This window comes from Arachis stenosperma, chromosome 2 (genome assembly GCF_014773155.1).
Source record: "Arachis stenosperma cultivar V10309 chromosome 2, arast.V10309.gnm1.PFL2, whole genome shotgun sequence".
Lineage (NCBI taxonomy): Eukaryota > Viridiplantae > Streptophyta > Magnoliopsida > Fabales > Fabaceae > Arachis > Arachis stenosperma.
In genome coordinates, this window is record NC_080378.1 from 104921510 (window position 1) to 104982207 (window position 60698).

Here is a 60698-nt window from a genome sequence, read left to right on the forward strand (position 1 = left end):
TAAAATACGTGACCAAAATTGAATAATTAAAAAAAATAATTTTACAAACAATCGGGTTGTCGATAAAGTTTTTTTAATCCCATTATAAACATTAACAATATAAAACTAAATATCAAATTTTTTAGAAACTAGATAAATAATAAAGATACAACTTTATTCAAAATTTAAAACAGCAACAAAAAATGAGATCAAAATGAATAATTGTGTAGATTTCAAGGATAAAATGAAAATTTAGTCACTATTGATAATGATGAACACGAATCTAGTAATGAAGCGTAATAAATACATATAAATTGTTGATCTTATTTACTTACCGAGCGAAGCTATAAGGAGAGTTTTATATAAACAATTTTTTTTAGATGTGCAAAGGTATTGTCTATTTCTAAAGTTATTTTCAAAGAAGATTGATATATATTTAAACAATTTTGTTAGGTAGATAATAACTTTTGTAAATAATAGACTCTAGAATTGATCTGATAAAATAAAAAATATTTTACTCAAAATTACCTCATAAATTTTAACATTAGAATAATAACTTGTATATCTAATAAATTGAACATCTAATCATTATTAACTGTATATAAATAAATCTAATAAAAAAATAACTATCTAATTAAAAATAATAAAAATAAATATCTCCATATTTATTAAATTAAATATTTGATATATTTATTATTCATATTATTTAATATTTTTATTGTTTATCTTTTTTTTTCATATTTAAAATATAGTCAAACTTTTTCAACCGAAATTTCTTTCTAAAAATTAAATATGAATTTCTTTTGAGACCATATATAATATAATATATTGTACATTATATGTCCGAAAATTAAGTTAAATTATAAAGAAATGGGTCCCACAAATGATTTAAAAATGTTGTGGAGGGAATGATGAGTGTTAACGCGGTTAGGGAATCTGCACGTGATAGAGAGGGGAATGGATGATGATTAGGGTTAGGGATATGCATGGTGATTTGGTGGCAGTAGCTACCTATATTGGATCGAATGAAGCCATGAATTGAAGTGATTCAATTATTCCATTATTCATACGCATCGAAAACTGCGACGGATGCGTCAAAGGTTGTTTAGCTGTCAATCCCTCCAAACTCTCACGGGCTCCATTCCATCTTATTCTCTTTTCCGTTTTTTTTTTATACGGTATTTTTATATTTAACGTAACAAACATTAATTCATCATAAATCATATTTTTATTTAAATATTTGTTATTAATTAATAAATGATTGTATATATAAAATAAAATTCAAAATTTTAATATTTATTTAAATAAATGATTAAACTAACTAAATTGATTATATTAATCTCTTTTTCTAATCTTCCTTCTACAATTACATATGTAGAATGTATTTTCATCAATTTATATTCTTATTTTTTCTGTGTTTTCTCATAAATGCCCTTTCACATTATTATCCACTTGCCAACTCATTAAAAGAATTCAAGTGGGTTCAGTTATATAAATAGTTAAGATAAAAAAATATCGGTGTTAATTTAAATAAAAATAATATTATATTATTAGTAAATATTATTATTTTTAATTAATACTTGATTAGTATTAATTTATATTCATATTTATATGTTTTACACATAAAAAATATATAATTTATACTTATATTTATTAAAATTTTATATACATAAATTAATACAATTTATATTTATATTTTTTAAAATTTATACATATAAATTAGTAAAATTTATTTGTTAAAAATAATTTAATGTTTGTATTGATTAAATAATAACAAAAAATATTAAAAATTACTGATGTTTAAATTTTTTTAAATAAAATTATACTTTTATAATTTTTTATGAAATATATATTTTATTGATATAACTATTGAATTATAATATTTAATAAAAATATTTGTGCCAAATTTTATTAAAATTGGATATCAATAAATATATATTTAAAGAAGGTGATTGCTCTCATACCCCAATATTTGTAATAAAATCCATACCCTGTATATGTGGACCAATGCAATATAGACATGTGGCATCATTAATCCTAGTCAATTAATAATTGAAAAATTTTAAAATCTTAAAATTTAATGTATTTTAAAAGTGTATTAATTATTATTTGTATACAAATACGAATACGTATATACTTTAATCATATATGATTAACTATGGTTAAGTATTTTTGTTTATTAAAATTAATACAAAATTAAAATAAAAAATCTCTTCCCTTTCTCATCAGCGTTGTCTTCTTTCCAAAACACCCACTAGTTATTATTTTTGGTTTTAAGTTAGACTCCTGAACACCCAACCCTTCCGATATGAACCTCTCTACCATCGCCGTTCACCACCGCTCACCGATTTCCTTCTTTAATTGGGAAGCTTTTTGCCCTTACGATAAGAAGTGGAAACTGCCTATACAAGCCTGTAACTTCGTACAAATGAAATGGAATTCTAATATCGAAAATGGGTTTTTAACCTTTGGTTCGTATATAGGCATTGGTTAGCCTTTCTTCTCATGAGCCTTGATTCTCACATTCTAAGTCTCCGTGACATTGTGTTTGTCACCTCCGATCCACCAGCATAATGGCGTTCTCTATTAGTATCGCTGACTTCCACACCCCTGATATTAGGTTAGGTGTTCATAGTCTGTTCAAACAATGAATTTCATTTATTTTGGTTATTAGGCTTGTTTCTTGCATGTTCAAACCGTCAATTTTATTTTATTGATTTTTTTATGGAACAAATTTTCTGACATGGATACAATTTTTCGAGCTCTATATCTATTATATAGATTGATCAATTAGATTAATTGCAGTATATGTATGATTGACTCTGAAATCTGAAGTAATTACTAGCCTAATTAGAATTATCTTTTCAGTTGTTGAGCCATTATAAGTTCATTGTTGAAGGCAGATTCATCATTTACATTTTTAATTTTTTTTATCTAATTTAATTTAGTTGTGTTTGTCTTCCATCTCTCATGTCTATAGGTGTTTAAAATATTTTCTGTTCAGTTTAAGTTTATCTTTTCTTTGATTATCATGAGTTGTGCAGAGATGTTATTGGTTTCAATCCATCATATCTCTGTTGTCAATCTACAAACCACACCCAAATAAAAAGAAGAGTTAGCAAAGTTAACCTTTTTCTTTTTAACTTCGTACAAATGCTAGTTTTACTTTTCAAAATTACCTATTTTTGTGAATTAGTCTGTGTGCAAGACAGAAGGAGCATTGTGGGCTACGACTTAAATTTGTGACGGAAGTAAAATATTATCTCATTTAAGAGTTTTTTCAGGTAAGGTTAAAAAGTTAAATTGTATATTATTTACTTAAATAATAATACTCATAATCAACAAATATTTTTTAATATACGTGTAATTATTAACAAATATTTTTTATGTATTTATATTAGTTTTTATATTTAATAAAAAAAATTATCACATAATTTTACCAATATTACTTTTTTAAAATTATTTTTTTAAAAAAATATTCTAAAAACAAATAAATAATTTCTGTTTTAAAATTTGAATTGAACTTGATTAGTATCAGAATAATTACTAATTATTATCATTCAAGTATAAAGGCAATAAATTAAATTAATGTAGTAACGTATTAATAATCATACAAATAAATAATCATTATTTAACATTTATTCCCACCATTCAAGTATAAAGTGATAACGTATTAATAACTTAATAAGGTATAATTAAAAACAATAAATTAAATTAATGTATCTTTAAATAAAAAATACCGAAATAGTTGTTTTTCAAAATCAAAAAATTATAAAGACATTAATTTGGATTATAAAATCAATGGTTTTAATTGTATTATGCCACTAAATATGCATGGATCATAATTTAAAAAAGGTGTGGGTAGATTTAAAAAATTTTAATATTTGCATGCTTATCTAACTCATCATGAAATTAAATATATACACATATTAATAAGTCTTTCATTCAATTGAATACATTCACTCATGAATTCATCATGGTTTTGAGCCATTAATTAAATTGAATTTATTCACATGCATGAGTCTATCATAAAATTAAAATATTTATTAAAAACAGATATTAAAAATTTACAAAATATAAAAATAAGGAAACTTAATTTCAAATTTCAAAAATAGATATTAAAAACTACACATAATAATTTTAACAATTCTATTACATTATTACAAAAAAATTTATGCAATAATCTTATATATACGTTACCAATATATTACTGCTTGATATATGCAATAATAAATGATTATAAATAAATGATTTATTTCTTTTTTTAAAAAAAGATCTTATTAATTTATTAATACGTTACAAATAAGTTATTATTGTAATTATGAGATATGCATTAATTGTTGATTCATTCAATTAATTTTTTCATGGTCAATCTCTTTCGTAATTTTTTCATTGTCAATTCTAAGAGATCAATTTGTGGTCAATAATAATTTTATGATTTAATTAATTTTTTATTTTATAACTAAACCTCACATCAATATGTTATTAATATCATGTAACAGGTTCTAAGTAATCGAAGATATAAAAATTGATACACATATTAATAAGCCATTCATTCAATTGATGCATTCACCTATAAATTTATCATGATTTTGAGACATTAATTAAATTGAATTTATTCACATGCATGAATTTATCATAAAATTAAAATCGTAAATGTATTAATAAGTCATGGCTCATGAAAAGTAATACTCAAATTAAGTATTTAATTTCTAAAAAAAATATTTATTAAAAACTTGCAAAATATAAAAGTAAGGAAACTTAACTTCAAATTCCAAAAACAGATATTAAAAACTACACATAACAATCTCAACAATTCTATCACATTGTTCCAAAAAATTTAAATTCAAATAAAATTATTTTTTAACTAAATTCTTATTTTTCTTTTCAATCTTCTTGTAGTTCTTTTCTGCAGCTTTCAAAATGATTCCTTGTTTTGTATTGTATGGTTTGATAACCAAATCAAGAGCAATGCGCATTCTTGTTGTGTCGTCAACCTAAAATTAAAATATAAAATAATAAATAATAAGTCATGAATTTAAAACTAATTAATAATTATTTAATAATATTAAAGTGTGCGTACCTTGATAGAATAGTTGTCATTTTTAGCACAATCTTTCATCCAAGTTGCTACCCAAATTCCACAATCATTACTATTTTAATAGTGTACAAAAAAAATCACATATAAGAAAATATACAACATAATATTAAGTGAAATAAAATAGAGATAAGACGTTATCATTACGAGCCAATTTTTTGTTCTCCTGTTTCTATATGCTTTGGATCAGCAAAACGAGAAACTTTAGGCCTAGCAGTGGTTTCAAGATCATAAAATGAGTTATCTTGAAGCATCTCTTCAATATACATACCCTGTTAATTGGTTAAGTTAAATTAGTTAAACACTACTCCTATATTTATTTATTCTCACCTTAACTTCATTGTTGCTTACTGAATGTGTAACAACATTTAATTTGCCAGCTTCTTCTATCTCACACCGAACCTCTTTAAACATGCTTCTGGTGAAAATACCGGCCGCTTGCTTCTCAATGTCTTGAAGACACGTAGTCAACACAGGAGTTGTAAACAATGATTTAAAATCGGATAAAAGTTCATTTGTCCGATACTGCGTCAATGCTTCATTAAAGTTGTGTATCAATTCTAAAAGGTAGCACTTTTTACTAATGTAATTCTTTATCAAGGAGTGGATACCTTCGCATTGTGACGTAGTCCTGATTCCACCGAAAAACTTATCATTTAAATATGAGGAAGCCCACATTTCTTTGATCCCGTATGTCTTTTGCAACCATTCATTCTCAGAAAGCCCGTACTCACATATCAAGTTATGCCATCTTCTCTCAAATTCTTCAAGAAAAAAATTTCCATACATTAGGTGTTTTAACCCATCTAAGAATTTTGAATTCTTTATAGCTTCACAGGCATTACGGTAGAGATGCCATGCACAAAGACGGTGTGCAGCGGTTGGAAGAACTTCTTTTATTGCCTCCCTCATTGCAAGATCTCCATCTGTCACCACAGCTATAGGTTGTTTATTACCCATTATCTCCATGAACATATTCAACACCAAAATATAGGTTTCCCGCTTCTCATCGGATAATAAACCACAACCAAAAATGCATGTTTGTCCATGATGATTTGTTCCTGAGAAGACAACCAACGGCCTATTATACTTATTTTTTTGGTATGTCGTGTCGAAGGCTAACACGTCACCAAAACATTGGTAATCAGTGATGCTAGACCCATCGGCCCACACTAAATTATCAAGCTTACCATCCTTCAAAGTAAACTTTCCTTGCAATAGTGGATCTTCATCTGCCTTAGAAATTAGGTAACTCAATGCTGCATGTGCATCACCATCTTTTATCTTTGCACGCCTCGATCTGTCAAAATGATTGTATAGATCTTTTTTTGTGAATCCCACCCTGTTCGGACCTCCTTTTTGTGCCACCATGAACCCTATTATATGACAAGTTCTAACACCATAAAAGTGCAAACTATCAGCCTGTGCTTTATCAGCGTCAGTCATCGTTCGATATGTCGGAACAAACTGGATATACTTAGGTGGGATGAGGTCATGGTTGTGAGTCTCTTCAAATTTGGTGACCCGCCACTTTTGTAAAATTAAGTCATAGTGAAATCTAATCTTTGCTTGACACATTACACGTGTGATTGGCTTGTGATCCTTTTTTCTGTTCTCCATCTCCAAGTACTTTTTTCTACGTGTACCCTCTCTGTTACAAACCAGCTGTCGCATATTAAGGTTTCCATTAAAATCTTGTCCTTTTTCGTCAAGTCTCGCAACAAAACCGTGCACTTTAGCATAATTTCTATAAAAATCACAACATTGATCAACGGTGTCAAACTCAATACCCCACATGTCATCATAGCTTAATTCGTTTAACTTCTTCTCAACTTCTTGAATTTTATAGCTACAATTCGATACCTCCATGGATTCACTGAATTCATTCTCATTGTTGATAAGATCTTCTTTCTCCTTATCAGAACTACTATCATACCCAAAACACAGCTCATCACATTTGATAGACTCCTTTAAGTTCTTATTGTCATTGATGTTCATGTTTATGATGTTCAAGTAAGTTTTTATATCTTCGATTATTCAAAACCTGTTACACGATATATTAATAATAAATTGATGTGAGGTTTAGTTATAAAATAAAAAATTAATTAAATTATAAAATAATTATTGACCACAAATTGATCCCCAGAATTAACAATGAAGCAATTACGAAGGAGATTGACCATGAAATAATTAATTGAATGAATCAACAATTAATGCATATCTCATAATTGCAATAACAATTTGCTTGTAACGTGTATTAATAAATTAATAAGGTCTTTTTTTAAAAAAGAAATAAATCATTTATTTATAATCATTTATTATTGCATATATCAAGTAGTAATATATTGGTAACGTATATATAAAGTTATTGCATAAATTTTTTTGGAACAATGTGATAGTAATATATTGGTAACGTATATATAAGGTTACTTGAATGGTGGAAATAAATGTTAAATAATAATTATTTATTTGTATGATTATTAATGCGTTACTACATTAATTTAATTTATTGCCTTTATACTTGAATGATGACAATAAGTAATTATTTTGATACTAATCAAGTTCAATTCAAATTTTAAAACAAAAATTATTTATTTGTTTTTAGAATACTTTTTCAAAAAAATAATTTTAAAAAAGTAATACTGGTAAAATTAAGTCATAGTCCACAATGCTCTTTCTGACTTGCACACAGACTAATTCACAAAAATAGGTCATTTTGACCAACTGAAAGTAAAACTAGCATTTGTCTTTATAGTACTAAAAAGAAAAAGGTTAATTTTGCTAACTCTCTCCTTTTTATTTGGGTGTGGTTTGTAGATTGGCAATGGAGATATGATGGATTGAAACCAATAACATTTCTGCACAACTCATGATAATCAAAGAAAGATACACTTAAACTGAACAGAAAATATTTTAAATGCCCATAGACATGAGAGATGGAAGACAAACCCAACTAAATTAAATTAGATAAAAAAAAATTAAGAATGTAAACGATGAATCTGACTTCAACAATGAACTTATACTGGCTCAACAACTGAAAAGATAATTCTAATTAGGCGAGTAATTACTTTAGATTCAGAGTCAATCATACATATACTGCAATTAATCTAATTGATCAATCTATATAGTAGATATAGAGTTCGAAAAATTGTATCCATGGCACAAAATTTGTTCCATAAAAAAATCAATAAAATAAAACTGACAGTTTAAACATGCAAAAAACAAGTCCAATAACCAAAATAAATGAAATTCATGGTTTGAACAGACGATGAACACCTAACCTAATATCAGGGGTGTGGAAGTCAGCGACGGTGATGGAGAACGCCGCTACGCTGGTGGATCGGAGGCGGAAAACACAGGGTCACGGAGGCTTAGAACGTGAGAGACGGCGACAACACTGCTGTTGGAGGCGGAAACAGGGGGCGCTAACGACGGGCGATAGAGATGGAGATCGACGAATGACTGTGAGATAGAAGGGATCTGACGGTTTCGGTGAGTGGTGGTGAACGGCGGCGGTGAACGGCGATGGTGGAGAGGTTCAGATCGGAAGGGTTGGGTGTTTAGAGTCTAACTTAGAACCAAAAACAATAACTAGTGGGTGTTTTGGAAAGAAGACAACGCTGATGAGAAAGGGAAGAAATTTTTTATTTTAATTTTGTATTAATTTTAATAAACAAAAATACTTAACCATAGTTAATCATATATGATTAAAGTATATACGTATTCGTATTTGTATACAAATAATAATTAATACACTTTTAAAATACATTAAATTTTAAGATTTTAAAATTTTTCAATTATTAATTGACTAGGATTAATGATGCCACATGTCTATATTGCATTGGTCCACATATACAGGGTATGGATTTTATTACAAATATTGGGGTATGAGAGCAATCACCTTTAAAGAAATATTTGTTCGTGTATATTTAGAACAAATATATATTACGTTAATTTTTAAATATATAAAAATGTGACAAATGATCTTGGATTGACATAATATTTTTCTTAGAAATGAACTATAGCACATACGCTTCTAATTCAATGGTTGATTTAAAAAAATTGTACGAACAAAAAGGTTTTCAATGGTATAATATCTACTTAAATTATATATCACTAATATGATTTGATTATATATATATATATATATATATATATATATAGTAAGTAGAATATCAGAGTCTAAGACAGGCAAACAAGAAGATACGAAAGTTCACACAAAATAAACAGATCATACAAACAAAGTAAAACAACTCACCTACACTTCCATAAAAATTTCATGAAAGCCCAAGTAGTATAAAATTACTACAAACTACAAAGATTACATTACAGTTTATTAATTTGATGATATTCTTTCTTGATTTTGAACTTTAACAAAATTACCCATTACCTAATCAATTGAATTCAGAATGTATAATAATTTCTAGAGCCTCTAATTTCTTGGGTATATCCTTTAGATATATACACACCAAATGCCTTTTATTGGGATCAAAGATATCCATCCTCTCATGTTTGAGTCTCGCCATTCTATTATTCTCATAACAATGAAATGATTTGAGAATTTTGTTGACTGACTTAATTAAATAACGATAAAAATCTCTTTCTATATATTTTAAAATGCTTAATATACATTTTAAAAGTATAATTCTTACGCTGCAGGTTAAATTTGTTCGCATAAAAATATTAAAATTTCTTTTAATTAAAAATTGTATTGATTTATTAAGTATATTTATACTTTTCTATAAATTGAATTAATTTATTTTCTATTATTTTATCATTGAATAAATATGTAAGTATCCTAGATTAAAAGAATTAAATAAACATATAAATATATTAAAAAAATAAAAATAAAAACACATAGATTTGTGTGTTAGAAAAATATTTATACAGATAACTTTATCTGTATAATGTTTAATTTGAGTTAAATTTATATTATCAAAAATCATTCTTCAAAGACATCCAGTGGTAAGTATGTTTAATTTGAGTTAAATTTATAATATCAAAAATCATTCTTCAAAGACATCCAATGGCAAGCAACGGGTGTATATCAATTACGAGTCATATGAAATGAAAATATGCAACATTGAAAAAAGGGAATAAAAGTTGCTGTCACTTATGAGTTCTTTGTAACAAAGACACAAAAATACAGAAAATCCTAAAGAAGTAGTTCATGTTTCTTAGTAAATGCTTGATAAGAAAAAATTTATATGCTATTGATAAGTTTGTGTTATGTATAAAATTTTGTGTGTTATATTTTAAAAATTTGTGTGTTATATCAATAAATTTTTGTGTGATGTAAAAAAGCGAAAAAAGAATAATGGCCTATGCACGCATTTTTTTATTGGACTTTGTAACAATTTGGTTGGACTTGGTTATAACATATTTGTACACGTAGTATTATTCTATAAAATATAAAGTATTTTTTGGATAAATCGTAATGATATTTTAATATTTTATTGATATTAAAATATATCAACTAATTTCTAATTATTGTTAATGTCTCATTTTAATTATATAAAGTATTTAAATAATTTTTTATTTTAATAAATAATAATATATATTATTTCTAAATTTATTTCAAGAATACATGTTAAGAATAAGGTTAGATACGCTGACACATGATAGTATTTAAGTGTATCTAAACGTGTCTAAAATTTTTTTATTTTTTATTAAAGTACGGTTAAACACAATAAATATACATACTGAATAAATATTAATAAATATCGTATCCAAAATATATCTGACACACTAACAAATAAGCTAAATGTTCATACTTCATCTTCATCTTTGTTCATTCAATTTTCTTTACAATATAATATTTTCTTCTCTTCTTGAGAGTGAAATATTCAACAATGATCACACACACAAAAAATCTTGGTTTCTTGTTGTCAATTTGATACCATATATGATTAATATAATTTGATCTCCTCAAGGGATATCCTTAGTTGAAATGAGAGAATAAAAGAATTCAGTCACTAGATAAGAGTCTTTTCTTTCATTCACAAAAAGGACGGTACTATGTTATGTTATCACATTATTTTTTAAAAAAATTTAATTTAATAGAAGGAAAAATATAAATGAATATCTCTAACATAAATTCTATATAATTATATAATCTTCTACTTGTTGACACTATTTAAATTTTCATATATTTATGTTGATTTTTTTATTATTATATCGGCATATTATGTGTACATCAAATTAGTTACCTAAATAAAATACAAATATATATGAAAAATAAATTAAATAAAACATGGTTAATTTGATTATTGATATTTTGTGTTTATATAATATTTCTTATATTATACTTAGATTTAGTTATTCTATATTTTTTTATTAATTCTTTCCAATTTAAAATTTTCAATAATCAAGCTTTTATAGTACAAAAGAATTTTCATTAAAGTCTCTACAGTAACAAAAAATTCAAAATAAATGGAAATTTATGCATATTTGTTATCTAACTATCCTTATAAGTTATATCACGTAAAATGAACCAATGCATATATAAAATCTCACATTTCCATATTAAGAAAAGGAGTAAAATTAGAAGAAACAAATATTATAATGACAAGAAATAAATATTTATGAAATATTTTATCTATAGTAGTGAAATTTTATATTGTCTGGTGAAATTAGGACTTGATTAAAACAACATTTGCAATAATATAGATCTCATTAAAAATTGATTGAAATTATAATGACCTAAAAGTAATTAAATTCAAAGGGCAAGCTAATTAGTGTCACATCTTACAAATCATGAGAAAAAGAAAATTAATGTAGTATTTTTTTTTTTCAAAAAGAAATAGAGTATGATTTTACAATATTTGTACATACATATTCTTGTCCGAGCTAGGAAACATGGTATAGGCCAAGTGATCATCACTCTAAATTAAACAACAAATTAGAATATATTTTCCTCAACAAATAATAATAGCATATATATATTCCTAAGGGCAAATTTGTAATTCAACTTTGAAAAGCATGATATGTTGTCGGGGATAAGTTGGTAGTCGTCAAGGAAAAAAACAAGAGATCATCACATACAATTATTTGTACGGCCTCCTCCCATTGTATATATAAAAAAAAACCATTAAATGCCTTTGGATGAAGAAGTGAAAGAAATCAAAGGGATTCAAGAAAGAAAGAAAGAAAGAGAAGCATATATGTCTTCAAGGGGGAGAAAAAAAGCAGCTATGCAACGCATGTTGCAACAGCTTCGAACCGCCACAAATTCCAGTGCTGTAATTAATAGCATATAGTGTAGAAGCATATTTTTTTGGTTGTTCCTTCAATGCAATAATCAATATTTTCATCGATATAATAATAATTATTCTATTCTTTTGGTATTTTGGCAGATGAACAAAGCCTCTATTATCGTTGATGCCACCAAATACATGGAAGAGTTGAAGCAAAAAGTGGAGGGAATTAACTCAGAGCTAGGAACCGTTGGATCTTCATCATCAACCTCCCAAGATGAATTACCAATGGTGCTTATTATTAGTCCTATACTTTTCTTTTTCTTATAAAAATAGTTAAATAACTAGAGTTTATTGTATACATCTTTTTTATTCTAATCATCAATTAAATTTATTATCTTTTAGCTTCTATATATGTGTGAGCGTTTGTTTTTACTGATGAAGTCATGCTTGGTTATATTATTAGATAATATTAACAAATTATTATTAAATTTTTTTCAGGTCATAGTAGAAACCCTAGAAAGGGGTTTTCTTATTAATGTGTTTTCAGAAAGGAATTGCCCCGGTATGCTTGTGGCAATACTTGAGGCCTTTGAAGAACTGGGTCTTGATGTTCTTGACGCTAGGGTTTCTTGTGAAGACAATTTTCAGCTTGAAGCTGTGGGAGGAGAAGTAAGATAATATAACCTATTATACCTACTATTTGTTATTTCTCTTAACATATATAATTATTCTTGTCAACAAATCAATTTTTCTAAAGATTTAAGTAGATAAAAAAAACATATTTTTAATATGTCTTCTTAAATAAGAGTTTTTTTTAGTTTGTTTGAATTTTTATATATATATATTTTTTATTTTGACTTATGCTTTGTTTTTAAGAATAATAAAAATCAAATTTTAAATTTTTTAATTATGAATATTCTAATAGCATGCGAAAATTTAAGTTGGTAGAAAGAAGTACATAAATGACTATATATCTAATAATTTTTTTTATTATCTATTCATATATGTATTTATTTTTCTCTTTTCAAATTAGATTCATAATTTCAGTCAAACAATTGTAATACATACATGAAACTGAAATAGTGATGTTCATGTAGGATTGCTCTATTTCTGTTCATCGTTACTATCCTCTTGATTTCTCTACCAATTTCTTAGTGTATATATGTCATAGTACAATAACATAACACTTCTAGCACTGCACTTTTTGAATTATTACAATCGAAAAGGTCTAAATTGTGTGGTTTAGGCAAAAAAAAAAAACATTTAGTAGCTTTTTGCTCGAGCCATAAATTATAGAATTTTAAATAAACAATTCAAGCATATTATTATATGTTAATTTGTAATTATTTTTCAAAAAATGTTTTGGGGGTAAAGAACACGGCTCGTACCCTTTTTTTAATCATATAAATTATTAGGCAAAAAATTTGTGTTCTAAAATCTTACATGTTGGAGTTTATTATATATCTATCACCCTCTAAATAGTAACGTTCAGAACAAAACATCACGAGGAGGTTGTACTGTTTTGTTTTCAGAACAAAACATCTATTTTGTATCTACTTATATTTCATACATTACATATTTTTCTCTTCTTTTAAAATATGAAGTTTGTCTTATATAATTTTCTATTTATAAATAAAAATGTTAAAGACAAAATTATAAATATATAAAACATATATTGCTATTTTCAATTTGATCATATACATATGTATCTGAAGTTTTTAGTTTCAAAATTAAGAGTGCCTCCGGTATATTTGGATTTGTTCAGCAATGTTAAAAAAAAAAAAAGGTAAACACTCAGGTAAAGTCGACTTTACGTAAAGTTGATATTTGAGAGCTGTTAAATAATTTGACTGATTTGATTAAATTTTTATCCAACGACTCTCAAATATCAACTTCATTCGACTTCACCTGAGTTTTCACCTAAAAAAAAGTCACATTATTACTAAAGCAACTGTTCAGATAAAAAAGTCATGATAATTAAAATTGGTTAAATAATTTAATATATTTAATTAAATTATTTAATATAATAAATATCAATAATTTAATTATTATCTTTATATAAAGATATTTTTACATAAGCAATCATCTATCATTATCTTTATATAAACATTGTGGTGGATGGTTTCTTTCTCCTTCTTCTTTTTTTTTCTTTTTTCTTTTTTTTTTTACTAACACCTACAAATTAAAATTTGTTTGATACTTTTTTGCAGGGTCAAGATCAGAAGGAGAGCATCGATGCGCAAGTGGTAAAGCAAGCAGTGTTGCAAGCAATCAATAACATGAATTAAAGATCAATTTACAAAAATGCGGAAAGAAAAAAAAATAATGTAGCGCTTTTGTTTTGTCCCACTCATTTTCTATAATCTCGTTTTAAATGTAAAACTTACGTATCCAAGTGAAAGAATCTAATAAGTGATAGTAATATTATATGTTTTATTAAAAAAGAAATAAGAATATTAGCCCTCATGTTACATGTGACATTGCTTCATTATATGAAGAATTAATTTGTCCGGTTTTTCATGTTTGGTGCAACTATAGGTAATCAATATTGCGTAACGGTAGGTGTAGAAAATGGATTTACTAGGAAATTAAAAATAAAAAAAATCATCTGATGGAAAAGATAATGATTCAAGAGAAGAAATGTCTTAAGCATTTCACAATTCACATATTCACTTTCCTAATATTACAATACAAATTTTTTATTTATTCTATATAGTTTTAATAATATCTATTATCTAATTCTATCTATAGTAGTTGGACCCACCTCAATTATATTCATTACATATTGATCAGCTATTACTTAGACGATACACTACAAGGAAATACATAAATTACCGTCGAATTTACTTTCAAATTTTGTATGTAAATATAATAGAAGATATTATTACTGTTAAGTTTAATGACAAAGAAACTATTCATGGAAACACGTTTATGAAGTTTATTCAATATAAATTGATTAGATTGATGCAGCAAAAAATTAAGATAAAGTCTGCAGCAAAATGTTAAGTTCGTTGAGATACATAAGTGCAGAGAAGTAAGAAGTAATTCTAAGTAATGTTTTATGATTAGAATTGAGAGGAAAGAATTTTATTTATTGACTACACCATAAACTTTTTATATATATAGATATAAAACTAACTACTTTCTATTATTGAAACAGAACACTAACTAATCAAACTCTCTTTTATTTGTTTGTTGTATACGTTCCACAATCTTTATTGATTCTTAATTCTCTTCTTTATTTTCTTGACCTTTTTTCTTTACATTCCCCCTTAAACTGAAGGGGGAACTTGAGTGAACCAAAACAGTGCTTAAACTTCGCAAAGAGAGGTAATGTAAGAGGTTTTGTAAGTATATCAGTAACTTGTTCTTGAGCTGAAATATTAGTTGCAAACAATTTGTCTCTATTGACATGATTCCAAACAAAGTGCAGATCAAGTTCAAAATGCTTAGACTTGCTATTTAGAATTGGGTTAGCTGTAAGGAGACAAGCTCCTTGATTATTACAATAGATAACTAGTGAGGTCTTCAATGTCACATGCAGCTCAAAAAGTAAATTCTGCACTCATACTAATTCAACTTGAGCTGCTGTCAGGCTCTATATTCTGCTTTTGTGCTAGACCTTAAGATTGCTTGCTGTTTATTACTCAAGTCAGTGTTTTTAGAAAATAACAGTCCCTGATCTATTGTACCTTTAATATATCTTAGAATTCTCTTGATTGCTTTCCATTGGTTGACAGTTGAAGAATATATAAATTGACAAACTTTGTGTACTGAATAGGTGATATCTGATCTGGTCAGAGTAAGATATTGAAGAGCTCTCGTAATAGACTTGTACAATTTTGGGTCATCAAATTGTTGTGAATCATTAATGTGTAATTTTGTAGATGTAACCATCAGAGTTGGTACAGTATTCGATGTTGACATCTTTGTTTTATCTAACAAATCCTTGATGTACTTTCTTTGATGAAGAAAAATCTGATTGTCACCATGGTATGTAGTCTTCAATCCAAGAAAATAGTTAAATTTTTCTAAATTTTTAAGAGAAAAAAATGTATTGAGCTGTTGAATTAGAGTCTGCAATTCATGTGGATTATCTCCTATGAGTAAAATATCATCTACATATGCTAGAAGAAGAGTAATAGAAGTTGCAGTTTTTCTAATGAAAAGGGATGGATCTGATTTAGTATTTTTAAGTCCAAAATGAGAGAGAGTAGAAGCTAGAGTTAGAAACCAGGCCTTGGGTGTCTATTTAAGACCATATATAGCCTTGTTAAGCTTGAAAATATGTGTGGAATCTTGTTGAATAAACCCCTGTGGCTACTCCATAAAAACTGTTTCGTGTAAAATACCATTAAGAAATGCATTATCAAAATCAAATTGCCTCAATTGTCAACCCTTATGAAGAGCTAAAGTGATAACAATCCAAATAGTTTTTAGCTTAATTACAAGACTAAATGTTTGATCAAAATCAAAACCTTCGTCCTTTGGTGAAATCCTTTTGCCACCAATCTGACCTTATAACTAATTATATGTCTTTGAGGGTTCTTTTTTAGTGCAAACACCCACTTACTTCCTAGTACAGTGGAATTAGGTGGCAGACTTGTGAGAGTCCAAGTTTGACATCTTTAAAGAGCCTTGTATTCTTGCTCCATAGCATGAGTCCACTGAAGATGCTTGAGAGCTTCAGTAGAATTCTTAGGTATATGATATAGAAATTCAGGATCATCATTAACATTAGTTACCACAGTTAGTGCAGAGTTTGCAGGTTTAATTGATTTAGATCTAGTAATCATTTTATGTGTATTAGTTGGAAGAGGGGGTAGTGTTGGAAGTGGGGAGGGTTGCGTTGGTATAATTTGAGAAGGTGGTGACACTGGTAATTGAATTTCTATGTTGGAAATAGGAATATGGCCATGAGGGAGATTTTGAGTAATATGATGCTGTTTTAAAGAATTGATAGGTATTGTTTCTGATGTAGTATGTATTATAGGTGTTGATTTTAAAGATGAGGCTTGTGTCATGTGTGTGGATGAGGATAATAGGTTGTGTAATATGGAGGTGATCAATAGAATTAGTGTTGAAAGAAATATTTATGACCTACACAGAATCATTGTTAGTAGCATTTGTTTGACAAGTATTCTGATTAGTAGGGAACATGATAGAATATGGAAACTTCCTTTCATCAAAGAAAACATGCCTACATATATAATTGATCATTTGAAGATAAACACTTATACCATCTATGTTGACTACCATACCCCAAAAATAGACATAATGGGGATCTATAATCCAATTTATGCTTGTTATATGATCAGAGGTACGGATAAAAAGCACAACCAAATACTTTGAGAGTTGTATAGTCTGGTTCTTTATGATGCAAAGCCTCAAATGGTGAAGAATTGTTCAAGAGAGGAGTTGGTAATCTGTTAATAAGATGTACAATAGTAATAAAGACATCTTCCCAAAATTTTAAAGGTAAAACCAGTTGTGGCCAAAAGAGATAATCTAATTTCTGTGATATACTTATGTTTTCTTTCAACACTACTCTGCTCTTGGTGTGTGTAAGGACAAGCTAGTCTATGTGAAATGCAACAATCCAAGAGAAAAGATCTAAAAGTATTTGATAAAAACTCAGAACCATGATCAGTTTGTATAGATTTTGTTGTACATCCAGTTTGATTTTCCAGTAGTTTCTTGTAATTTTGAAATGCAACAAGACTCTCGGATTTATTAATAAGGAGAAAATACATGTATACTTAGTGCAAGCATCAACAAAGCATACGTAATACTTGTATCCATTTCTGGAAATAGATGGGCTAGTCCCCAAATATCTATATATACTAATTCTAAAGGTGTTAGGTACACAGAGTTAGAGTCATCAAACAACAATTTGTGCATTTTGGCCATAGAACAAAATTCACAAATATCAATATTATTAGGCAGAGACATAAAGAAAATATTGCATTTATTCATAATACTTTGCACAATTCTAATTGAAGGATGGCCAAGTCTTTTGTGCCAAAGTTCTACATTATGTGATGAATTACATGATGCAACTAACGCTGTGCATTTAATAGTCCTAGGATAGAACAAATGGAAAAACATATAGATGTCATCTTAAGTTATTCCTTGTAGAAAAAGGTTTTTGGTAACTGTATCTTCCTCATCTCTGAGAGAACCTTCCTCCTCTTCCTCTTCTTGTATTCATGCCTCTTTGGAAATTAGAAGCAAAGGAACTTGATGCTTGTGACAGATTAGCTAATGGAATCAAGTGTTGCAGTTTTTTGAATCTTTAGAGCATTTCTTCATAAGCAATGAGAAATGATTCTGTCTCTATGACAGTGATTTGTCCCATCTTAAACATGACAGGTGAGATAAATCCTTGGTACTCCTCAGTTAATCCATCAAGGATTGTTTGAATATGATCTTCATCCAGATAATGACTATCAATAGCAATTAATGAATCAATAAGAGTGTAAATTTTACCTTTGTAATCTTTTGCTGATTCTTCATATTTGATAGATCTCAATTGAAATTTTAGACTTTGAATTCATGGCCTTGATGATGCTGTAAATACTTCTTGAAGCTTCTCTCACATATCATAGAAGGTTTTGCATTTTACCATTTTATTTTTGAAATTGGTATTGATAGAAGCAAGAAGCCTTGTCTATAATGAAAGATATTGTAACTGCTTTTTGTTATTGAAACAGAACACCAACTAATCAAGCTCTCTCCTATTTGCTTGTTGTACACGTTTCATAATCTTTATTGATTCTTGATTTTTTATTCTCTTCTTTATTTTCTTGACCTTTTCTCTTTACAACGTTACCTTTGAATTTTTAGGATTTCATAGAAAAATTTTGAATATAGTATTGGATTTTTCTGACACAAATAATGTTTGATTTTAATAAATTATTGTCGAATTTTTCCAACACTAAATCTGACGATAATGGATTAAAAAGATTTAATCTTTTAAAAAAAATTGTGTAATTACTATCAAATAATCCAATACAAAAGTGTCGGTAATAAAAATATTTTTAAAAAAATTCATACCCGCTTAAATATATTATATGCTCATAACCTTGAGTTCGATTTTTAAAAAAAAAAATTCACTATTATACAAATCATAAAATAAATAGTATTTACATTAAAACAATAAATTAAAATGTCAATAACACAAATTAAACTGTATGTATGAAATAAAAAAAAGTGTTAACTTAAAACAATAGGGCACTAAACAATAAAACAAAAGTTTATTATAGATTTTTTATTTAAATAAATAAAATAATAATAATTACCGAAATAAATAATTTTAAAAATATTTACCAATTTAAATTCTTTAGTATTATATCGTTTACAGTGTAAACGAAGTGACATTGCATGTATCTCGTTTACAGTGTAAATGAGATAAGACACGTCAACCAAATTATGTCTATCTCGTTTACATTATAAACGAGATAAGCCCATACTGCGCTGGTGCGCGAAATTGTGAACAATACAACTTCGCACAACTAACCAGCAAGTGCACTGGGTCGTCCAAGTAATACCTTACGTGAGTAAGGGTCGATCCCACGGAGATTGTTAGCATTGAAGCAAGCTATGGTCATCTTGTAAATCTTAGTCAGGCAAACTCAAATGTATATGATGATGAACGAAAATAATATAAAAGATAAAGATAGTGATACTTATGTATATCATGGGTGTAAGAGCTTCAGACAAGCGTATGAAGATGCCTTCCCTTCCGTCTCTCTGCTTTCCTACTGCCTTCATCCAATCCTTCTTACTCCTTTCCATGGCAAGCTCGTGTAGGGTTTCACTGTTGTCAGCAGCTACCTCCCATCCGCGCAGTGAAAGCTAATGCACGCACTCTGTCACAGTACTGCCAATCACCGGTTTGGTTCCCTCCCCTACCGGAATAGAATCACTCTTTTGCGTCTGTCACTAACGCCCAGTAGGTTACAGGTTTGAAGCACGTCACAGTCATTCAGTCATTGAATCCTACTCAGAATACCACAGACAAGGTTAGACCTTCCGGATTCTCTTGAATGCTGCCATCAAGTCCTGCCTTTACCACGAAGACTCTGATCTCACGGAATGGTTGGCTCGTTTGTCAGGCGAGCACTCGGTTGTCAGGCGATCAACCATGCATCGTGCAATCAGGAATCCAAGAGATATTCACTAAGCCTCATATGCTTGTAGAACAAGAATGGTTGTCAGTCACCTTGTTCATGGGTGAGAATGGTGATGGGCGTCAATCATCACCTTCATCATGTTGAAGAACAAGTGATATCTTGGACAAAGAACAAGCGGAATTGAATGGAAGAACAATAGTAATTTGCATTAATACTCGAGGTACAACAGAGCTCCACACCTTAATCTATGGTGTGTAGAAACTCCACCGTTGAAAATACATAAGAACAAGGTCTAGGCATGGCCGAATGGCCAGCCTCTCTAAGATAGCATAAAACAAAGATAGCTACCAAAAGTCTCCTAATACAATAGTAAAAGGTCCTACTTATAGAAAACTAGTACATAGATGAGTAAATGACATAAAAATCCACTTCCGGGCCCACTTGGTGTGTGCTTGGGCTGAGCAATGAAGCAATTTCGTGTAGAGACTCCTCTTGGAGTTAAACGCCAGCTTTAGTGCCAGTTTGGGCATTTAACTCCCAATTAGGTGCCAGTTCCGGCGTTTAACGCTGGAATTTCTTGAGGTGACTTTGAATGCCGGTTTGGGCCATCAAATCTTGGGCAAAGTATGGACTATTATATATTGCTGGAAAGCCCAGAATGTCTACTTTCCAACGCCGTTGAGAGCGCGTCAATTGGGCTTCTGTAGCTCCCGAAAATTCACTTCGAGTGCAGGGAGGTCAGAATCCAACAGCATCTGCAGTCCTTTTGAGTCTCTGGATCAGATTTTTGCTCAGATCCCTCAATTTCAGCCAGAAAATACCTGAAATCACAGAAAAACACACAAACTCATAGTAAAGTCCAGAAAAGTGAATTTTAACTAAAAACTAATAAAAATATACTAAAAACTAACTAAAGGATACTAAAAACATACTAAAAACAATGCCAAAAAGCATACAAATTATCCGCTCATCACAACACCAAACTTAAATTGTTGCTTGTCCCCAAGCAACTGAAGATCAAATAAGATAAAAAGAAGAGAATATGCAATGAACTCCAAAAATATCTATGAAGATCAGTATTAATTAGATGAGCGGGGCTTTTATCTTTTTGCCTCTGAATAGTTTTGGCATCTCACTCTATCCTTTGTAATTCAGAATGATTGGCTTCTTTAGGAACTCAGAATCCAGATAGTGTTAGTGATTCTCCTAGTAAAGTATGATGATTCTTTTCGTTTGCTTGCTTTCTTTCTTGCTTCAACAATCATTTTTATGATTTTTCAGATCCTCAGTAACATGTCTCCTTTTTTCATCATTCTTTCAAAAGCCAACATTCATGAACCACAAATTCAAAAGACATATGCACTGTTCAAGCATACATTCAGAGAACAAAAGTGTTGCCACCACATCAAAATAATTAAACTATTATAAAATTCAGAATTCATGCAGTTCTTTCCTTTTCAATTAAGCACGTTTTTATTCAAGAAAGGTGATGGATTCATAGGACATTCATAACTTTAAGGCATAGACACTAAGACACTAATGATCACAAGACACAAACATGGACAAACATAAAGCATAAAAATCGAAAAACAGAAGAATAAAGAACAAGGAAATCAAGGAACGGGTCCACCTTAGTGATGGCGGCTCTTTCTTGCTCTTGAAGATCCTATGGAGTGCTTGAGCTCCTCAATGTCTCTTCCTTGTCTTTGTTGCTCCTCCCTCATGATTCTTTGGTCTTCTCTAATTTCATGGAGGAGAATGGAGTGTTCTTGATGCTCCACCCTTAGTTGTCCCATGTTGGAACTCAATTCTCCTAGGGAGGTGTTTAATTGCTCCCAATAATTTTGTGGAGGAAAGTGCATCCCTTGAGGAATCTCAGGGATCTCATGGTGAGAGGGGTCTCTTGTGTACTCCATCCTTTTCTTGGTGATGGGCTTGTCCTCATCAATGGGGGTATCTCCCTCTATGTCAACTCCAACTGAATAACAGAGGTGACAGATGAGATGAGGAAAGGCTACCCTTGCCAAAGTGGAGGTCTTGTCCGCCACCTTGTAGAGTTCTTGAGCTATAACCTCATGAACTTCTATTTCTTCTCCAATCATGATGCTATGGATCATGATGGCCCGGTCTATGGTAACTTCGGACCGGTTGCTAGTGGGAATGATTGAGCGTTGTATGAACTCTAACCATCCTCTAGCCACGGGCTTGAGGTCATGCCTTCTCAATTGAACCGGCTTTCCTCTTGAATCTTGCCTCCATTGTGCGCCCTCTTCACATATGGTTGTGAGGACTTGGTCCAACCTTTGATCAAAGTTGACCCTTCTAGTGTAAGGATGCTCATCTCCTTGCATCATAGGCAAGTTGAACGCCACCCTCACACTCTCCGGACTAAAACCCAAGTATTTCCCCCGAACCATAGTGAGATAATTCTTTGGATTCGGGTTCACACTTTGGTCATGGTTCTTGGTGATCCATGCATTGGCATAGAACTCTTGAACCATCAAGATTCCGACTTGTTGAATGGGGTTGGTGAGTACTTCCCAACCTCTTCTTCGGATCTCATGGCGGATCTCCGGATATTCACCCTTTTTGAGTGAAAAGGGGACCTCGGGGATCACCTTCTTCAAGGCCACAACTTCATAGAAGTGGACTTGATGCACCCTTGAGAGGAATCTATCCATCTCCCATGACTCGGAGGTGGAAGCTTTTGCTTTCCCTTTCCTCTTTTTAGAGGTTTCTCCGGCCTTGGATGCCATAATGGTTATGAAAAAGCAACGCTTTTACCACACCAAACTTAAAAGGTTTGCTCGTCCTCGAGCAAAAAAGAAAGAAGAGAGTAGAAGAAGAAGAAATGAGGAAGAGGGGGAAGATGGTGTGTTCGGCCAAGAAGGGAAAGAAGGGGTGTTTAGGTTGTGTGAAAATGAAGGGTTGAAGAAGGGTATATATAGGAGAGAGGGGGGTAATGGTTCGGCCATTGAGGGTGGGTTTGGGAGGGAAAGTGGTTTGAATTTGAAGGGTGAGGTTGGTGGGGATTTATGAAGGATGGATGTGAGTGGTGAAGAGAAAGATGGGATTTGATAGGTGAAGGGTTTTTGGGGAAGAGGTATTGAGGTGATTGGTGAGTGGGGGAAGAAGAGAGAGATTGATGGTGGGGTCCTGTGGGGTCCACAGATCCTGTGGTGTCAAGGAAAAGTCATCCCTGCACCAAATGTTGCTCAAAATCACGTTTTGAGCTATTTCTGGCGTTAAACGCCGGGCTGGTGCCCATTCCTGGCGTTTAACGCCAGGTTGTTGCCCTTTACTGGCGTTTAACGCCAGTCTGGTGCCCCTTTCTGGCGTTAAACGCCCAGAATGGTGCCAGACTGGGCGTTAAACGCCCAACAGCTAGCATTACTGGCGTTTGAACGCCAGCTTCTTCTCCTCCAGGGTGTGCTGTTTTTCTTCCTGTTTTTCATTCTGTTTTTGCTTTTTTCATTGTTTTTGTGACTTCTTATGATCATCAACCTACAAAAAAAGATAAAATAACAAAAGAAAATAGTTAACTATAAAACATTGGGTTGCCTCCCAACAAGCGCTTCTTTAATGTCATTAGCTTGACAGAGGACTCTCATGGAGCCTCAGAAATGATCAGAGCAATGTTGGAACCTCCCAACACCAAACTTAGAGTTTGAATGTGGGGGTTCAACACCAAACTTAGAGTTTGGTTGTGGCCTCCCAACACCAAACTTAGAGTTTGACTGTGGGGGCTCTGCTTGGCTCTGTTTTGAGAGAAGCTCTTCATGCTTCCTCTCCATGATGATAGAGGGATGTCCTTGGGCCTTAAACACCAAGGATTCTCCATTCACTTGAATGATCAACTCTCCTCTATCAACATCAATCACAGCCTTTGCTGTGGCTAGGAAGGGTCTGCCAAGGATGATGGATTCATCCATGCACTTCCCAGTCTCTAGGACTATGAAGTCAGTAGGGATGTAATGGTCTTCAATCTTCACCAAAACATTCTCTACAAGTCCATGAGCTTGTTTTCTTGAATTGTCTGCCATCTCTAATGAGATTCTTGCAGCTTGCACCTCAAAGATCCCTAATTTCTCCATTACAGAGAGGGGCATGAGGTTTACACTTGACCCTAAGTCACACAAGGCCTTCTTGAAGGTCATGGTGCCTATGGTACAAGGTATAGAAAACTTCCCAGGATCTTGCCTCTTTTGAGGCAGTTTCTGCCTAGACAAGTCATCCAGTTCTTTGGTGAGCAAGGGAGGTTCATCCTCCCAAGTCTCATTTCCAAATAACTTGTCATTTAGCTTCATGATTGCTCCAAGGTATTTAGCAACTTGCTCTTCAGTGACATACTCATCCTCTTCAGAGGAAGAATACTCATCAGAGCTCATGAATGGCAGAAGTAAGTCCAATGGAATCTCTATGGTCTCATTTTGAGCCTCAGATTCCCATTGTTCCTCATTGAGGAACTCAGAGGAGATTGGTACACGCCCACTGAGGTCTTCCTCAGTGGCGTCCTCCTCCTCTCTTTCCTCTCCATATTCGGCCATGTCTATGGCTTTGCACTCTCCTTTTGGATTTTCTTCTGTATTACTTGGGAGAGTGCTAGGAGGGAGTTCAGTAACTTTCTTGCTCAGCTGACCCACTTGTCCTTCCAAATTTCTGATGGAGGACCTTGTTTCATTCATGAAACTTTGAGTGGTCTTTATTAGATCAGAGACTATTGTTGCTAAGTCAGAAGTATTCTGCTTAGAACTCTCTGTCTGTTGCTGAGAAGATGATGGAAAAGGCTTGCCATTGCTAAACCTGTTTCTTCCACCATTATTGTTATTGAAACCTTGTTGAGGTCTCTCTTGATTCTTCCATGAGAAATTGGGGTGATTTCTCCATGAAGAATTGTAGGTGTTTCCATAGGGTTCTCCTAGGTAATTCACCTCTTCCATTGAAGGGTTCTCAGGATCATAGGCTTCTTCCTCAGATGAAGCTTCCTTAGTACCGCTTGGTGCATTTTGCATTCCAGACAGACTTTGAGAAATCAAATTGACTTGTTGAGTCAATATTTTATTCTGAGCCAAAATGGCATTCAGAGTATCAATCTCAAGAACTCCTTTCTTCTGATTAGTCCCATTGTTCACAGGATTCCTTTCAGAAGTGTACATGAATTGGTTATTTGCAACCATTTCAATCAATTCTTGAGCTTCTGCAGGCGTCTTCTTCAGATGAAGAGATCCTCCAGCAGAGCTATCCAAAGACATCTTGGATAGTTCAGAGAGCCCATCATAGAAAATACCTATGATGCTCCATTCAGAAAGCATGTCAGAAGGACATTTTCTGATTAATTGTTTGTATCTTTCCCAAGCTTCATAGAGGGATTCTCCATCCTTCTGTCTGAAGGTTTGGACTTCCACTCTAAGCTTACTCCATCTTTGTGGTGGAAAGAACTTTGCCAAGAAGGCATTGACTAGCTTTTCCCAAGAGTCCAGGCTTTCTTTAGGTTGAGAATCCAACCATATTCTAGCTCTGTCTCTTACAGCAAAAGGGAATAGCATCAGTCTATAGACCTCAGGGTTAACCCCATTAGTCTTGACTGTGTCACAGATTTGCAAGAATTCAGCTAAGAACTGATGTGGATCTTCCATTGGAAGTCCATGGAACTTGCAATTCTGTTGCATTAGAGAAACTAATTGAGGCTTAAGCTCAAAGTTGTTTGCTCCAATGGCAGGGATAGAGATGCTTCTCCCATAGAAATCAGGAGTAGGTGCAGTAAAGTCACCCAGCACCTTCCTTGCATTGTTGGCATTGTTGTTGTTTTCGGCTGTCATGGGTTCTTCTTCCTTGAAGAATTCGGTCAGGTCCTCTAAAGAGAGTTGTGCTTTGGCTTCTCTTAGCTTTCTCTTCAGGGTCCTCTCAGGTTCAGGATCAGCTTCAACAAGAATGCCTTTGTCTCTGCTCCTGCTCATATGAAAGAGAAGAGAACAAGAAAATGTGGAATCCTCTATGTTACAGTATAGAGATTCCTTGAAGTGTCAGAGGAAGAGAGAAATAGAAAGAAGAAGGAGAAGAAGAATTCGAACTTTAATTAGATAAGGTTCGAATTGTGCATTGAGAAGGAGTAGTACTCCATAAATAGAAGGATGTGGGAAGGAGGGAAGAGAATTTTCGAAAATTCAATTAAAAGATTTTGAAAACATTTTGAAAATTTGATTGAAAATTTTCGAAAATTGAAAGTGGAAAAGAAATCAAGTGATTTTTGAAAAAGATTTTGAAATTAGAAATCAAAAAGATTTGATTGAAAACTTATTTTGAAAAAGATATGATTGAGAAGATATGATTGGTTTTAACAAATGTGATTGAGAAGATATGATTTGAAAACCATTTTAAAAGATATGATTTGAAAACAATTTGAAAAGATATGATTTTAAAAATTAATGACTTGCCTAACAAGAAAAGATATGATTCAAACATAAAACCTTCCTCAACAGAAAAGGCAAAAAATGTTCAATCAAATCATTAATTGTTAGTAAGTATCTTTGAAAAAGGAAAGAAATTGATTTTGAAAACATTTGATTGAAAAAATATGATTTGAAAAAGATTTGATTTTGAAAAACTTTGAAAACTTGAAAAAAATTGATTTTGAAAACAAAATCTTCCCCCTAGCACCATCCTGGCGTTAAACGCCCAGAATGGTATACATTCTGGCGTTTAACGCCCAAAATGCTACCTTTTTGGGCGTTAAACGCCCAACCAGGTACCCTGGCTGGCGTTTAAACGCCAGTCTACCTTCTTCACTGGGCATTTTTGAATGCTCAGCTTTTTCTGTATAATTCATCTGCAGTATGTTCTGAATCTTTAATTCTTTGTATCATTGACTTGAAAAGACACAAATTAAAAATATTTTTGAATTTTTAATAATCAAAATGCAACAAGAATCAAATAACAATGCATGCAAGACACCAAACTTAGCAGTTTGTGTACTACTGACACTATATGAGACACATAAACACTCAAGCCAAAAGAATTCAAAGATCAAAACAAAGAAATATATGCATGGATTCGAAAAATATAACAAAAACATGCATTTGACACCAAACTTAAGATGAGACTCTAGACTCAAATAAGAAATATTTTTGGATTTTATGGTTTTGCAATTTTTTTTTTTGTGTTTTTCGAAAATTAAGTGGAAAAAGGTATCAAAATTCTTAATGAGAATTCCAGGAATCAGTGCAATGCTAGTCTAAGACTCCGGTCCAGGCATTAGACATGGCTTCACAGCCAGCCAAGCTTTCAAGGAAAGCTTCGGTCCAAAGCACTAGACATGACCAAAGGTCAGCCAAGCCTTAGCAGATCACTGCTCCAAAAGCAAGGTTGATGAAAATCAACAAGCTCTTGTGGTGATAAGTTGAAACCTCGGTCCAATCAGATTAGACATGGCTTCTCAGCCAGCCAGATTTCAACAAATCATCATGAAACTCTAGAATTCATCTTCAAGAATTTTGAAAAAAAATAAATACCTAATCTAAGCAACAAGATGAACCGTCAGTTGTCCAAACTAGAACAATCCCAGGCATTGTTACCAAAAGCTTGCTCAAAACTTGAACAATCCCCGGCAACGGCGCCAAAAACTTGGTGCGCGAAATTGTGAACAATACAACTTCGCACAACTAACCAGCAAGTGCACTGGGTCGTCCAAGTAATACCTTACGTGAGTAAGGGTCGATCCCACGGAGATTGTTAGCATTGAAGCAAGCTATGGTCATCTTGTAAATCTTAGTCAGGCAAACTCAAATGTATATGATGATGAACGAAAATAATATAAAAGATAAAGATAGTGATACTTATGTATATCATGGGTGTAAGAGCTTCAGACAAGCGTATGAAGATGCCTTCCCTTCCGTCTCTCTGCTTTCCTACTGCCTTCATCCAATCCTTCTTACTCCTTTCCATGGCAAGCTCGTGTAGGGTTTCACTGTTGTCAGCAGCTACCTCCCATCCGCGCAGTGAAAGCTAATGCACGCACTCTGTCACAGTACTTCCAATCACCGGTTTGGTTCCCTCCCCTACCGGAATAGAATCACTCTTTTGCGTCTGTCACTAACGCCCAGTAGGTTACAGGTTTGAAGCACGTCACAGTCATTCAGTCATTGAATCCTACTCAGAATACCACAGACAAGGTTAGACCTTCCGGATTCTCTTGAATGCTGCCATCAAGTCCTGCCTTTACCACGAAGACTCTGATCTCACGGAATGGTTGGCTCGTTTGTCAGGCGAGCACTCGGTTGTCAGGCGATCAACCATGCATCGTGCAATCAGGAATCCAAGAGATATTCACTAAGCCTCATATGCTTGTAGAACAAGAATGGTTGTCAGTCACCTTGTTCATGGGTGAGAATGGTGATGGGCGTCAATCATCACCTTCATCATGTTGAAGAACAAGTGATATCTTGGACAAAGAACAAGCGGAATTGAATGGAAGAACAATAGTAATTTGCATTAATACTCGAGGTACAGCAGAGCTCCACACCTTAATCTATGGTGTGTAGAAACTCCACCGTTGAAAATACATAAGAACAAGGTCTAGGCATGGCCGAATGGCCAGCCTCTCTAAGATAGCATAAAACAAAGATAGCTACCAAAAGTCTCCTAATACAATAGTAAAAGGTCCTACTTATAGAAAACTAGTACATAGATGAGTAAATGACATAAAAATCCACTTCCGGGCCCACTTGGTGTGTGCTTGGGCTGAGCAATGAAGCAATTTCGTGTAGAGACTCCTCTTGGAGTTAAACGCCAGCTTTAGTGCCAGTTTGGGCATTTAACTCCCAATTAGGTGCCAGTTCCGGCGTTTAACGCTGGAATTTCTTGAGGTGACTTTGAACGCCGGTTTGGGCCATCAAATCTTGGGCAAAGTATGGACTATTATATATTGCTGGAAAGCCCAGGATGTCTACTTTCCAACGCCGTTGAGAGCGCGCCAATTGGGCTTCTGTAGCTCCAGAAAATTCACTTCGAGTGCAGGGAGGTCAGAATCCAACAGCATCTGCAGTCCTTTTGAGTCTCTGGATCAGATTTTTGCTCAAATCCCTCAATTTCAGCCAGAAAATACCTGAAATCACAGAAAAATACACAAACTCATAGTAAAGTCCAGAAAAGTGAATTTTAACTAAAAACTAATAAAAATATACTAAAAACTAACTAAAGGATACTAAAAACATACTAAAAACAATGCCAAAAAGCATACAAATTATCCGCTCATCATGCGCCTATAAGTATAAGTCATTTACAGCGTGACTCTAGGTCCCATTTTGACTTGGTCAACCTCTTTCTCCTCTCTTTTTACCCTTTCCTACCACATTTGAGACTGATACGGTGATGGCACGCTAGGCGGAGAATGACGGGGACATCAACAAACTGAACGAGACGTCGCATTACGCCATAAAGGGCAGCCGACTTCGAGGTTAGTTGCGTTTTGTTCGGTTAATCTAAGTATGTGGACATTGTTAGGGTAGTCCTGTAGTGACAAGCAGTGAGTCAAATGCTTTAGGGATTGGACTGTATGATGAATTTAGAACTGTATTTGCTTCTGTAAAATTGTTATGACTTAATTAGGATTTGCTTACCGACATATGTAATTTAGAGACATGTGTAGACTAGAAACATGGAAGTATATTCTTAAGTAGAAGTACCTCTATGTTCTTAAATAGACTACAAAAATTTATGATTATCTCTTTATAAGTTAATTTTTTTTATTCCGCAAAGGCCTCGCCTTCTATTGGCCCAGCAAGTCAGCCATACCCTTCCTCCACCGAACGCCAATGTCCCGTATCTGGCTGAGGCCAGATTCGGCACACGGTGCCTCTCAGGGACTTCACTTTTGACAATTCTCTGATTTCAGCACTCGTGGAGCGATCGCGTTCGGAGACTCACACGTTTCATCTTTCGTGCAGTGAGGTCACTATCACCCTGCAAGACGTGGCGTACCAACTAGGCCTACGCGTACACGGAAATCCCGTTGGGGTGCCTTCGTGACTTCGGTAGATGGTACGGCACAGAGACGTGGGCCATGGTGGAGCAGCTGGTTGGTGCCAATCCTCCATTGGTTGCACCACAGGCCGCGTAGAGGAAGGAGTCCTTCACGCTGAAGCTAGTGTGGTTGCGTGATCGTATCCGCCAGATGCCCCCGACCGACGATCCGGAGACCCTCCGACAGTATCCCCGGTACTATATTATGTACTGATCGGAGGGTATCTATTGACAGACAAGTCCAACAACCTGGTGCACCTACTGAATATATCGTACAGAAGTAATGAAAAGCGCAAGTAAATTTAAGCTTACCAGTATTCGAGGTTCTGCCGAAGGGTCAACGGAGACTCCATTGACACTCATTCTCAACTTGACGGCACTGCACATGGTACTTTAACCGGTCCGATTCGATCACCCGGTACTCCGCACTCCTCCGAATACTGTAGTTCTTCACACCCTGAAGCACTGCCTCTCGGCTTCTAAACTTGTGGCTGACCCGAAACTCTACACCGCCGTCTAGGTTGTAATCCTCTTCTCCCGTGTCCAAAAACGGAGTCCTCTCGTGCATGGCATTCAGATCCAGAGTGTGATAGTGAGATGGAACTGTCGAAAGCGCTAGAATCGGGAGAGGTTGAGGCAGGACATGGCGCGCCACAGTCTGCACAGGTGTCTCCAGAACACACTCATCCTCCTCCCCACTGTCGGACAAGTTGCTATCCGCACTGTCCGCCACATAATCCTCGTCCGACTCCTCCTCGCCCACCTCTGCCTCATCCACTGGAATGGCGACATGAATAGGCGGTGGTGCGAATGGTCGGTCGTCCTGTACATAGGTCGAGTGTACGGAACTCCCACCCCACTGTGTCCCACCTCTGCTGAAAGCCCCATTACCTGCTCCACCATGATCCTCCCACGGATGTCGAACATTAGTCGCACATGCTCGTCCCCAAGAAGTCAGAAGAGTCGAAACCGGAAGACTCCGTTACCCATGGGTGCCAGCAACCTATACGCCACCCTTCCGATTTCCCTCGCTTGTGTACTACCGAGCTTGCTCAATATCAATTTCTTCAAATCCGACAACGTCTCCACACGCTGAGTGCGAAACAATATCGGATCCTTACACTCAAATGTCACCCCGTTGTCGCCATTTCTCATACAACAATTGGGATACACAAGCACAACAATATATGAAATATTACTGGCCAGTAATACCTTGTATTTGTGAGAAATATGAGACACATAAAGGATAGAAAAAGTTTGTAAAGAATACCAAGAGTTACACATCCTTTTATAACTGCTGTAATTGTCTTCTATATATTTCGTTTACACTGTAAACGAGATGAACATTTCATGTATCTCGTTTATAGTATAAACGAGATAGACACATTACAGCTGACTTGTCATATCTCATTTAGACTGTAAACAAGATACATAAAATTTTATATTATCTTGTCTACAGTGTAAACGAAATATGACTAGAAAATACATAACGATAATTATTTCTAAAATTATTTATTTTAATAATTATTATTTTTATTTTATTTATTTAAATAAAAAATCCAGTTTACTATGGGTCTATATAATTATCCATCGTCATTCTCTTGTGGTGTCAATGGTGCTGTGATGAAACAAACATCTAGTGTGACATCTAAATAATGAATAAAAACCCAACTCGGTACTTCTCTATTAACATGAAAGACAACGGTCCCTGGGAACAATACATCCCTCACATTATCACAATAATGAAGAAACGCAAATAATTAACTAGACTTGCAACTATTTCATTGATACATAGAGAGAATAAATTACTAAATATATCAATAATCACACACATGCCACTCTGTTGTTATTGTTGTTGTTTATCTTTTTTTGGACATTATTCCACTCTATAGGTTTTTGTCACAAGTTAAATTGTGTATCTGGATTTGTTTCATTTTGTTTTTGTCTAGTAATGTTTATTTTGCTAATGTCACTTTTCCCATTTGTTTTGGGTTAGTGTCTAGTATCTTCACTATCTTGTATATATTTTGGGCTTTGAGCCCTGTAGTACAAAATCATAACAAAACTATGATAACCCGAATAAAAATCTTATCGGAAAAAAATATAATAAAAATCTTTAAAATGTCATTAATCTTTTAATTAAAATTAAAGGTTTTTAACTGTTAGTTAGGTGGTTGTCAGTGACTTGGTGTTGCTCTCATCGTGCGTAATTGATTGAGATAAGAGAGAAAAATATTTTCTTTTTAGGTAAACTATTATTTTGGACGATAATTTTAGGTTAAATTTAATTTACTCTTTAATGTTTTAAATATTTTATTTTAATTTTAAAAATTTTAAATAAATTTAATGTTATTTTACTATTAAATATGATATAAATAATTAATATATTAAAATATAATAGCATTCAATTTCAATACGTAAAAATTGATTTTTCAATAATTACTAATATAAATATATATTTTTTTAATTTTAAAGCATTGATGATTGATTGATATGGTTTGAGATTTTATACGAAAAAGAAAATAAAAAGAGAAAAAGTTACAAAAAGATTTTGACAATATTTTTCTAACTAAAAATAAGAAGATGTGACTTAACTCAAAATTAAATGTTAAAGTTCACGTTATCTGTTTTATTAATTATTTATATCAAATCTAAAAGTAGGACAACATTAAATTTGTTTAAACTTTTTAAAACTAAAATAAGATGATTAAAATAATAAAAATTAAATTAAAATTTAATTCCATCATTAAGAATTAAAATAATATTAAAGAATCATTAGAATCATTTTAGATCAGTTAATATCGTTTATATTTATATAACATATCTGTATATTAATTGTAGCATTCTATGCTTTTATTACTTTAATTCCTCTGGCACCTATATATACCCCTTGTATATTGTACTTTTCATCACACTGAATAATACACTCTTCAGATTATTCTCTCAGTCTCTTGTTTCTAACATGGTATCAAGAGCCAAAAAGTTTTTTTTTTCCAGTGAACATTTGTTCATAGCATCCTTTTTTTCTCTTCCGACAGTGCTTCTTTGCTCTAATTTTTCGTCCTGTTTCCGACGCTTTGGTTCGTCACCTCTGCCATCATTGTGTTCGTCTCTCTGTCAGGATTCCAACGCCGCTGGAATCGTCGCCTGAAGCCGCCGGACGCGCCGCCGGAAACTCCCTGCCCACCTCCATTGTTCCTCATCCCAGGTGCTTCAGTGGCCGTTGGATCTTGCAGCTGATCGCGCACGATACTGGAGCTTCCACGTGTCACGATGGCAGCTTCCCCTGCGACCCGCGCACCCGCTCTTGACCCGACCCGACCCGCCAGTTGACCCGCGTGCCACATCGTTGCCAGCGTGTCTTCTTCCGCCTCTCAGGTGCTGCCACGTGTCGTCATATTGCTGACGTGGCACTAACATCACTGCTGATGTGGCGCTGACGTGGCAGACAGGCGGGACCCTTCCTAAGGTTTTTTGGTGAGCTCTTTTCGATTCTGCACTCCGTTTTCTCATTTTCTGCTCCGAAATTGCTGTTTTCTCTCCTCTCTTTGATCTCTGCCTACTATTATGGAAAAGTCAAATGCTTTTGCTGCCACTGACAGAAAGGGTACATTCTGTCAAAATTGTAATCGTTTCGGGCACCTCTTCTCAGCCTGTCCTTCTGTTGAATGTCGCACATGCCACCAGAAAAGTCACATTAGCTACCATTGTTCACAGTTGGTCTGCCATTATTGTAAGCTCTTGGGACATTTGATTACTGCCTATCCTACTCGCCCACCACGTCCTGATCACCTCAGGCATGCTTCCCATCCCAATTTCTCCAGAAATGTGTCTGCTTCTACTGTTGCTGCTATTGAATCTACCACCTTTGCTCCTCTCAACCCGTCTCCTGTATCTCTCTCTGATATTGCATCTCTTCTTAAGCAACTTCTCTCTTCTTCTGGTAATACTCCTGTTGCTTTTTCGACTCCTCTAGGTAATTCTACATGGTACTTTGATTCTGGCTGCTTTAATCACATGTCACCTTTGCGTCATCTCTTCTCGTCTTTGTCTACCACTACAAATGCACCTTCTGTCAATACTGCTAATGGTTCGCTCTTGCACGCAACACATAAGGGTTCTATTTCCCAGCCAGCTCTTAATCTTCATGATGCTTATTATATTCCCAAGTTGAACTTTAATCTTATTTCTGTTGGTCACTTGTTGATCTCGGTTTTGATGTCACTTTTTCCATTTCTGGTTGTCATGTACAGGATCGTCGGACGGAAAAAATTATCGGGACTGGACGTAAGGTTGGAAGGTTGTTTGAACTCGAGAATCTTCATATTCCTCCTGTACCAAATCTCTGTGCTGCTTCTTCTCCTTCTACTCTTCACTTATGGCATCAACGTCTTGCTCACACCTCCTTGGGAAAGATGCATCCTCTTGTGTCTCCGGGTGTTTTGGGTCAGGTTAATCATGAGTCTTTTGATTGCATTTCTTGTCAAACTGTTAAACAACCTGCTTTATCTTTTCATAATAATTCCTCTCTTGCTTGCTCTCCTTTTGATCTTATCCACTCTGATGTTTGGGGTCCCGCTCCCACTGCTTCTATGAGAGGAGCTCGATATTTTGTCGTTTTCATTGATGATTACTCACGCTTTACTTGGGTTTATTTGATGACCAATCGCCATAAGTTACCTCAGATTTATATTAACTTTGCCACTATGATTAAAACTCTGTTTTCCAAGGTCATTAAGGTTTTTCGCCGCGATAATGCTCTGGAATACCGTGATTCCAAACTCTTAACCTTTCTTGCAGAACAAGGTACCTTGTCTGAGTTTTCTTGTCCTGGTACATCTCAACAAAATGGCCGAGCTGAACGCAAACACCGTCACATTCTTGACTCTGTTCGTGTAATGCTTCTTTCTTCTTCATGTCCTGAGCGTACTTGGGGTGAAGCTGTTCTTACTGCTGTTCATGTTATCAATAGACTCCCTTCTTTTGTTCTTGGTAATGTTACTCCCTTTGAGCGTCTTTATCGTACCTCCCCAGATTATAGTTCTCTTCGAGTTTTTGGTTGTGTCTGTTTTGTTCTTCTTCAGCCTCATGAACATAGTAAACTCGAACCTCGGGCTCGTTTGTGTTGTTTTCTTGGTTATGGCACTGAACACAAGGGTTATCGTTGTTGGGATCCTCTCTCTAAGCGTATTCGTATATCTCGTCATGTTGTCTTCTGGGAGCATCACATGTTTTCTCGATTCACGTCCTTTGAGTCTATTCCTCCTACTCAGTCACCTTTTTTCACTAACCCTAATGTTGATCTTTTTCCTAGTGATGATTCTACAGGTTCTATCTCAAGTCACCCTCCACAGCCTCCTGTTCTTTCGCCTTCTCCATCTCCCGATGATTCCAGACCAGACGACGCTCCTCCTCCTACCGTCATGCCTCCTCCTTCCACTCGTTGTTCCAGGGTGAGAAATCCACCTCCTCATCTTCTTGATTATCATTGTTTTTCTACTATTCTTCATCAACATGAACCTAAGTCATTCAGAGAAGCCTCCACAAATCCAAATTGGCAACAAGCAATGCAGGAAGAAATACAGGCACTTGAAAAAGTACACACTTGGGACTTGGTTGATTCTCCTTCTAATCAAGAAGTTGTGGGAAGCAGATGGGTATACAAGATTAAGACTCACTCTGATGGTTTTATTGACCGTTATAAGGCACGACTGGTTGCTCAGGGTTGTACGCAAGGATATGGTATTGACTATGAAGAGACTTTTGCTCCTATTGCTCGTCTCACATCTGTTCGAGCTCTTCTTGCCATTGCTGCGGTAAAAAATAGTCTCTCAGTCAGATGGATGTGAAAAATGCTTTTTTTTAATGGAGATTTGAAACAACAGGTCTATATGAAACCCCCTCTGGGTTATCCTTGTCCTTCTGGAAAAGTTTGTCTCCTTCGCAAGGCACTCTATGGGTTTAAGCAAGCTCCTCGTGAATGGTTCGACAAGTTCAGCACTACCATATGCGGTCTTGGTTTCACTTGCAGTCCTCATGAGAATGCTCTCTTTATTCGTAAAAGTGATCCTGGAATTGTTCTTCTACTTCTGTATGTTGATGACATGATCATTACTAGAGATGACACTGATGGTATCTCTGATCTTAAGGCGTCCCTTCAGCGAACTTTTGAGATGAAAGATCTTGGTTCTCTCAGCTATTTTTTTGGTCTAGAAGTCATATCCATCGATGATGGCATCTATCTCTCTCAAGCTAAATATGCTTCAGATCTTCTTGCTTGAGCCGGAATTACAAATAGTCACACTGAGTCTACTCCTCTTGAGCCTAATGTTCGATTTACTCCTATGGATGGCACTGTATTGGATAATCATACTCTCTATCGACAGCTAGTTGGAGGACTCGTCTACTTAACTATCACCCGACCAGACATCGCCTATCCAGTTCTTGTCAGCTCCTCGTACTACTCACTATACAACAGTTCTTTGCATTTTTCGCTACATCAAAGGCACTATATTTCATGGCCTTTATTTTTCTGTCCATTCCTCTTTGTCCCTTCAGGCATACTCCAATGCTGATTGGGCTGGTGATCCCACTGATCGTCGTTCTACTATTGGTTACTGTTTGTTTCTTAGCGATGCTCTCATTTCTTGGCGTGCTAAGAAGCAAACGTTCACTGCTAGATCGAGCACAGAAGCTGAGTACCGTGCCCTCGCTAACACTACTGTTGAGGTTATATCGATTCGTTGGCTTTTCGAAAATTTGGGTGCTCCTCAGTCGTCCCCTATTGATGTTTTTTGTGACAACCGCAGGGCTATTTAGATTGCCCATAATGATGTCTTTCATGAACGCACCAAACACATTGAGATTGATTGTCACTTTGTTCGGCAACGTATCCTTATTGATGCTGTTCGTCTCATTGCTGTTGGAACACTGGATTAGACTGCTGATATCTTCACAAAAGCTCATCACCTGACTCGTTTCCGGACTTTGTTATCCAAACTCAAGATGGTATCCTTAGCTCCCACTTAAGTTTGAGGGGGATGTTAGAGATATATTAGAGAATCATTAGAATCATTTTAGATTAGTTAGTATCGTTTATATTTATATAGCATATCTGTATATTAATTGTAGGATTCTATATTTTTATTACTTTAATTCCTCTGATACCTATATATACCCCTTGTATATTATACTTTTCATCACATTGAATAATACATTTTTTAGATTATTCTCTGAGTCTCTTGTTTCTAACAAAGTTAAAATATAAAGTGATAGTTATATTAAGAAAAAAATATATAAAATCTTTAAACCTTATTTAAGAGAAAAAAGCCTAGCCATGTATATATGTAAAGCAACTTATTAAATTCTTATCTAAAACATTAATAAATTGCGGCCCCATGTTTGTTTATGTTTCAATAAAATGTCTATTTTACAATTATGGAGCTGCATAGATTTGTCGGCTAGGTTGAGATTTAGGAAGCCGTAGAGGGTAGTTACTACAGTGATAGAACATACCAGAAATTAGGGAAAATATAAGGACAATAATTATTACAAAACTTCCTACCTAACAATTACTGTTTTACAAATCTACACTTGTAATAATAGGGAGGTCACATTATATGTGTTGTGAGTTTTTGTTAGGTTTAATTACTCTGTTGGTCTCTATAGTTTAGCGAAATTTTTAATTAGATTTTTATACTTTTTTTTCTTTTAATTGGGTCTCTGTATTAATTTTTTTTCAATTAGATTCTTTTTGGCAATAATTGACTTAATTTTATAGGGACTCAACTAAAAAAAATTGGCATAGAAACTTAAATAAAAGAAAAAAAAATGTAAGGATCCAATTAAAAAAAAATTAGTACAAGAACTCAATTAAAAAAAAATACAAAAATCTAATTAAAAATTTTACAAAACTAAAGAACTAACAAGAGTAATTAAATCTTTTTGTTATTAACAACTGTTTTAAGGATATATTTATCAACTAGTATGTAATATTTTATTAGAATTTAATTTTAATATAATTTCTATTATAAAAACATTAGTTTGGTTTTATATTATGAATTCTTTAAAATACTAAAATCCTTTAATTCCCTCTAAGAATAATGTGGCTGATGTCTCACATTTTCATGAAATTATAAATTCCACGATTTTGTAACTGATGTCATGCATATCTGAATTTATGCATGTAAATATATTTATTATCATGTTTTTTTTTGTTGGTTAATATTATATTTAATGTATGATATTCTAATACATGTATTCAATCATTTAATGTCCAAGGTAATCATTTTTTTTATAGTTCCACTTCTTCGGTTGCCAATCAACTAATAATGCTATATAATGATTAAAAAAGATGTTTTCCTCTCATTGTCCACTAAACTTCAAATTGTTTCTACTCTCAAGGCTAAGAAAATTAAAAGATTTGCTAATTTGGAGCAATGATATACATAAATTAACTCATCTAATTATGAATATTATTTTTTTATCACTACAAAAAATTTAACTATTCTTGGCGGCTGAGGCATTGGTAACCACTTTTACCAGCTAGTTTGGTTTTTAGTAAAATTAGGCGAGTCAAAATTTAAAATTTGATGTTTCTACCAAAACTTTGACACTGTCCATAAATAAAAAAATATTAGCAACGTTTTGACCGTCGCTAAAAATTAAATAGAATATTAAAAAAAATAATTAATTATACTGCCTGAACTATAGGTAATAGTATTAATAATTTTGTAATTTAAATTTACGAATAATCTAGCCATCCGTAAGATAAAGAATTTTGTTTTTTTCTATAAATAACCCATTATTATCCTCATCGACCTCTCGCTCGGGAGACGATGTATCTAGGTGGTGATGGGTCGTCTTACTCTTATCCTCATCTATATAATGTTGACATTTTTTTTGTAGTTTTATATATGTGTTTAATAGATGAATATGAATTATTATATGTTGACTATTTCAAGAGGTGACATTAAGTTTTGTGAAAAACATTGAAAATCAAATAATGTTGAAGGTTAAGTGTAACTTGCGAGATAGAATTTAGAATAAAATGAAAAATAAATTTTTGAGAATTTATATTTTGGATAAATTAATTTTTTTAAAAAAATTTATCGATAAAATCTTTTAAAATAATAAATATAGATACATTATTTTTAAATTAGTCTCTTATAATTAAAAGATCTTAATTTAAACTAATTTATTTATATTTATTATTCTAAAAAAATTTATTAATAATTTTTTTTAGAAATTAATCTGACTGAAATATAAATATTTAAAGATTTATTTGTCACTTTAATTTATTGGAGAGTTTATATATATAGCAACGAAATAGAATCTAAAAACAAAGTGGAGTAATTACTATATATAAAATAAGCGATTAATACATTCAACAACCAACTGATCAAACCACCAAGAAGGAGAGCGAATTAAATAAAAAAAACAATGGGACACGCTAATACATGAGGAACTCGCCTAAGTGGAGGTCCTAGTGGCCATCATATCCCTTTATTCTTAGTAAATAATTAATTAATAATGCAACGGAAACTGAAGTGTGTCATAATCTCCAAAGTAGGAAGTGGCTGTGTGGTATCCGCTTCCTCTCTAACACATCTTTTCATATCTTAATTGATGCTGTCATATTGAAACAAAACAACAAATTAAGAAATTAATGATGTTAGGTACGTATATATGTGCTTCTATATGCTCATAAAAAAGTCAAAGTAAGTTCGCAATGCAATAAGTAAGATGAACTAGTCATTGTAATGAGATAACAAAAAATAATGATTAATAATTAACCAATAATTAATAAAATTTAGTTAACAATTATCTTAAAGACACGTATCAAAATTATTATTTCTAAAAGATTTTAAACTTTTTATTGTAATAAAAAATGCAATAGTGTATAAGAAACTTGAACCGTGTATTTTTTATATTTTTTTATTAATAGTTTTAATATGTGTCCTAAAAACATAATTTAACTAAATCCTAATTAGTATAGATATCCAAAATTAAGTAAGAAAAATTAAATGCATCATAGATAATAATTTGTTACTTTTAATTTGTAACTATGAATGCCTCTTGATATTCTTTCTAAAAGTTAATTATATAGACGATCACTTTTCTCTTTCATAATTGCAAATTTTTTTTAATTTTTTTCCTTTTTTCAATTTATGCACACTTTTAGTCAATTGAACTATGATTTTAGACCTGATAAATTAATCATATTAAAAATAAATTAAATTATATATATTTATATACAAATATATAATAATTAATTTTGATGTACGTAAAAATAACAGTTTTAATAGTGAATATTATGAGTTTGATAATAACTTACGTGTTACAATTGGTGGAGGTGCTGAACTTATAAGGGAGGTTAACCCCACATTTGCCAGGAAGTGACTGAGAATAGGTAGGGCTGATGCCACCAATATTGCCGGCCGCATTTTTTAGACAGACACAGGCAGTCTTGCGGTCGGCAGTAGTGGCAGCAGCCTTGTTAAGGGTCCTAACCCCATTACAACATCCTGCTGAAGGAGCTCCACCCATTCGTAGGTACGGTATGCATGGTGATAGTGCACTAACCACTTGACCACATGTTATGGCCTGGACCATTGGTGCACCCACCAAGGCCATGCACACCAAAGTAACCACACATGCAACCTTGAGGCTAGCCATAAGAGTATTCTACTATATAAATTTGCAAAAGGAATTGATTTTGCTTTTTGATTTCTTGCAATTTGGTGAGTACAAGTGGTGTAAGGTGATGGGTTTATATAGAAGATTGAAGAGTGAAAGGATAATGCTGTATTATTAATTTATTATTATTGCTATAGGTGTTAGCATGAATGGAAAAGTAATGAAGAGTGGACCGACATGAGTTTGTTAAGTGGTAGTTGTGCTCAATTTAATGCTCTATGGTTCCTGCACTATTCTTGGTTAATATAAGATTGTGACCTTGCCTGTAGGAAGGGGTATGTAAGATTCAGCTCTGCCCATAACGATATTTAGATTTATTATTTCTATTCGATGTTATTTTCAGTTGAAGCTGGATTAGGTTTTTAGTATATTTAACTCAGCAAAAAATATATTGTATATAAATTTAATAATAAAATATTTTATTTTTATATTTTAATTAATTAATATTTTTATAGTGTATAATGTTATTTTTATTTTAAAATAATTTGTTTTAATACAAATATTATATAATATTTATTAAATTTTTTATTTTTAAAGATCTAAAATTGTATACATTTTTTATATGTCGGATCAACTTGTTTATTTCGATTTATTTTAAATTAGTTTAAAATTAATTTTATAAAATATTATTAGAATTAGGTTTTGAGTCTAACAAAATTCGACCGACATAATACATGCAAACCTACCCCTACTTGTAGATAGGTTGGATAAATTTTATATATTTAAATTCATCTGAAAAAAAAAGAATTTATTTGTATACGACGATGGTAGAGTAAAAAATATAAAGTCATGTATAAATAAGTGAAAACATCAATCAACAAGTTTGTTAACATTTAGTATAGACATATTTAAAGATGACTCAGATTATTATACGCTCCTAAAAAGTTAATTTTCTTTCTTAATAATAATAAGAATGGAAAGGAATGCTTTAATGAGAGAAAAGGTATACATGTCATTTATTAGTAGGATTATTTAATTTGTATATATTACCGTGTAAATTCTCTATAAATAGTGACGGATTCAAAAAATTTTGTTAGGGATAATATAAATATATATATATATATATATATATATATATATATATATAATATAATAATAATTTTTATAATAAAAATATTATATATAGATAAAAATTAGGGTAAAAAATTCTAATAAGCCAAGTCAAGAATCATGTAACATAAATACGCCAAAACGAAAATCGTTTTAGCAATAAGCCAAATCATATTTTTATATAATTCGAACCAAGGCGGTTCGAACTCCATTCGTTAATAATTCGAACCAAATCAGTTTGAATTACAGAGAGAGAAGATGTTTCAAGTAAATCGAACCAAGCTGGTTCGAATTACAGAGAGAGAAGCTGCTTCATATAATTCGAACCAGGCTGGTTCGAATTATAGGGAGAGATACTGCATCAAGTAATTCGAACCAAGCTGGTTCGAATTACATAACTCCTAATTCGAGGGTGTAAGATGGCTAGTGAGGAGAGTTTTGTTGTTTTGGTTCACCACAGAGGATCCATTAAGAGGAAAACTCGTTCCGGTTTGAAGTTCACAGATAAGGATCCTCTCTGTATTGTCGTGAATCCAACGACAAGCTATGATGACCTTGTTAGATCTGTGCTGATGAAACTTGGTCTGGAATGTGCGAAGCGGGTTAAGAAGTTTTTCTATCGCAATCCAGTCACGGTCCTGCAGGATACCGTGAAGTATGATTGTTTCACGATTGGTAGTGATGAGGACCTGCAAGTCATGTTTCTTTGTCGGAGGCAGTTTCCAGAGGTGAGGACACCAGAATTGTTGGCAAAGCTGGTTGATGTGGTATCCAGCTCAGGGGGTTCGAACTGGAATACCACCACTGTAGCCACGGCAGCCGGTTCCAGTTCCAGGCCTGCCGTTGCTTCTTCGTCCGTCCCTGTGTACGAGCCAGCGGTCCAACCTGTCGCCTCCCCGTCTTTTGCTGTTGATCTCAATGACGGAGTAGGCGACGTGGTAGGATCATTTGATATTCTGCCGAACGCTTTACAGGGCGTTCCACTGGTTGGCGTCGGAGACGGATTGTTGGGTGATGCAGAGGAGGACGACGTCGAGCCGGATATGACTGAGGATGACAGCGGCGACGAGGTCGGAGCGACTGAGCCTGCATTGGCGGTCGGTGGTTCTAGTTATGGCACACAACTGTATCCACCACATTTTTCCTCTTTGGACCTGGATGCCATGAGGCAGGAGGGTGTTTCAGGGCACTCCGTTGGATGGTATAGACCGGCCATCTGCAAGTACGGAACGTATCTGTCATCCAGTCGCATGCCCTGCTGCGGACGCATGCTCCTGATGCATCGCTGAGGCTGCGCATGAAATGCACCGCATTGTTAGAACCATCTTAATAAACTACGACAAACACCACCAACACGATAAATCATCAACAAAACATTATACTAAGTAAAACCGCATAAAAATACATCAACAAGAACCACATGCAAAACAAATCAATACACCGCACAACTAAACCGCTAACATAGAACAGCTTAAGTAGAACCACTAACATAAAACCACTAACATAAACTACTAACATAAACCACCAACAAAAAACCACTAACATAAACCACTAACATAAAACCACTAACTTAAACCACTAACTTAAACCACTAACATAAACCAGTAACATAAACCACTAACCTAAACCACTAACATAAACCACTAACATAAAACCCTAAGGAGCCACTTCAAGTGTAATTCGAACCAGGTTGGTTCGAATTACATGGTTTGATTTCGAGTGCATAATTCGAACTTCCCCAGTTCGAATTACGTTGATTTTGAGTTCGAACCATCTTGGTTTGAATTACGTTCAACATTTCTCTCACCCTAGTTCGAACCAACCTGGTTCGATTTATTAAGGATTGTAGTTCGAACCACCCTAGTTCGAATTACATTAAGATAGTGTTTGGCTTATTGTTGAAACGAGTTTCACTTTGACGTATTTACGTTAGATGATTCTTGCCTTGGCTTATTAGGGTTTTTTACCATAAAAATTAATTATTAAATTATTTATTAATCATTATGTATTTATATATAAATATATATATTTGTTTAATTTATTTTTAATATGTATTTTTTATTTTAATATATATATATATATATGTAGTTATTTTTTATGTAAATATAACATGATTAGTTTTTATAATATCTAATTATACAAATTAAAACACTAAAATAATCATTTATAAATAGTATAAAGTATATTTTTTGTTCTTAAAATTTGATAAAAGTTTCAAAAATATCCCTAAGTTTTATTTTGTTTCAATTTTGTCCCAAAAGTTTTCGATTTGCATTAAATATATCCCTGACAGCTAATTTTTCAAAAGAATTAAGATCGATTCAACAATAATTTCATAAGAACAATCCCTCAACACAAGCAAATCAAGCATAATTTTCATGCATTATTGTTATATTGGTCTTAAATTTTTTGAAAATTTAGCCTCCGAGGGTATATTTGATGCAAATCGAAAACTTATGGGACAAAATTGAAACAAAATAAAATTTAGGGGTACTTTTAAAACTTTTGCCAAACTTCGGAGACAAAAAATATACTTTACCCTTATAAATATCTGTCTTTTTATATAGGATAATGCTACATATTCATATTTTTTTGTTAACCAAGTCCAATCAAATTTGTCTAAGACAACAAAAATCAGTTATGACTAATATTATTTTAAGTTTTATTGTTTAATTTGCATGGTTAGACTTAGTTCATAAAAAGACTTGGATGTGTAGTATTTTTTTTACATATATATAAGTAAATACTTATTTAAAAATTTATTTCTTATACAATTAGAAGTCAATTCTTAGTGAGATTCATAATTGAAAAAGTTCTTTCAATTAATGTAGTTGTTACAGAAAAAAAAATTAAAACTAATATAAAAATAAATAAATAACACTCTTTCGAGTTGATTTCTAAGAAAAAACATAAATTTTATTTAAATTGAGAATTGATCATTCTAATGATATATAATATAAAAATTTTAAATTACTTATAAAATACCAAAAGTTGAATAAAAAATTATTGTGAGGCCAAATTTAATAATTTAGTAGAAATAAATAAATATTATTATTATATACTACTTAAAAAAATTTCAAATTGTAGTAGGAGCGATTGTCCTACACTCATATGCATACATCCGTCCGTGCATATAAGCTAGAAGAATAACGTAATAAAAAGAATTTGATTGGATGCATGTAAGTGTATAATAATTAAACTCAAAATTATGTAATAATTAATAATATTATTATATTTACCAAAATTATCATTAAGCTAATTTATTATTTATATACAAATTTATTAGTGTTTCAAAAAGGCCATCTACTCTTTGTTAAATTTGGGGCACCTTTGCATGTGGTAGGGCAGAAAATTGACGGGTTAGGTAGATTTTAGATACGACAGCATTTAACGAGAACGGGTTTAAAAAAAATATTGATTTTTTTTTCATATTGAAGAGTAAACTTTAAAAATTATCAAATAATATTTACATATCAAAAAAAGACATTAAATTTATATCTAAAAAGATAGAACAGTATCTTTTATGTTAAATTATAACAAATTGAGTAGAGAATGCACAATATTTAATTATAAAAAAATTTTAAAAAATAGAAAAATAGAGACAAATTTGAGTCTCTTTCATTACTAATTCTACACAAATGATTGCAACACAGTCATATATATATATATTCTCTAAGTAAATCTGAGTATTTTTTAAATTTATAAAAAAATAAATTATTATTTATACCTACAAAAATTTTAAATGCTAATAAATATATCCACAAAACAACGAAATTGATGTTGCACCCATGAAAAATTGATTCCATACAATAAAATTATTCAAATCCTAAAAAATTATTCAAAAATTTTAAATTACTCTTCTCTCCACCACTACTACCATCTCTCTCTCTCTCTCTCTCTCTCTCTCTCTCTCTCTCTCTCTCTCTCTCTCTCTCTCTCTCTCTCTCTCTCTCTCTCTCTCTCTCTCTCTCTCTCTCTCTCTCCAATTCTTCACGTTCCAATGCCCACCCTCGTAATCAAGCGCTCCTCTGAAGAGCATTTCTCAGTAGCAACCAATGTTCTGAAAATCGGTTCGAATTGGCCGATCAAATCAGAAACCGCTGCCAAATACGGTTTGGACAGAAAGCAAAACCGCTTGATTTGAAAATCGAAGTTGGACCGCCAAATCGGCCGAAAGTCGGTGGTCGAACCGAACCACTTTCCGTCGCGAAGTCAGCTTGGTTTGATTTTCGAAAATCGCAGTCACCGCCAGGAACACTTTCCGTCGCACTGTGTCTTTCCACCGGTGTCAGCTCTGTTCCACCTTTCCACCCCGTCAACCACTGTCTTGTCTCTTGCCAGCCATTGTCCTCACCAGCTCTGCATTTTTTCAAGCTTCCAGCTTCTAACTTTAGGTATAAATTTTGTTCTTTGTAATAATAATTGTTGAAGCATTGATTAATTGTTAGTTATAAACTTTGTTATTAATTACTTGAAGCATGATTAATTGTTAAAGCATTGATTAACCGTTGATTCTAAACCTTGCTATTGATTGCTTGAAGCATGATTAATTGTTGAAGCATTAGTTGTTGGGTGCTAAACCTTACTGTTGAAGTATTGATTGATTGTTATATAATTAATTAATAATTAAATAATTGAATTTATGTAGTTAATTGAATAATTGATTAATACGTAAGAAACTTAGTTTATTTGACATAATATTTTAGAGTGTGGAGCTAACAAGTGAAACTATAAAGTTTTTAAATGGTATACCTTTCGATTATTTGATTCAGATAAAGTATGTAACAACATTTTTTATCCACTCCAATATACACATCCATTTAGTTAGCTTCCATGTTCATTTTAATTTATACTTTCTGTTCTTTGATGTTTCAAAACTTGACACTTTCTAAGATTGATTCCTATGTCCTGCAAAAGTTGATAAGCTTAATACTGCTCCAGAGAGGTGAACATTCCCTTTATTTGTCCTTTTTTCTTTTCCCGAATAAGTAATTAATTTTTTACTACTATCATATTAATCTGCACTTTTTTTTTTGTTTTTCGGGGCGGGCGGGGGAGGGTTTAATATTAATTTAACTATTTTGTGACATTAAGAAAGTAGTCTTAAATTGTTTGATGGTCACTAATAATTATGGCCTCTAATCATATTAATCTACAGCAAGTTATGGTAAATTTTGATGATTGATGACAAAGTTGGATGTTGGCATTTTATGTTTGGTTGGTTATTTTTATTTTTTGACTTTTGAATTTTTATTTGAATGAGATGATAACATTTTGGTTTATGTAATATTTTTAATATGGATGATATTTTAAAGTTTATATTAGACTATAATTATGTTTTACTGTGTTAATTTATATTTTATTTATTATTTTATTCTAAAACGATTTTTTCGATTCAACCACGGTCGAACCGGTTGAACCTATGAACCAGTAAACTAGTAGCTAGAGCGGTTTGATGACCGGTTCAGTATTTAAAACCTTGTTAGCGACAACAACAAAAATCTCACCATCACTCTTCAAAGCCATGGCCAATTCTCTCATCTTACCTTTTTTGACCAACACGCAATGCTAACGCCATAACCCATATACTTGAGGATTACTTCAAGAACAGCTTCCTGCGTTCAGGTCCTTCACAGACCCGGGTGGTTCTGATGCTGGTATAGTGAGACGCTACAGAGCTTAGTTTGCAAGGGTGAGAGATTTAATTAGGATGACACAAGACAGAATGGCGAAGGGTAGTAAGGGGTTAGCATATGTTATTGGGAAGGGAGAGGATGAGGAGCGAGTCCCCGCTACTTCCGCCGTGGTGAGGCTGGCAAGGAAGGATGTTGAGGTCAGAGTGAAGCTTCTAATTCACTTTTCTAACTTTGTCGGCACCTAGCAAAAGAGGAAGGAACCCATCTAGGTAACGCAATGGGAGAGAGGAGTCAAACCACCTCAGGTGGGATGCGACTACAATGAGGAATCAAATTCACATTAGCATTGCGCAAAGGCAATGAGGAATCAAAGCCACCTTGACTCTGAAATTATTGTTAAAGCTTTTTTCTTTTCCTAAAACAGAATCTGTCTTTCTTAGTTTTTCTTATTGCTTTGATTGTGGCTGGATTTGGGGGTTTGTTGTTTTTTCGTGTGCTGTGATTGAAGAATAGAAAAAGAATGAGTGTGCGACTGTAGTTGGAGATGAAGAGGAAGAATGTGTTAGTGATTGGGGTTGAGGCTGACAGAGACTGCAGTGTGGGTGGTTAGGATTGGCAGTGGCGACAAAAATGAGGGTGATGGCTGGTGGTTGCTGGCAAAGGGGATAATAGATTGATGTTTGTGAACCCTCTCTCCCCTCATTTCGAATTACAATCTCTCTCTTTCTCTCTCTCTCCTCACCCCCTCTCTCTCTGATCTCTCTCTAACCCTCTCGTCTCTCCCCATTAACAACGTCTCCAGCAGCCCCATCTCGTCATCCGTCTCTCCTTCATACAACCTTCAACGCAACTCCGCCTACTCGTCTCTCTCTCTCTCTCTCTCTCTCTCTCTCTCTCTCTCTCTCTCTCTCGCTCGCTCTCTAATCATGTTGTTTCACCCTTAACGGCATCTCCGGAAGCCCCCCTCTGGTCATCTGTTTCTTCTTCAGACGAGCTTCGACGTAATTCCGATGACCAACGACTGTTGTCTCTGACTTCGGAAACAATATAATGCCACTACAACTCTTTTTCCTTTCTTCGTTTTTTTTTTTCATTTTTGCAATTCAGGTTCTTAATCAAATCTCTTTATCAATTCTATTTTGGTCAGTTTTATTTTTATTAGTTTGAGTTTTAGTTAGTTGGCTTAGTTAGAGTTATTTTATATTTTAGTGGATTTAGGTGGTTAAGATAGGATTAGAATTAGTTACTAGGTTCTGAAACAGATGGAAGTGTTTGAAATTTATTCATTTCCGATGAATATGCTGCTGAAACTATTTGGTTAAATTCTTGATTGTGTTGATGACTTCTGTTATTAATGCCAATTTTGCTAAAAATTTGTTGTAAATGGGTTAAATGGCGTTGACTTGATTTTGAGTTATCAATTACTACTTGGTTGTTTTGATTTTGCATATTTGATATTCGTGCACGTCAAGTATTGTGAAATTGCCTTTATAAGTGTTTTTAGTTTTTTAAATTACATATTGTAGCTCCCATGCAGTTTGAATTAACTATCTATGTTTAGGCAGTTGATTAAGAATGATTCATTTTGTTACTTGGTTATGCTTGTTCATACTGATTATTGCTTTGATTATCGAGTTTGTGCACTTATGTCTTGTAGACATACTAGAACCTAAATTGTTTGAATGTTGGTACTTCACATAATTTAGGTAATTCATTTGGCATACACTACAAAAATAATCACTATTAGCGGCCATTTATTTTACTTTTAGCGGCAATAAAAATAGCCGCTAATACATTTACCGGCAATTAGATATTAGCCATCTTATGCTTCGTCGCTAAAAGGTTTTAGTGGCCATTATAACATTTGCCGGTAAAGACCATTTTAATGGCCGCAAAAAGTATATAACTTTTAGTGGCAATTTTCTCGGCAATTTATATGGCCACTAAAAGTAGTTATAAGATAGAAATATTGTTCACTTTTAGTTGCCATTACTATTGCCGCTAAAATCCTTTTTACCGGCAATTTATATAGCCACTAAAAAAAATTCTAAAATTATACTATTATTCACTTTTAGCTGCCATTACTATTTCCGCTAAAATCTTAAATTTTTTTAATTATACTCATTTTATTAATTAGAACTAACAACCTATATCTTTTCTATAATAATAATAATAATAATAATAATAATAATAATAATAATAATAATAATAATAATTTGCATTTGAATTTTGATCAAGAAAATTTAAAATAAATTTTCTATTAAAATGCTCCTTTTGACAAAATAAAATGTTAAAAGCGATATTTGTCAATACATAATAGAGGTTTGTTTGTCATTTCATTGACTTTGAAAGTCAAAATATGCTCAATTCTTCTAGGCCAATGCTAGAGAAAGCCACCAACTATGAGTCCCACAGCAGTATAACACCATCTGCATAACAAATTGAAATTTAAGTTAAAATTAATGTTCTAATGTATGGTGAGAAAAGCTTGAATAAGAAACAGGTGCATTATGTGAGAACAGATTTCATTATATCTATTTATTACAAGTACATAGATTCAGGTACCTCATCTGAATGGGAAAACAGAAAGCGACAACCTAGGAAACAATAGTAATGAAACTCTTGTGGCGTTGTTGCTCTATATCAATCATCACAGAGTAACTTAAGAGTATAATATGCACCATGCAATGAAACAATGAGTAATTTAAGAACTCTTTTTTACACGAATACCTTTGATAAAAGTATGCCAATTAATTAAGCATCTGAAGACATCATTAATGTTATTAAAATTTTATATATCTAGATCATATTTCTGCCATTACCTATATTCAATTATTATTACAAAGAAGGCATTTTGTTTATTCCCATTACGGAGGAAGAAAAAAGAAACAAATATGGATACAATGATTAATGAAAGGGTAAAAGTTGCTTACAATTCTCAATGTAAGACTGGCGAAAAGCAATATGGATAAGCAAAGAGCAAGAGAAAGGTAGTCCAGGCAGCCCAAAAAGCTGTTATCGCAACCAAAGCAAGAAAGTGATTAGAATTTAGGATTGTGTTGGAGCAATCTGTATTTGGGGGCATAAATGTTTTTCTCTTACAATAGGCATACTTTTTTATCCTAAAATCACAAAATTGTCCACAAAATTACTATTAAAAGTGTCCACAAAATTGTCCAAAATTCATAATATATAACTACCTCGTAAATGAACTTACTATCAAAAGACAAATTTATTAAGGTATACAAGTCCAACAGATTTGATGGTATCCCCTGTGACCAAAGGACTTCTTACCAGAACCAAAAGGAATGGTGCACTATTACCACCACCTTCTAAAACTGAAACTAAGATAGTGCATCACAATTAAACTTATATTTATAGTTTAAAATATGAGATGAAAAAGAATAGAGTATGAAACAACGAAATTACCAAATGCATGCATTTACCTAAGAAGTATCATGAGGCAAATATATTAAAGCACACGTTTTCTTATTGCTTCATTTAAATATGCATTATATTATGGATTAGTTTTGTGATGAGTATAAACAAAAATGAACTAATTAATCAAGTATGCCATCTCTTCTTTATATTAAAGTAAGGAACAGGTACAACAAAAAATTGTCGCTCTGTGGATGGATCATCATAGCAGGAGCTGCATGACCAAAAATTATGGAAAAAAATAATTGCCTTGAAAATTTAGAAATCACCAAAGCTAAGCAATTCTATCTATGACCAAAACAAATATGAAATTCTGAGAGGACAAATCGAGTTCATTCTTTCAAACTTCAAAGTTACAAAACCTTTACTAATCAAAATTAAGCTTAACAAGGACACACGATGTAACCTTTGAATCTTCAAATTCCAAAAATGGACAAGAAAATACAAAATCTTTTATCACAAAATAAAAAATTACCTGAACAATTTTTCCAAAACCTTCAAACGAAGCAGAAACATAAAGCAATTTGAGACCTAATTAATAAATGAAGAGAAATTAACAAATGAAGAGAAATTATGAAATTATACTGAACTAATCAAGCAACTAAACACATTATCAATTTGAATAGTGGGATCAGAGAGAGTGTCACTTCAAACAAACGCAGAGACATAAATCAAATCATAAAACAAACCCGGATCTGAGTGGATCTGGCGCGGATTCGACCTAGATCTGAGGTAGAGCGTGTAAACAAGAAGACAGATGTGCGTGTAGAGCGATAGGCGACGATGGCAAGGCCTGTAACGGCGGTAGTGGGCGGTTGTGGGTGGAGAATGTTGAGATGTAGTGGATTTTCAAGGAGTGATTATCTGAGTCAAAGTTCAGTGAGATATCTAAGACACTGTTCTCTCTTCCTTGTATAGGTGTGTAATTTAAGAAATAAAAAAAAATATCATAATAAGATTTTTAGTGCAATTAATTAATGGCTGGTATTAATTTATAAAAATTAAAATTAAAAGTAAAAATAAATAATAATTTAGTGGCAATAATAATAATTGCCACTAAAATTTGTTTTTAAAATTTTTTTATGTATTTTTTAGCGGCAATAAAAATAATTGCCATTATAATATATAGTAATAATGGCAAATACATAATTACCACAAAAAGATAACTTAAATTAAGAAATTAGTGGCTATTATGTTATTGCCACTAAAAGTTTGTTGCTAAAACATATTTTTCTTGTAGTGATATTGCATTGAAATTGTGAAGTTGAATTGTGAGTTTTTTTATTAACATTTTTTTGAAAATTTTCAAGTTATATTGAACACTTATACACACTAAAATGAGTGAATTGAACACTTAATTACTTTCTCTATTTGTGACATAAAGCTATCAAGTGCTACTGTGTGAGTTCTAATATGTATTTTTGAGTTGTTTTTTTATTTTAGCTGTAGGTTGTGACATATATTTTTTTACTATATTATTTTTGTGACATATATTTTGCTGGTATGTTCTTTGCAGATATGACGACAGACAAAGGTGTCTTGAATCGACCTTGTGGTCATGGTAGAAGGAAGGTGTCTGCTGGTACTCCTGAGACTTCTCAGTCACCATCCTCTACTCTGACTACCACTGGGATGTCATAGGCGATAGGATCACAGGATCAGCCATTCATCATGGTCTGTAATTCCAACTACGTGGCTCCTTCTGTTGTGCCACTTTCACTACCAGGAAGTCCTCTAGCTGCTTCACCAAAGTGGACTCCTCCACCACTTTCACCTACTCAATAGCCCAATATTTCGACAATGACACTACCTCCAACGATAGATACCGCAGTGCTAGAATTCTCTCATGGATCCCAGTAGATTCTCCCCACCATTTCTCATCGTAATATGATGATTTGGCCTGATAGTTTGATAGTGTGAGTACTATTTTTTAAGTCTTTTAAATGTAAACTATTTTGATATTCTTATTCAACATACGTGGTTGGTAATCTTAAGTTTTTCATTTTAGTTAGTTAGTTTAATTTAGTTAGATTCAATTTTTTTATTTTAGTGGATTTAAGTTGTTAAGACGGGTTCGATTTAGATTAGTAAGTTTGAACTACTGAAAGTATTTGAGAATTTCTAATTATTGATGGATGTTGCTGTTGATTTTGTGTTGTATATTGCCATAATGATTTGTTTGTGAATTGTTTAAGTAAATTGTTGATGGATAGTTTTAGACACCTTCTAATTATAGATGAAACTCTATCGAAATTTTTAAAAAATCTAAATATAATTGAAGTTTATAGTTTGGTTCAGATTTGACTGAAACTACTAATCTTAAGTCTTCATTGATAGATTTACACCAAATAACAATGCATATACACAAGAGCATATCAATGTCATCAAGTTGATGTACGACCACTATAGCCGAGTTACAAGAAGATCCCTATTGAAACCAAAGAGCGATAATTTTAGAAGTGGGCGGTAAAAACTCAACATATTCAAACCTTAGCTAGTTATATATTTTATTTTGTTTAGTTAAGTATTTAATTTTGATTAACTAGTGCTAAATATTTTTTTGTGCAGGAGAAATTTATATGGAATAATACTTAGGATATGTAGTGATTAGGGGGATGACGATGATGACTATCAAAATCTGTAATGATTAAGATTTTTTTCTAAATTATTTGATTGTATTTTATTTATTTAAAATTTTATTTTATTCGTACACTTAATATTTAATAAAATCATTATTTGGTTTTAATTATTTAAAATTGGGTAAAGTATATTTTTTGTCCCTGAAATTTTCGAAAAGTTTCAAAAATACCCTTAAGTTTTAATTTATTTCAATTTTATACTTGATGTTTTAAATATGCTTCAATTATATTCGTTTTGTTAATTTTTTGATAGTCAACCAATAGCCAATTTTTTATTCCCAATTTTACCCCCTAATTATAACTCTGTTTGGCCCACTCCCTAACCCTATTTCAACGCCTCCATCTTTCTTCCCAACCGTCACTCATCCTCTCTTCATCTCCCTCGTTGCAACTGCCGGCGCCATCACCAATCTCCATCTTCGTCTCCAACATCATTCATCCATTTTTCTTACCACTCATCCATCTCCATTTTCATGATCATAACGCAGCAAAAGACAGAATTTGAATACCGATCACTATCACGTTTCTCTTCTCCTAGTCCGACACACTCAAGTCTCATACAGTATCACCATTCACGGCGCCTCAAGCTTGTGCTCCACCGTCCACGATTAGCTGTGCCTGGAGTTCTGTCGCTCACGATTTACCACGCTCAGAGCTCCATCGTCTTCGTTTCACTGTGCCTCGAGGTCTGCCATTATGTCTGCTATGGCTTCCCTCTCCGACAGTCTCAACTCCCCCTCTCCCTCTGTCCGTGTCCAGATCTTGAACATTAACTGGTTTCAGAAACAGCCCAATGGAAGTGACGAGGTTTAATTTCTTATTCAGATCTACAATTAGGGTTCAATTATCCAAAAAAATTTCTATTAATTTGTCAGTATCACTCTTTTATATTCAATTTTGGTGTTTTTAACTCTTTGCTGTTGCTGTAACTTTGGTACTTCATTTTGCAATTGAGCCAAATGTGTGAATTGATAAAGTTTGTCCACACTTGGGATATTGAAACAGTTAACATATGTGGCTGTGATTAGCAATTTTATAGTGAATTTTTTGAATTATTGCCTTGTAGAATATAGTTAAATTTAAAAATTGTAACCTGGTAAGTGTGGCGGCACAACGAAGAGAAGAAGGGATGAGTGACAGTGGCTGTGCACGATGGTTCGTGAGACAATGAGAAGTAAGGGAGAATGAGAGTTAGCATGAGAAAAAAGACAATGGGAGACAGAGATAGAAATTGGTGGTGGTGGTGGCGTCGATGGTTGCAGTGAGAGAGATGGATAAGAGGATGAGCGATGGTTGGGAAGAAAAGTGGAGGTGTTGGAATGGAATGAAGTTGGAAAGAACAAGGGAGAGGCGTCGGAACATTGTCAGTATTAAAGGGTAAAATTGGAAATAAAAAGTTGAATATTGGTTGACTATAAAAAAATTAACAAAAAAGATATAATTGAAGTATATTTAAAATATTAAGGATAAAATTGAAATAAATTAAAACTTAAGGGTATTTTTAAAATTTTTCGAAAACTTTAGAGACAAAAAATATACTTTATCCTTTAAAATTTGACTATTAATTATGTAAAAAAAATAAAAAACAAATAAAATTTGACTATTAATTGTGTTAAAAAATAAAAAATTACTGGAAAAAAATCCGACGTTAATCAGCGAAAATTTTCTGCCAATAATCAAATAATTTTGGATAAAGAATTCACTAAAAAATCCACCAGTAATCATCGTTGAATTGAAAAATTCAACAATAATTTATTACCGATGAGGGTTATACTGTCAGATTGTTTTTATGGTGAATCTATCAATAAATATATTACCAGCAAATTATTTAAAGGAATGACAAATGCAATTTCTATAGGCATTAATCAAAGATTTCTCACTTCAACTTTTACGAGTTTCTTAACAAATGTAATAGATTTAGGGGAAACTCTCAGGGACCAGCAAATATATCAATATCTAACCATCATTCAGCCAGCATGCGTTTTTACACTAGGGCTCTCTCACGCGCTATCACAAACGGCTTTCTCTCACGCGCTATCCCAAACGGCTTTCTCTCACGCTCCTCTCCAAGGAACTAGCCGCAGAGCACCGCTAGCCGGATACGCTCTTCTACGATCGCAGTTTCGTTGACAAAGCTTGAAGCTTCACCTTTTACTCTTTGATAATATTTTCTTCTCCGTTGATCATGGAATCGGTGTTAGAAGAACAGAATATTGAAGTAAGCAATTTCTCCCTCTTCTAATTTCATGATTTTTGTAATGATTTTCATAGTGCATCAATGAACACAATGATGATTATGATTATGAATGTCTGAGCTTGCAAAGCATGCTGTTTTTTTTTTCATAATAGAGTTTAAATTGAATGTACAGAATTCAAATTATACCTTATTCGCTTTTGATTTTCATAATGCAACAATTCACAATTAACGCAAACCAACTGTTTGATGAAATGACTAAGACAGAAAATATAAAAAATGTTAGTGTTTCTTGTTTGTTGTTTCTGAGTAATGAATAATGGGTTTTAGAAGAATGCCCTGCTACCATAAAACACTCTTGATCCATCTTTTTTCTTCTTACTATTATTACTAACATCATCAATTTCTGATATGATGTTGTTATTATTGCTGCTTTCATGATTCTGAATCACATCACCACAATCTTTATCTTTTCTTTTAGATTTGTCAATTTCCATAGGTAGCTTCATTCTTGTTAATAAGACAAGATGCATCCTCAATGAAACTGATCTAACCTTAGCTGCTAAGAACCTGAAGTAGAAGTAGAAGCATCAAATTTGTAATTGTTCTATAACAGTAAACATGTTCTATGATTTTTTTGGGGTTGGAGGTACATAATTTCCAAGGGTTAGGAAAGTGAGGCTAAGCTAGTTAATAGGTAGTGTTGTGTTTTATGTAGTTGTTTTGTTTTGGTTGGGTTTGTGATGCATTCATATGCAGTCTGTTGTTGTAGGGTCCTGTTTTGCATTCTTTTTTGTACATTTTGCAACCAGTTTAATGAGATTCTGCACACATGACTTACCATAACTTTTTTACAGGATGTGCCCAAGGTTGGCATGTGTTTTGGAACTATTGAAGATGCAAATCAATTTTATCAGAATTATGCCAAGCGCGTTGGTTTTGTTACTAAGATAAGATTTACCCGAAGAGTTGGTAAAGATAAGGTTCCTAAGAATCAAATGATCACTTGCAATAGGGAGGGAAAACGCAAGTCTAGAGTTTCACCAATAGAAAAGACCAACCCTAGAACCAACTACAATTGCCCTGCAAGGATTTCTATTAGGTTGAATAAGGAGGGTCTTTGGATTATATCGAAGGTGTGCTTGGATCATTCACATCCTTGTGATCCAGAGATGGCAAAACTGTTGACACGTAATAGAGAGATGACTATGCACATGTGTCGAGTCATTGAGAGGAATGATGAAGCAGGTGTGAGACCAAGCAAAACATATCAAGTATTGGTGGGTGAAGCAGGAGGTTTTTCTAAGATAAACTTAATGGAAAAAGATGTTAGGAACTATCTCAGCAGAAAGGTACGCAATGTTACGGAAGAAATGGATGCTAGGGAGATGTTGAAGTATTTTACATGGATGAAGGAAATGAACTCTGATTTTTATTTTGATATTGAACTTGATCAAAACAAGCGTCTCAAAACTATATTTTGGGCTTATGCTCGAAGTAGAGCAGCATATGAGTACTTCGGTGATATAGTTTCGTTTGATACTACTTATAAAACCAATCGTTACGATATGCCATTTGGTTCCTTTGTGGGGGTTAATCACCATGGTAACTCAGTGCTTCTTGGGTGTGGTTTGTTGACTAAGGAAAATTCAGGCTCGTTTACTTGGTTATTTAATGCTTGGCTTACATGTATGCATGGAAAGGCTCCTAAAGGCATTATAACAGACCAATGCCTCAGAATACGAGCTGGAATTGAGAATGTGATGCCAGAGACACGTCATAGGTTATGCATTTGGCACATTACGAAAAAGATTCCAGAAAAATTCAAAAGACACAAGAGATATGAAGAGTTACAAAGTGATTTAAATAATATTATTTGGGAGTCTATTTCAGAAGATGATTTTCAAAATCAATGGGAAGATTTTCTGATTGAATATGGTTTAGAAGATAACAAGTGGCTATCAGGTACTTCTCTAAACATGAATTTTTATATTTTGCACATAGGAATTAGCATATTAGTATTTAAAAAAATATCAAGTGGCCATCATATTCTATTTGCTAGAATTCTAACATGTGTTTGAATATGCCTCTAGTACAATTTTCTTATTCTAATTTTTTTAAGCTTCAATGCATTATTAACATGTTTATGACAACATTTGCATCCACTTTTGTTAAGTTTGCTTACAAATTTTTTTTATGTATATTTGTTTACTATGATACATAGATATCTATGAAGAAAGACATCGATGGGTTCCAATTTTTCTTGACAACTTTTTTTGGGCTGGTATGAGATCCACACAACGAAGTGAGAGCATGCATTCATATTTTGACAAATTTATAAATAACAAGAGCTTGTTGATTCAATTTGTCAAACAATATGACAATTGCCTTGGATGGAAAGAGCAACAAGAAAGGGAGGCTGATGTTGAAGACTATAAATCAATAATACCTTGTGCCACTAATTCCTTAATAGAGAAGCAATTTCAAGGTGCCTATACTAATGCAAAGTTTAAGGAAGTACAAAAGCAATTTAGAAAGAAAGCAAATTGTATTTTGCACCTTATGAAAGCAGTTTCTACATCTAAAGTCTATTCTATTTTGGAGGATGTATCTACTTCTAAAGAGAGGGTTTATGAAGTTAACTACAATGCGGAAACGAAGGATATTACATGCATGTGTCAAATGTTTGAATCAAGAGGCATATTATGCCGTCATAGCTTGGTTGTCCTAGGGCATGAACGCGTGAGAGAAATTCCAAGAAGATACATTTTGGACCGTTGGAGCAAACTTGTGAAGCGAAGACATAGTGATATTAAGAGCAGCCATGATCCAAGTTTGTTGAATCCAAAAACAGAGAGGTTTGATGATTTATGCTCCCATTCGAATAGTGTTGCTCAATTTGCATCCCAAACAAAGGAAACAAGTGATATCTTACATCATTATCTTGATATGGCTATGGCGGAGTGTCAAAAGCATATTGCTAACTCATCATCTAATGCCAATGAGTTAGATAATTTGCTTACATTAGAAGATGGTGGTAAAGATGGTGGTAAAGATGCACTGTCCATTTTTGTAGGAGGCTGTATAATAAGCATTCAAGATATTAAAAGCCCTCCTTATGTGTTCACTAAGGGTCGTCCAACAAATAGGTTAGGATCTGAAAAAGACAAGATGATAAAAAAGAAGACCGAGGCAAAGAAGAGGAAAAGTGAGATAACCGAAAAAGAGGTAAAACATTATTTTATTTTGTTACCCATGCTGTTTTTTTACAATAAATAGACTTTAGATGTAGAAACTACTTCCTTAAGGTATATATAAAGGATAATCAGTTGTACTTTATAGCCATGCTGTTATTACTTAGTACTTACACTTGAGTGATAGCTTTTTCTATTGTATATAAAGGATAATCAACATATTGGAGATATTCAAAGTCTCCCTTTCAACGAACAGGTTCATCCAATAGTTTGTGATTTTTGTGATTTATAAATATATGAATTTTATACATGTGATCTAATATATTTGTTTTTTCTTTTAAATTGTTTTAGCTTCAAGATGCTAACTACAATGTTAATGAGGGATTTGAATTTGATTCAATGGGAGCATCAATGGGAGGATTCATGTCCTTATTGAACTCAATCCATTCATACCAATTCTCAAATGTCGATTGATAGCAAAATCATGTCGAAGCAAAAAGAATTTTATTTGGCAATACATTAAAGAGTTCAATTAGCTGATGATTCATGAGACAATTATTATTTTGGACAAGAAATAATAAAAATGATTAGTTTCATGTGTACAAACTGCTTTCAAACTCCAATACAGCAGCTTGCTGCTCCTGTTATTCCATTTATTAGTAATAATAATTAATGCTTGCTTGCTAACTTACCCAATTGGACAAAATGCAGTTATCATCTTCCAAGATTCTTTCCTATATAAATTAAAACAAGTACCAGTTACAATAATAATAATAATAATAATAATAATAATAATAATAATAATAATAATTATATATTGAGAACGAGATGATGGAGAAATTTGTAAGCAAAATAACTATGGATATATGCATATATGCTTCATTAAAATGGGTGTAAATTAAATTTGTTTATAGGTACAAAATTAGTTTGTAACTAGTATTTTACCTGTAATAGCATTAAACTACTTTTATAAAATGGTCGTAAGGGACAAAAGTCCCTGTTGGCTATGAAGACCAGAGTATTAAACAAAATTAAATAATACATTGGGTGCAAAATATGCTGAGTGAGGTGTGCAAAATCTCATTAAATTGAATGCAAAACATCGAATTCATGTGTGCAAAAAATCATTACATTTGGGGTGCAAAATGTGCTGAGTGAGGTGTGCAAAATCTCATTAAGGTGAGTGTAAATTATTTGAGTGAGGTGTGCAAAATCTCATTAAGACGAGTGCAAATTGTATTCATAAGGTGTGTAAAATCTCATTATAATAGGTGCAAATTAAACTTATTTATAGATATAAAATTAGTTTGTAATATAACCCCATTTATGCTTCCTGATATGAGAATGAGATCATGGGATATAACTACTCCAATTTATATATAAGATCACATAGGATTCATACATAGCTAAAAAAGGAATCA

At 32.9% G+C, this 60698-nt stretch overlaps 5 protein-coding genes and 1 non-coding gene across 6 annotated transcripts; 5 read left to right on the plus strand and 1 right to left on the minus strand.

Annotated features, from left to right (window-relative positions):
• Positions 1-12204: 12204 nt before the first annotated feature.
• On the plus strand, positions 12205-14734 carry LOC130962280 (transcription factor SCREAM2-like). The gene is made up of 4 exons (XM_057888476.1): positions 12205-12318; positions 12433-12564; positions 12775-12945; positions 14487-14734. Exons 1-4 carry the CDS (start codon positions 12241-12243, stop codon positions 14562-14564), a joined length of 459 nt encoding a protein of 152 aa, XP_057744459.1. The 5' UTR covers positions 12205-12240; the 3' UTR covers positions 14565-14734.
• A 10983-nt stretch (positions 14735-25717) lies between these two features.
• Positions 25718-25825, plus strand: LOC130964777 (small nucleolar RNA R71). Its single transcript, XR_009080851.1, has one exon. It is a non-coding gene; the product is annotated as a small nucleolar RNA R71 (small nucleolar RNA).
• A 10947-nt stretch (positions 25826-36772) lies between these two features.
• LOC130963361 (uncharacterized mitochondrial protein AtMg00810-like) lies at positions 36773-37247 on the plus strand. Its single transcript, XM_057889485.1, has 2 exons — positions 36773-36874; positions 36987-37247. Exons 1-2 carry the CDS (start codon positions 36773-36775, stop codon positions 37245-37247), a joined length of 363 nt encoding a protein of 120 aa, XP_057745468.1.
• A 2516-nt stretch (positions 37248-39763) lies between these two features.
• LOC130962352 (non-specific lipid-transfer protein 1-like) lies at positions 39764-41191 on the minus strand. Its single transcript, XM_057888575.1, has 2 exons — positions 40765-41191; positions 39764-40058 (listed from the first exon to the last, which is right to left on the minus strand). Exons 1-2 carry the CDS (start codon positions 41103-41105, stop codon positions 40049-40051), a joined length of 351 nt encoding a protein of 116 aa, XP_057744558.1. The 5' UTR covers positions 41106-41191; the 3' UTR covers positions 39764-40048.
• A 1404-nt stretch (positions 41192-42595) lies between these two features.
• LOC130963362 (uncharacterized) lies at positions 42596-43465 on the plus strand. The gene has a single exon (XM_057889486.1). The coding sequence runs from the start codon at positions 42596-42598 to the stop codon at positions 43463-43465; it is 870 nt and encodes a 289-aa protein (XP_057745469.1).
• Positions 43466-47901: 4436 nt separating this feature from the next.
• LOC130963363 (protein FAR-RED IMPAIRED RESPONSE 1-like) lies at positions 47902-59751 on the plus strand. The gene is made up of 5 exons (XM_057889487.1): positions 47902-48009; positions 56941-58048; positions 58308-59311; positions 59486-59545; positions 59629-59751. Exons 1-5 carry the CDS (start codon positions 47902-47904, stop codon positions 59749-59751), a joined length of 2403 nt encoding a protein of 800 aa, XP_057745470.1.
• The last annotated feature ends 947 nt before the right edge of the window (positions 59752-60698 follow it).

Excerpts from the sequence above, each read along its gene's own strand:
- LOC130963362 (XM_057889486.1), top strand. The coding sequence starts at position 42,596 with ATGGCTAGTGAGGAGAGTTTTGTTGTTTTGGTTCACCACAGAGGATCC.
- LOC130962280 (XM_057888476.1), top strand. The coding sequence starts at position 12,241 with ATGTCTTCAAGGGGGAGAAAAAAAGCAGCTATGCAACGCATGTTGCAA. Across the intron at positions 12,319-12,432 it reads CCGCCACAAATTCCAGTGCT|ATGAACAAAGCCTCTATTAT; the intron begins GTAATTAATAGC and ends GTATTTTGGCAG. Across the intron at positions 12,946-14,486 it reads TTGAAGCTGTGGGAGGAGAA|GGTCAAGATCAGAAGGAGAG; the intron begins GTAAGATAATAT and ends ACTTTTTTGCAG.
- LOC130963361 (XM_057889485.1), top strand. The coding sequence starts at position 36,773 with ATGGATGGCACTGTATTGGATAATCATACTCTCTATCGACAGCTAGTT. Across the intron at positions 36,875-36,986 it reads ACATCGCCTATCCAGTTCTT|GCATACTCCAATGCTGATTG; the intron begins GTCAGCTCCTCG and ends TTGTCCCTTCAG.
- LOC130963363 (XM_057889487.1), top strand. The coding sequence starts at position 47,902 with ATGGCGAAGGGTAGTAAGGGGTTAGCATATGTTATTGGGAAGGGAGAG. Across the intron at positions 58,049-58,307 it reads AGATAACAAGTGGCTATCAG|ATATCTATGAAGAAAGACAT; the intron begins GTACTTCTCTAA and ends TATGATACATAG. Across the intron at positions 59,312-59,485 it reads GTGAGATAACCGAAAAAGAG|GATAATCAACATATTGGAGA; the intron begins GTAAAACATTAT and ends TTGTATATAAAG.
- LOC130962352 (XM_057888575.1), bottom strand. The coding sequence starts at position 41,105 with ATGGCTAGCCTCAAGGTTGCATGTGTGGTTACTTTGGTGTGCATGGCC.